The following is a 72,089-nucleotide window of genomic DNA, read 5'->3' on the forward strand; positions in this document are numbered from 1 at the left end:
TGAGAAGGGTAATCGCCTGACCTCGTGCGTCTGCCCTGTGGTTGTGAGGAATGGTGTGTGTCCACGGATGTGCGTGTGACCTGTGCGGGAAGTCACGGTTCTGGAAGGCTTATCAGTATCTGCTTCTGCTCCCTCCAGGCCCAGCCTCACGGGGAGCTCACAGTCAAGTTCAGTCCTTGGGAATTTTCTGGAAGCCTCTTTCTTTCCCCGGCACAGAACTGGGGGATAAGAGCCCCATGGCTCTTCCTCATGCTCAAGGCAGAGCCGGGGATGTGGGGTCCACTCCAGCACATTCCCCTGCACCCACGAAACTCCGATCATAAAAGAAGAACCACCGAGATCGAGCCAGCTCCTCCCTTTCCAGGACACTGCAGATCACCTCTCTGGGATTTGGAGCAGGACCCAAGGCTGGCTCTGGTCTCACAGGCCTGTGCTCCTTCCCTTGACTCGGCTGTACACTCCCAGCCATGCATTTGTTCCGAGGCTGTGCCATCTCTCCGTAGCGTTGGCTCTCCCTGGCTGTCACAGGAAGGGAGCTCAGCCAGGGCTTGCCTCTCCCTTTGTCGTCGGAGGCAAACCACAGGACATGTCCACCGTGGGTCGCATGAATTCCCCTTCCCTGCGTATCCCCTTGGAAGAACAGGCAGAAATTCTCAGATCCACATTCCCCATAGAGGACGCCTGGAGGCTGAGCTCCCTGCATCATGTCGCCGGGTCGGAAATTCCTTCACAGAAGGGAACAGCTTGACGGTGGCCTCCCAGGGCCATTGGCCCTCCTGGCCAAAGTCTCCCCAGAGCAGAAGGGGGGGTAGAGTCCACGGAAAGTTCTGCCCATACAAGGTGGTAGCAGTATTGTGTATGTGAAACTAAATCTGCAGATTTTAGGTTTCGTCTGGAGTGCAAAGAAAAACAGACGATCACGGGATCAGATGTGAAAAGTCGTTTAGCCGACTGGTTTGCGAACAGCGGCACCAAGCGTTCTCGCGGATGGGGACAGCGGGGACGCAGCAACAAACTGGGGAGAGTGGGGCGGTGGCGGTTCTTCGCTGCTTACAGCCCACAAAACCCTCCACTCCCCGGGGGACGGTAGGATCAAGAGTGCCGTGAACACCCAGGGGACTGGATCTGGCTCTACCTTCCTGACCAGGGATCCCAGGCCTGAAGAGACAGCCCGAGGCAGAACAGAGCCTCATCACAGGTTGTGGAAGACTTAATCACCGTGCTAATGAATGGGCTTGAAAATGATTCTCAACTCTCTTCTATACTAACGGTGAACACCTCGAATTTAAAGTTACAAACACATCATTGATATCAGCATCAAAAATGACACACACAGGTGTAAATCTAAACACTTACGCACAAGATCGATGTGAGGAGGTCTACAACACGCTGACAGAAGAAATCACAGAAGACCAACAGCAATGCAGACTTCCTCCATGTTTCTTCATAGGTTGACTCGGTATTGTTCAGCAGATGTCAGCTCTTCCCAACAGGATCTACAGAGTCAAGACAATCCTAGTGAAGATCCCAGCGGCAGACTCAACACGCCTCCCCAGTATTGAAGCAGAACATAGTGAGAGGAAGGTACGGTACTACCATCTTCGGGACTGCCTCTAAAGCTACACTACTCGATAAAGGGTGTGTGTGGTGGTGGTGGGCCTCCTGGAAACAGTCAGTGAGGAGGGGGCACGTGATGGGGTAATTAGGAGGCGGGGAGGGCGGGGTGGCGGTGGCGGTGGCGGTGGCGGTGGCGGGGGGGCGGGGGGGGGCGGCAGGGGGCGGCTTGTCCAGAGGGAGTGGCATCTGGACGAGGCCTTGAAGGACAGGGAGGACTTGAAGGTTGGAGGCAGGTGGGAAGAGAGGCCCCTGCAGCCTGAGGGAGGCGACAGCAGGAAGCACGGCACGGAGGAGGGGAGGGCACTGCTGTGTGAGTGTGGGGTGACAGAGCACCAGGAGCTGGCACTGCGGGCAGCCAGGCCCTTCCCTTCCTCCTGTAAATCTGACCTGTGAGCCGCCAAAGCCGCAGTCCCCGTTCCAGACAGTGGACATTCAGTCCAGCGCAGGACCGCAGCCTGCCTCCCGGGGCTGGACTTCTAGGTGGGGACAACAGGCGGGGCCCCATCCTCAGGGACCATCTGGGCACACATTTAATAAGAGGTGCCCACGGAAGTGGGGTGCACCGTGGCATGGCACAGGAGCCGCACTGAGCGGGGGCCCTTTGGGGGGGTTCCCCTAGAGCTGCAGGTGGTCAGGAGGGCCCAAGTGGAGAAGGAGTCGCTCGTCCCCGTCCACCCCTGCCCACCTCTGGGCTCTGAGCACGTTCGCCACACCATGGTCAAGGGCTCCACGCGTGGCGTGAACTGTTTCTTTGCAGACTCATTTTCCAAGCGCGGCCTTCGACGGGATTCGCTGGTGACGGGATGTTTGCCTCGCCACCTCCCACCTTCCCAGCCAAACCAGGGATCGGGGTGGCAGCGGGGTTCCCGGAAGTTCACAAAAGTGGAAACACGCCGCTCCTCTCTCAAAGGCAAGACGGAGGTGAGAAGAACCCCCTCCTCCCTCGGTCACTGACACCTAGGGAGCTTTCGAGGTTAGCGCCTTCAAAGATCTGTTTTCTTCACCAGGTACAGTTCTATACCCGTTTGGAATGTAAAAATTATATGCGTCTTCAGGAAGGGGAAAAAGTCACCGAAATGTCACCTCGAGAGGCCCATTTCAAGCCACTGTGGCAAGTATTCTTCCGCGTGTTAGGAAGTGAGCTCTTCCTTGAGCAGCCCTGGTTCTGAGGAGGAGCCTCACGACGCATCCACAAATGGCAACGTGTGAGGCCCTCGAGCCCGGAGCGACGTCTGGGCCTCTCGGCCCTTCCTCCTGGCTCTAAAAGGCAACCCCGCTTCCAGAGCGAGGAGCTGCCCTAAAACCTGAGAACTGGCATCACCCCCGGGCCCTCCCTGCCAAAAACAAAGAAAGAAATGGGGACAGGAGAAGTATCAAGAGGAAAGAAGAGAGGCCAGCTTCATCTCTGTCCCCTAGAAATGCCACCATAAAACCCACGCCAGCTACACACACCATCTTTTAGGGCCTCCCAGCCCCCTCGACCCGCCCCCACCACCCCCAACCCCACAAATGGATTCAGGCTCAGTGGACCTTCAAGACAGCTGCTTGAGGCTTCCTGTGCTCCCATGGTCACCTGGCTCCCATGGGACACCTGGCTTCTGTTCTCTACTGTTTTCATCTGTGAGGCCTCCAAGCCCAGGACACCAGAGGCAGGCCTGGGCTGATTACTGACCCTTCCACTCCAGAGAAAGGAAGAGGTAAATATTCACTTCACTTCTCTGGGCCTCAGCTTCTGCATCTGTAAGATGGGCTCTCGCCGCAAACAGGCCCATGGAGTCTACCCTGTGGCATCTTCTCGGCCCTTGGACATCGTCTCTGCTACGGGAACTTCCCTCCCCGATGCCCCTGCGTACTTCTATCTGCAGCCGTGAACGCTCCTCTGAGCGCAGACACCTGTCTCCTCCGAACATTCGGTATTTCTACTCTGCTGGCTGAGGGGCCCTGAAACCTAACTCTCACAGAGACCCACTCTGATTTCCCGTCCAAAGGCACTCCTCTGCCATTCCCCCCATCTCGCTGAAGGACACCACCCCTCACCTGGGGCTCCCGTCCCCATGCCGACGCCTCTCTTTTCTCACACCCACAGGCATCAGCACGTCTCACGGTCTCTGCCTGCAGGACAGGTCCCGGATCCCACCCCATCTCTCCGTCTCCACCTCCACCGCTGCCCGGGGGCAGCCTTCACCATCCTCAGCCTCGAGTCCCTGCCATGCTCTCCCACAGGTTTCCCTCTGTTCTCCTCTTCCCCATGGCAGCTTCTGTCCTCTGAAAGGGAAACCAAACTCTTTACGGTGGATTCGACTCCCTCCACCTTCTGACCCCTGATGGCCTTGACCCCCTTCTCTCTGGCTTCACTCACTGCACTCGGGCCACTCTGGCTCCTGGTCGCTTCTCACACTCACCGTGCTCATGCCGCCTTCAGAGCCATGGCCCGTTCTGCCCCCCCTGCCTACAGAGCTCTCCTCCAGGGCTCCTCAGTGCTCAGGTGACCACTCCCACCGAGAGTGTGTGTCTAGGCAAGTGTGCCCCCCATTCCCACACCCATCACCCCTTACCCTGCCTTGTTTATTCTTCTCCAGAACATTCGTTATCACCTAATATGCCATGTCTTCTACTCAATTTGATTCTTTAGCACCTGCCTGTCCTTCCTAAAATGTCAGCAACACAAGGGCAGGCTCTCGCATTCTAGTCTTCATTGCTCTGTTGCCAAGGCAAGCACAGGTTTTTGGTTTGTTGCTTTCTCTCGACTTAAGAGGAGAAATCCTTTCTGTGCTGCTGATGCTGTCTCTGCCATTTGTCTCATGTGACCCCTCCTATTTGCTCCAACTGCCACTTGCTGCTTTCCTGCCACTAGAGTCATCCGCAGCTGGTGCTCGTTGCCTAACTGGGGGACATTATCTGTGAGTGAAACTAGGAATGATCGAGACCCTCACTTCGTCACATGGGAGAGAAACCCCTGAGACTTCCCTCAGCTTTCCAGTGTGGAGCGTTAGCTGGTGAGTAGAGGGGGCCGAGGGCAGCAACGAGGAGGTTCCCCCCAGATGTCAAAGGTGATTTCCTCTTCATCAGTAAACTCTCCCTCGGCCTTCGTGTAGTGCAAGGACAAACCTCCACGTAGTTTATCATTTGTTTCTTGAAAATTGTTTAGCCGTTGCCACATTAGAATCAAGTCACAAAAGAAGGCAAACCTCTCTCTAACCAGGCAATCTAACTTGATCCCCAAAGAGATCGATCAGCTTTTTCTTTTTCTAACCACTACACACTTAGTCCAAGAAAGCTCCTTCGACTTGTGAGTCGCGACTGTTGGGAATACTACTCTGAAACAAGACTGCTGTCGATTGCTAAAAGTCTTGACTGCTACATGGCGCACATTTACAACTTTCAATGCAACACTGAGACAGACACCGTTAATAATTCACTGAAGTTTAATATATACATAATATTTACACAATATCGTCTAGAGAAAGGTAGTTTGATGAAGGTTCAATTTAAGGAAAAGATCAGTCTCTTCTTCACTACTAACGAGGGATAATCCAAACAGTCCGTGAAGTGAAACAAAGTCCCACTTTTCTTGGTGTGCTCTAGGAATTCCAAAAGTCTGTCGATTTGGAGGAACTGACCGCGAAGGAGCCGTCTGCGGTGTCCAGCAGGCGAAGGTAGAGGATCTCCAGCCCAGCGAAGGGGCTCCCCTGCATCCACTGGCCTCAGGAACGCTCCGATGGAGGTCCAGCTGGCTGGAGGCAGCCAGGCGGCTTGGGAGGCCTGCGTGGAGGGGGAGAGAACAGCCCCGCTTTAAGACCCAGGCCCACCGCCGGGGAAGGGACCAGCAGGGCTTGGCTCTCGGCCTCCGGGCAGCTTTGGCAAAGCTCCTCGTGACGTGCTGGATCTCACGACCGCGTCTATGGACGCGAGCGCTTTTAGCATCTCGGCCATCTCTCCTTCTTCTTTCGACCGTTTGGCTCTCTCTGCCTTCAGTTCTCGAACCAGGCCAGTTAATTCCTCCATCAGCACTGAGTTGGTCCTCGTCACCTTTCGGGAAGCGTCTGTGAGGCCGGGTATATTTAGCGACTCTCTCTCTAGCCTGGCGTTCTCTGAAGACGAGTCGATCCCCATATACTCCTCTTGAGCAGCGCTGAGCTTGTCAATGAGCTGGCATTTCTCCTCAATCGCTGCAGCCACTGCTTCTGCCAGCCGCTTTTCACGTCTCACGTAACGTCGACTTCTAACAGACTGAACAAGTCTGAAGAGAAATAAGAGACCCACCAGTAAACCGACGACAGGTGGGCGCATCACTGTCTCCCACTGGAGGCTGTGGCAAGTGAGGCGTGGACTCAGGCCATCGGGCAGCAGCGCCACCACCACCTCGCCCAGCTTGCCGAGGATCGGCCCAAAGCCCAGCTCCACAGAGGACGGCAGCCCCTCCATGGCACTGACCCACCACAGGGCTCTGCCCACTCACCGTGGCAACACCAGCCACAACAAATGTCGGCTCCCGACATTCCGCCTGGAACCCGACCGGCAACTGACAGTCTGGAAAGGTCACTTACATGGTGGGGCTGGGGGGAGATCTGGAAATAAACTATGCGTAGCTCCATGACGGTTCAGTGTTCCTTCTGATTTCCCTCTTTCTTTTCGCTTTTTAGTCAAATCAAATGAAAATAGAGTGAAACGTGTCAACATTAGCTGCATGACTTGACAAATCTTCGACACTTCACGAACCCCTAGAGTGTCCAAACCCCCTCCCCTATATGAATCATTCCCATGACTACAGAAAACAGCCCTCTGCAACGGTTCAATTGAGACCCAACCACCCTCGACATGCGCAGCCTCTGTTTTCATTTCTGTTGACATCCTTCAGTTGGGTCGTGGCAGAACTTCATGAAAAGGAAGTAAATCACGGCCTACGGTTCGATGTCTGTCTGTTTTGCTCAAAGCAATGTTTTTTGAGATCTATATATTTTTATTTGAATAAGCAGTACGCCCTCCTTTGAAGGCTGAGTATTTTGACCTCATGTAAATATATCCCAAAATGTCCAGCCCTTCACATAATAATGTACTTCTGCGTTAGTTCAAGCGTGGTATGTTATGAACAGAGATGCTGTGAAAATTCACGTATACGTCTGCCTTATAAGCACGTAGTTTCATTTACCTTGGGGGAAGAATACCCGGGAGCAGAAATGCTGGGTAGATACACGCTAAATGCCCTTTTATTTTGAAACCGTTTTCTTGAGGCACAATTTAGTGTCATCAATTCACACACCGAAATACGCCAATTCACTGATTTTTCTCTGTACAAGTGCAGAGTTGTGTAACTATCACAGTGCCGTTGTAGGAAAAGTCCATCACTCACCCTTGACTCTCTTGGCTGCATTCGACACAGTCGGTCCCTTCTCCTTGAAATGCTTCCATCACTTCGTTGCCGGTTCGGTCCATTCTACTCTTTCGAGGATTGTCTTGTCGTCGGCTGGCGTGTTTCTCTGACCTCAGTAGCCTTTCCTTCTCTGTCTCCATCGCTGACGTCTGTGTTTCTCCCAAACCTCTCAGCATCAGTGTTGACCCAGGACGTAGATCCTGGACCGCTTTTGAGCCCTTGCTGACCTTAGCCAGTCTCCGGACTTCAATGACATCTGTGCTGTCGTGACTTCCACGTTTATTTATCCTTTCCACACCTTGCCATCCAGTCCGGACTCACACCCACCCAGCTGCCTCCGTGACGTCCCCATGTGGACATCGAACGAGCCCACACCATACTCCAATTCTCCCCTGAACCCGCTCTCCCCCTTTTCCACGTGGGCAACTCCACCCCGACGGGGGTTCAGGCCCCAGCTTTGTGGTCTTTCTTGACCTCTCCCCTCTCTCCTCTTCACCTCCACCCCATCGGCAAAGCCTTCATTCCCAGCATCAGAGTAATGCCCTCATCCGGCCATTCCTTGCCTCCCGCTACCCTACCTGTTCAGAGTCGCCTTCACCTTTTGACAACATGAGCGTGGCTGCTCCTAACCAAGCTCCTTCTCCTGCCCTCAGCCGTGCAGTCGGTTCTCCACCCAGCTCCAGAGGATCCAGTCAGGTCCGTCCTCAGCTCACGCCCCCAGCAGCTTTCCACTCATCAGAGTGCAAGTCAAACACACCCATGCCCCAGGAGCCCTACGGGATCTGACCCCCGCTTACCTCCCCGGTCGAACTGCACAGCTGGGCCCTCACGCGCTCTGCCCCAGCCTCGCAGGCCTCCTTCCTGCTCCACGAGTGCGCCAAGATGCTCCTGCCCCAGGGCTTGACGTTTCCTCTTCTCTCCGCCTTGAATCCCTGTCCTGTGAGACCCACGTGCTGGTCTCCCTCCTTCCCTTCAGGTCTCTGCTCAAGCGTCTCCCTGTCAGTGTCACCGCTTAGTCTCCAATACCTATCACAGGACCTATCCAGTCCCCATCATGACACGTGCAGTGTGAAGGCAGAGAAAAGCATGACTGAGTTACGTGAGCACCAAAAGTCTACTTTAGTGGATTGTACTAAGCCTGCGACTTTTTCCAGATCTGCATGTGGACATACACGTCATCGTAGCGCAGTCCCTCCTTAGTCTTCAGATTTCCAATTAATTTCTTCAAGGTCGTCTCGGGAAATATTCCTCGGCTTGAGAAGACGTAACAGTAAAGAGCAGCTAAAGATATATACGAGTACTTAAATGTATCTCCCAGTCATGCAACTTCTCGTAACGGATGCTGTGGGAGGGGAGCCCATGAGAAGGGTAATCGCCTGACCTCGTGCGTCTGCCCTGTGGTTGTGAGGAATGGTGTGTGTCCACGGATGTGCGTGTGACCTGTGCGGGAAGTCACGGTTCTGGAAGGCTTATCAGTATCTGCTTCTGCTCCCTCCAGGCCCAGCCTCACGGGGAGCTCACAGTCAAGTTCAGTCCTTGGGAATTTTCTGGAAGCCTCTTTCTTTCCCCGGCACAGAACTGGGGGATAAGAGCCCCATGGCTCTTCCTCATGCTCAAGGCAGAGCCGGGGATGTGGGGTCCACTCCAGCACATTCCCCTGCACCCACGAAACTCCGATCATAAAAGAAGAACCACCGAGATCGAGCCAGCTCCTCCCTTTCCAGGACACTGCAGATCACCTCTCTGGGATTTGGAGCAGGACCCAAGGCTGGCTCTGGTCTCACAGGCCTGTGCTCCTTCCCTTGACTCGGCTGTACACTCCCAGCCATGCATTTGTTCCGAGGCTGTGCCATCTCTCCGTAGCGTTGGCTCTCCCTGGCTGTCACAGGAAGGGAGCTCAGCCAGGGCTTGCCTCTCCCTTTGTCGTCGGAGGCAAACCACAGGACATGTCCACCGTGGGTCGCATGAATTCCCCTTCCCTGCGTATCCCCTTGGAAGAACAGGCAGAAATTCTCAGATCCACATTCCCCATAGAGGACGCCTGGAGGCTGAGCTCCCTGCATCATGTCGCCGGGTCGGAAATTCCTTCACAGAAGGGAACAGCTTGACGGTGGCCTCCCAGGGCCATTGGCCCTCCTGGCCAAAGTCTCCCCAGAGCAGAAGGGGGGGTAGAGTCCACGGAAAGTTCTGCCCATACAAGGTGGTAGCAGTATTGTGTATGTGAAACTAAATCTGCAGATTTTAGGTTTCGTCTGGAGTGCAAAGAAAACAGACGATCACGGGATCAGATGTGAAAAGTCGTTTAGCCGACTGGTTTGCGAACAGCGGCACCAAGCGTTCTCGCGGATGGGGACAGCCGGGACGCAGCAACAAACTGGGGAGAGTGGGGCGGTGGCGGTTCTTCGCTGCTTACAGCCCACAAAACCCTCCACTCCCCGGGGGACGGTAGGATCAAGAGTGCCGTGAACACCCAGGGGACTGGATCTGGCTCTACCTTCCTGACCAGGGATCCCAGGCCTGAAGAGACAGCCCGAGGCAGAACAGAGCCTCATCACAGGTTGTGGAAGACTTAATCACCGTGCTAATGAATGGGCTTGAAAATGATTCTCAACTCTCTTCTATACTAACGGTGAACACCTCGAATTTAAAGTTACAAACACATCATTGATATCAGCATCAAAAATGACACACACAGGTGTAAATCTAAACACTTACGCACAAGATCGATGTGAGGAGGTCTACAACACGCTGACAGAAGAAATCACAGAAGACCAACAGCAGTGCAGACTTCCTCCATGTTTCTTCATAGGTTGACTCGGTATTGTTCAGCAGATGTCAGCTCTTCCCAACAGGATCTACAGAGTCAAGACAATCCTAGTGAAGATCCCAGCGGCAGACTCAACACGCCTCCCCAGTATTGAAGCAGAACATAGTGAGAGGAAGGTACGGTACTACCATCTTCGGGACTGCCTCTAAAGCTACACTACTCGATAAAGGGTGTGTGTGGTGGTGGTGGGCCTCCTGGAAACAGTCAGTGAGGAGGGGGCACGTGATGGGGTAATTAGGCGGGGAGGGCGGGGTGGCGGTGGCGTGGGGGCGGGGGGGGGCGGCAGGGGGCGGCTTGTCCAGAGGGAGTGGCATCTGGACGAGGCCTTGGAGGACAGGGAGGACTTGAAGGTTGGAGGCAGGTGGGAAGAGAGGCCCCTGCAGCCTGAGGGAGGCGACAGCAGGAAGCACGGCACGGAGGAGGGGAGGGCACTGCTGTGTGAGTGTGGGGTGACAGAGCACCAGGAGCTGGCACTGCGGGCAGCCAGGCCCTTCCCTTCCTCCTGTAAATCTGACCTGTGAGCCGCCAAAGCCGCAGTCCCCGTTCCAGACAGTGGAGATTCAGTCCAGCGCAGGACCGCAGCCTGCCTCCCGGGGCTGGACTTCTAGGTGGGGACAACAGGCGGGGCCCCATCCTGAGGGACCATCTGGGCACACATTTAATAAGAGGTGCCCACGGAAGTGGGGTGCACCGTGGCATGGCACAGGAGCCGCACTGAGCGGGGGCCCTTTGGGGGGGTTCCCCTAGAGCTGCAGGGGGTCAGGAGGGCCCAAGTGGAGAAGGAGTCGCTCGTCCCCGTCCACCCCTGCCCACCTCTGGGCTCTGAGCACGTTCGCGACACCATGGTCAAGGGCTCCACGCGTGGCGTGAACTGTTTCTTTGCAGACTCATTTTCCAAGCGCGGCCTTCGACGGGATTCTCTGGTGACGGGATGTTTGCTTCGCCACCTCCCACCTTCCCAGCCAAACCAGGGATCGGGGTGGCAGCGGGGTTCCCGGAAGTTCACAAAAGTGGAAACATGCCGCTCCTCTCTCAAAGGCAAGACGGAGGTGAGAAGAACCCCCTCCTCCCTCGGTCACTGACATCTAGGGAGCTTTCGAGGTTAGCGCCTTCAAAGATGTGTTTTCTTCACCAGGTACAGTTCTATCCCCGGTTGGAATGTAGAAAATTACATGCGTCTTCAGGAAGGGGAAAATGTCACTGAAATGTCACCTCGAGAGGCCCATTTCAAGCCACTGTGGCAAGTATTCTTCCGCGCGTTAGGAAGTGAGCTCTTCCTTGAGCAGCCCTGGTTCTGAGGAGGAGCCTCACGACGCATCCACAAATGGCAACGTGTGAGGCCCTGGAGGCCGGAGTGACGTCTCGGCCTCTTTGTCCTGCCTCCTGACTCTGAAAGGAAACCACACTTTCATAGCTATGCAATACATTGAAGTATATCTTATATATCCTAAGATTCACCTATAAGTGTATAATTCAATGATTTTTATAATTCTACAGAATTCTACAATGATCACAATATTTCATTTTTAGTATATTTCCCTCACCTTAAGAGTTATCCCAAAATTTATAGTATTTGTTGCATTTGACACAGTTCGTCCCTCTCTTCTTGAAATACTTCTATCACCTATCTTACAATCCATCACACGGCACTATACCCTTTTCTTTTTGTACTCAATGGCCTTTCCTTCCCTGTCTATATTGCAGGTTTCTATTTTTTCCCTTATTTCTCGGCATTAGTTTTAACTGAAGGCTCAATTCCTAGCCTGATGTCAGCAAAATGGTGGAATAAGCTCTTCCACCACTTATCCCGTTGTGGAAACTTCAATTCGAATAATGATCCACTCATGAAAATATCTTCACAAGAGCCAAAGATTCCAGGTGAGTGATTAAAGCACCTTGGCGGACCACAGAAACAAGGAAAGACTCATTCAAGAGAGTAGAAAGAACAGTTTTACATTACCCTGCCCACTCCCCCCCGAAGCCTGAGCACTCCAGCCTAGGGAACATACTCTCCCTGTTGGGAGAGGAGAATGAAGTGAGCACCCAACTTCACCAGACCCCAGTACCTGCCCCCCCCCCCCAGTGAACCCCAGAGCCAAGCCTGCCCCCACAGCCCCAGGCACCTGTAGACCCAGCCCCTATGTTCAACCCAGCACCAAGATAGACTTTGCATTCCCAGGCTCTGGTCTGGCCCAGTGCCTGGCCCGGCTCTGTAGACCCAGTCTCCAGGCTAGCACCTGCAGCCCCAGGCTCTAGACTGGCACCTGTGGACCCAGGCTCCAGACTTGCTCCTGCAGTCTTATGCTCTGGCACCCCACCCAGTGAAATATGGCCCCTGCAGCCCCAGGTTCCAGTAGAACAAGGCTCCTGGCCTACTCCAGTGGACACAAGGTCCCGGCCTGCCCCAGTAGAACCCAACATCAGGCTGGCCTCATACATCCAGGCTCTATGACTCTCCACATGTACTCTGGCTCCAGGCCCGTCTCTGCACAAAGCTGACCTTAGGAACCCAGGATCCATGGCTGCCCGCTTGGGTCCAGGCTTCAGACCCAATATTACATTCCCACCCATCAGGTCTGCCTCCATGAACCTAGGATCCAGGCCTGTCCGCAATGGACACCGGCACCATGCCACGCACCACAAACTCAGGTCCAGGACCATCCCTGTGAACCCAGGTGTCAGGCACACCCCAGCACCAGGTGAGCTCCTGTGAACTCAGGCTCAAGTTTCACACTAGCACCAGGTTGGCTCCTGGACCCAGAAGCCAGGCTGCCTTCGCAAACCCAGTCACCAGACGCACCCCAGTGGTCCCTGGTGCCTAGTCAGTTCTTGCTAACTCAACACCCAGGTCCACCCAAATAGACCCAGGCCCCAGACCAACCACTACGGACTTAGGTGCCACACCTGCTCCAGTGGACCCAGGTTCCAGACCTGCTTTTGTGAACCCAGGTACCAGACTGGCCCCTGGGAACCCAGGTGCATGGCCTGCCCACCTGCTGACCTAGGTACCAAAGAAGCCTGCTCAAGGACTCTAGCAGCAATCCTGTTCATACCCACCACCAGAATGCCCATCCAGAATCTCTACATAAACTGATTGGTGAAGGGCTTTCCCTTCATACATGCTGCAGCCCGTATGTAAAGACAGAAAGAGGTGCCTACTTCTTCAAATGCACAGTCACCAACAAAATGCCACAAGCATCAAGAATAATCAAGGAAACATGACAGTACCAAGGAACAAAATAAAGCACCAGTATCTGACCCAAAGGAAATGCAGATCTATTGACTGCCAACAAAAAAAATTGAAAATAACAGTCTGAACAAAGCTCAGTGAGCTAGAAGAGAACACAGACAACCAAGTAAAATGGAAAGAGAATACAGGAACAAAATAAGAAGTTCAAAACAGAGAAATCATAAAAAAAGAACTCAACAGAAATTCTGGAGCTGAAGTACACGAGGATTGACTGAAAAATTCACAGAGAGTTTCAAAAACAGAAATATAAAGGATCATAAGAGACTATTACAAACGATTATAGTCCAACAAAGTGGACAACCTAGAGGAAATATATAAATTCCTAGAAACACACAATCTACTAAGACTTAATCATGAAGAAATAAAAAAATCTGAAGAGACCATTAAGGAGTAAGGAGATTGAAACAGTCATCAAAAAAAACCTCCCAACAAAGAAAAGCCCAAGACCAGATGACTTCAGGGTGAATTCTACCAAACATTTAAAGAAGAATCAATGCCAATTCTTCTCAAACCCTTCCAAACAATTAAAGAGGAGGAAACATTCCCAAACTCATTTTACCAGGCCAACATGATGCTAATACCAAAGCAAGATAAGGACACTGCAAGAAAAGAAAACTACAGGTCAATATTCCTGATCAATACAGATGCTAAATTCTCATATTAGCAAACCAAATTCAGCAGCACATTAAAAGGATTATACATCACGATCAAGTAGGGATAATATCCCTAAGATACAAAGATGGTTCAACTTACGCATATCAATAAACATAATACGCAACATTAATAGAATAAAGATACAAATTGAATGATCCTCTCCATATGTAGAAAAACCATTTGACAAAACTCAACATTCTTTCCTGATAAAAACTCTTAACGATTTGGGTATAGATGAAATAAACGTCAACATAATAAAGGGCATATAGGACAAGCCCACAGCTACCATCATACTCAACAGAGAATGGTTGAAAGCTTATCCTCAAAGATCAGGAAAAAGACAAGAGTGCCCACTTTCACCACTTCTGTTCAACTTACTACTGGAAGTCCTAGCCAGAGCAATGAGGCAAGGAAGAGAAATAAGACATCTAAATCAGAAAGTAGAAGTAAAATTGTCTCTGTTTGCAGATGACACAATCTTCTATGTAGAAAATCCTAAAGACGCCACCAAAAAACTGTTAGAACTAATAAACAAATTTAGTAAAGGTACAGGATACAAAATAAACATAGAAATCTTAGTTGTATTTCTATACACTAATAATAAACTATTTGAAAAATAAATTCTTAAAAATCCCCATTTACAATAGCAACAAAAACAATAAATGACTTAGGAATAAATTTAACCAAAGTAATAAAAGATCTGTATACTGAAAACTATAAAACACTGATGGAAGAATTGAAGAAGACATAAATAAATGGAAAGATATCCTGTGATCATGGATCAGAAGAATTAATATTGTTAAAATGTCTGTACTATCCAAAGCCATCTCTAATGGCATTTTTTACATAAATAGAAAAAAAACATAAGATTTTTATAGACCACACGAGAGCCCAAATAGCCAAAGCAATATTGAGAAAGAGGAACAAAGCCGGAGGCACTGTACTTCCTGAATCAAATTATTACACAAACTGTAATAATAAAAACAGTATGGTACTGGCATAAATCCAGACACATACACCAATGGAACAGAATCAAGTGCCCAGAAATAAACCCATGCATATACACTAATATTTGACAAGGGAGCCAAGAATACTCAATGGGGAAAGGATAGTCTAGTCAACAAATGGTGTTGGGGAAAGTACATATTCACTTGCAAAGGAATGAAATTGGACCCCTACCTTACTCCATCAACAAAAATTAACTCAAAATGGTTTATGGATTTAACATTAAGACTTGAAACCATAAAACTACTATAAGAAAACACAGGGGAAAAGACCCTTGATATCTGTTTGGCAACAATTTTTTTGGATATGACACCAAAAGCACAATCAACAAAAGCAAAAATCAACAAGTGGGACTACATCAATCTAACAAGCTTCTTTCTGCACAGCAAAAGAAATAATCAACAATACGAAAAGGGAACCCACAGAAAGGGAGAAAATATTTGCAAAACACATATTTGATATGGGATTAATATGCAAAATAAGAAGGAACTCATGTAACTCAACAGCAAAAACAAACAAAACATCCAATTAAAAAAATGGGCAGAGGACCTTAATAGACAAGTTTTTCCAAAAAAGACATACAAATGGCCAACAAGTACACGAAAAGTTGGTCAACATCACTAATCATCAGGGAAATGCAAACCAAAATCACACTGAGATATTATCTCACAACAGTTAGAATGGCTATTATCAAAATAAATAAGAGATAACAAATGCTAATAAGGATGTGGAGAAAAGGGAACTCTGGTGCACTGTTGATGAGAATGTAAACTGGCGCAGCCACTACGGAAAACAGTGTGCAGGTTCCTCAAAAAATTAAAGTGGAACTCCCATATGATCCAGATGTTGCACTTCTGGCTATACATATACGGAGGAGACAAAAGCATTATCTTGAAGAGTTATCTACACTTCCATGTTCCTTGCTCATTACTCACAACGCCCAAAACATGGAAACAACCAAAGTATCCATAGATGGATGAACTGATAAAGAAAATGTGATCATACACGTGCGTGTGTATATGTGTGTGTGCATATATATATAATGGAAAATTATTCAGCCATAAAAAAGAAGGAAATCCTGCAATTTGTGACAAAATGGATGAACCCTAAGGACATTATGTTAAGTGAAATAAGTCAGATACAGAAAGTCAAATACTAATCTAAAAACACTGAGCTCATAGAAACAGAGAGCAGAATGGTGGTTGCCAGGGCCCGAGGGGTAAGGGAAATGGGGAGATGTTGGTCAAAGGGTACAAACTTTCAGTTGTAAGAAGAATAAGTTCTGGGGATCTAATACACAGCATGGTGACTAGCATTATCAACACTGTATTTTATACTTGAATGTGAGCTATGTGTTGTGGTGGTCTCAGCCTATTCATAGTGATGCTATCAGCTAGGAATGCCTGAATAACTTGACTGAGACCTTACTACGTGTGGGAGCCCTCACAGACATTTCCCTGACCAGAGTCGATGTTGTGGCTAGTCTGGCCCTTGTGGTTCCTATTACGATTGCAACATGCACATAAGCCAAAAACCATCAGGGAACCTCGAAGACCAAGATTTATTACTCACAGGTTCTGGAGGGTACACAGCACTCCCGAGGGTGACACAGCCAAGTCTCAGGAAAGGAGAGAGGGAGGAGCAGGGACCTGGGGCTCTGCCTCTCTTGGGTCTGAAGGTTGGGGTGTTAGGTTATCATGGGTTCACCATTTATTGGCAAATTTAAAACATAGCAGCCAAAATTAAGCCATGGGAAAGGAAAAGCAGGGTAACTCAAGCAGTCAGATATCTAGGTTACTAAGGGCTTTCTAATAGGGTAACTTCAAGGGTAGGGTGGCCTGGTTTCTTATCTAGTTGTTTTACAAGTAGGTGTGTCATATAGCTGGCAATACATTTATGGGATGTGGAAACAGTTCCAACGGAAGTCTTGGCAATTAACGTCAGGCACTTCAGTACACTATGAGGGTAGAGCTTGAATGTTCTCACCATAACAACAACAAAATAGCAATTACATGACGTGGAAGATGTGTTAACTAATCCTATTGAGGTAAACATTTTGGAATACATACATGTATCAAATCATTAGATTCTACACCTCACACTCTCAATCATTAGATTCTACACCTTACACTCTCAATAGACCTGGAAAAAATAAAATAAAATGAATCATGTGACTCAGTTTCCTGGTTCTCCAGCTTGCAGATGGCAGATTGTGTGACTTCTCAGTCTTAATAACCATGTAAGCCAATTCCTATACTATATCTCTTCTTATATACATCTATACACAACCTATTGGTTCCATTTCTCTGGAGAACCCTGACTAACACACACACAGACCAGGCGACTGATGTTCTTCAGCATCACATCTCTGTACAGCCTTTCTCTGGGATGTGTCCAGCAGGGCCCACTTTTCCTGGTGAAGTCCACAGCCACATCCTTGAAGATCACTGATTTCTAAGACATGACTGACATTCTTCTATACCCAGAGCTGTCCCTAACAATGTCCAGAGGGTGATGGGCAAGGGTGACAGCACTGGGTAAGGGGTGCTGTATGTAGAGAAAGCTCAAACTGTGCCTGGAATTTTGGTCAGATCATCACAGTAGTGACCTGACACCCGTTCAAGGACTGGGATGATAAATGAATGGGGTGGAATTGTTGTGGGGGCCGTTCTGGATATGGAAGCCAAGTGACAGTAAGGTGTCCCAGACCTGGGTGTTATAAAGGTCTCCTGAGTGGAGCATCAGTGTTGATCTCCATATCAAGGCTGATGTGCCTGGAAACATTCTCTGAGTTTTAGGAAATGCACAGAGAAGCAGAATAATAATTTGGAGGCACTGACCACATCTGGCTGTTACTGAAATCATATTATCCATAGTCGTGTTCAAAAATCCCAAACATAAAGCATGAAACTCTTCTCCCCAACCCCTTTTTATCTGGAGAGATCACATTATGTGGTAAGAAGTACAGACCCTGTGTCTAGTTGGTATTCAATATAAATATATGGAATAAACGGCTGAAAGAGTGAAGTGGCCCAAATGTTATACCTCCCATTAGGTAGTGAGGAAGCAGAAGGTCAGGGAGACTATGGGATGTGCCCCAAATCAAAGTCTTAATTAGTAGCAGAGCAGCTACACAGGCTGGGAAAAACTTCAACCAAGAGACAGATCTAACTTGCCTCTCAGAGCCACCGTTTCCATCCTCAATCCCACTGCTGTTCTGGACTGTATACTGAGGTCTAACGAGGCATTGATACAGGGCCAGACCTTAGGTTCATCTCGTCAAGTTGGTTGGAGAAAATCTTGTCAAGACATTTCTTAAGGTAAACTGACTGTATATGGCAAATGTACATTTTATTTTATTTTATTTATTTATTATTTTTTTTTGTGAGGAAGATCAGCCCTGAGCTAACATCCATGTCAATCCTCCTCTTTTTGCTGAGGAAGAACGGCTCTGAGCTAACATCCGTGCCCATCTTCCTCCACTTTATGTGGGACGCCGCCTCAGCATGGCCTGACAAGTGGTGCGTCGGTGCGCGCCCGGGATCTGAACCTGGGCCGCCAGCAGCGGGGCGCGGGCACTTAACTGCTATGCCACGGGGCCGGCCCCATGGCACATGTACATTTTATTTTGGTATTAGAACCACCAATTGTAGAAATTTTACTCTAATGAAATCATAATCAGAGTCTGCAGGAATTCTTATGTTACTTAACATTAATCCTTAAGATAAATCAACTTAAGTACAAAATGCTTGAGTGTAAGCTGGAACCTAAGATCACTCAGCCACAGTTGATTCAGGATTTCTCTTCTCTCTAGTCTCATGCTGGGTGGATCTTCTCTGCAACATGGTCAGTCTGAAATGGAGACCGTATTTTTTCACTGTGCAGGAGAAGAGATCGTGTTTCTATCCTGAATCACCATCTACCTCACTTACCAGAGATAATGGAGAAAAACAAATTCATTCACAATTGGAAAGGGAAGTAAGTCCAACTTTTTACCCCTCACTATATGTTGTGAATTCTGAAGACATAAAAAATATTAAGACTTTCCAAAATCATAACACAGAGAAATTATTTCCATTTTTTTCCCTAAGATGGAAGATGGTACCCCTATTCTCTAAATATATTTGATTTAAATGAAGAAGATCCCTTTAATCACACTCACGGAGATGCGTAACATTAAAATTTGTTGTGGATAGCAGTGTCTGTCCATGTGTTACTGAATAAAGCACTACCGCACAACGAGTAAATTTCAGTATGGAAAAACAAAGAATGAGCTTTGTCTCCTGGAAGGAAATTCAACAGTTGAATGACTGCAAGTATGTTGTTTAACTTCTCTAACCTTCAAATGCCTTTGATTTAAAGCTGGTATAATAACAGTCAGCACATTACAAAGTTATCATGAGATTTAAATTAATTATGTGTACTACTTACCACTGCTTGAACATACTAAATACTCAATAATTATTTGGTACACTTTGAAGTACCGAAATGGCCTTTATCCTGCACATACAAAGCAATAGCACTCCACTTGTCTAATATTCAATTAAACTTGATGTCAGGCATTGGCTATTTAAACCCAAAATATCTTTAAGTAATTTTTGGAAACTTCTCCCTCACAGTTTATGTATTACCTAATATGCTCAATCTGAAATGAAATGAAAAACATTCCTCTTTGAAATGGCAGATTTCCCTCTATATTATAGTTTAATTAAGAAATTATAAAATTGGTATAAGACTATTATGTAATATGTAACTCCCTCCCCCAGACCAATCCACTGTTTGTTTTACTATTACATCTAGGTCATAGTTCCTTTAGCTCCTACATGTAATGATTTATGTTCATATTTATTTCATTCTATTAGACTGACAGCATCTTGAAGGGGGGGGGGCCTCTGTATCTCTCTGTGCTCAGTCTAGCACACAACTTGACACAGAGTAGGCAAAGAATATTTGTTGAATAAAAGATCAATGAGATATTTATAAAAAATAAATTTAATAGAATTATTTTATTGTTAGGAGGTCCCTAAAACACATTTGTCAGTGACAAGATACTGTAGATATATATGATTACGTCCTATATGCTGGTGATGAAATCTATCTACTACATTCACTCCTCGAGGTCTATATTTTTATGATGTCATATTCAGATTTCCATTTTATATTGGAAAATAAACTAGAAAACAACTGTTTTAACATGTTACATAACACATTATTCTGTCCAAAAGAAAGAAAATCTTCTCAGGTGTAGAGAAGTTCTAGACTGTCCTTTCAAGAAATAAAATCTAGGTTCTAAAGCATACTAATAAAACCTGATATAAAATTCAGATATTTTGATAACCAATGTTAGATTTCTAATTGCACGTTCATGTAATCTAAAGAGCTAAATTAAATTCATAAACAACTGATCAATCTATATATATCATGGAGGGTTTACTATGTGTCAGGGCTGTGGCTCTGTGGTTTACAAAGTTTTTCAATCATAAAATACCTAAAAAGCTTTTTCAAAAGTAATCCTTGGATATATTTACTCAGTGATGTGTGTGTGTGTATACCGATGTCGGATACAGGCAAGCAAAGAATATACGTACCGTGAAAGAGTGAGAAACCTACAGTAAAGTGTGACCTGAAGTGAGGAAATTAAGCCTAGTTATAATCCTTTTAAAATACTTGGGATTTTTTATATATGTGATAGCCTTGAACTTTCTTCACTGCCATCTCACATCTTAAGAGATATCATTAACAAACACACTTCCCAGTTATTTACCAGGCATCAGAGAACTGAATACATTTAAATAAAAGGAAAGCATAAAGTCTAAAAAGATTAGCTACAGCATTTACCAAAATTATGTAAGAAGAATTCCATTTGTGAAGGAAAATGATAATTTCATTTTTGATATTATGAATCTGAGGTGACAAAGATCCTGCATTAAAGATTTCCTATCATCACAAGTGAAAGTAAGACTTAAGGTTAATTATTAGTAGCAGCACATTCAGAAATTATTTCTATAAATGAAAGTCTGAAAGCATGAGAGAAGATTATCTCTCACAGGAAGTAAAACAGGAGATCAAGAGACCATACTTTGGTCTTATATGACATGCCCACGATTGGGATCAAGATGAAGGGGAGGAGACGGTGGAGACGGTGAAGAGATAAAGCAAGTGCTCAGGTGAGAGGAGAAACGAGACAGCACATTGTCAGTGAAATATTAATATATTAATATTTAGGTATTAAAATAGGGCTTAAATTTAGTTCAAAATTGTCTCAAGGAAGAAACATCTATATATATTTTATGGCACTTAAGACTTCTATCCTCATATTTCTATGAGATTAGACTAATCCCTGAAAAATGATCCACATTAGGAAACACAAGTTAAAGAACAGCAATCAAGCACTGAGCTTTGATAAAACATGCCCATTTCCCAAGCTTCTACAAATGTAGAAACTACAATAAAAGCCAGTGAGATAGAAGATGTTTATAGAAGGGTAGAAGGGTACACCAACGTGTAACAGAGAGAAAGAGTCAACTCTGGTATCAAATTTTCTCAGGAGCACAGGGAATTTCTAAACTGCCTGAAGAAAATGTGTTCTGGCTGAACTATCTGAACAAAAACCTGACATTCATATTGTATGTTTATATGAAAATGGAATATTTAAAATGAGGTAGAGTGGGAAAAAAGCTCATCGACTTTCTTCTCTAAGCCTGACCAAATTATTGACAAGCAATCAGGAAATCATTGGTCTAAAAATCATTTGCCAATAGAAGAGAAAGTGGTTTGAAACCAAAGCAGAATGAAAAGTGACAAAGTTGATAACGTCTACATAAAAGCTCTGCTCTAACAATTTGTTAATTCCCTGACTATATCAACTATCACTTCTTGGGCACTTACTGTATATAAGACACTTTGCTGGGCACTGGCATTTAATTTACAGTCTCTGCCACCAAGAAATTTACAGTCATGTTGAAAAATAAGTCAAAGGCATTTACAGATGTCACGATTTTAAAACTAGAAGGAAGCTTAGTGAACATCTATTAAAACTATTTTCTGGAGTCTCAAAAATGTTAAGTAGATCTTTAATTGCTAGCAGACATGGGCTTAATTTTTATATGCTCTAGTTTTTCATTAAGAGTACTGAAACATAAATTATGAGTTAACAATATTAATAATACTAAAAATAACAACAGACTATTCCAAGATGACACATAATTAATTCCTAATGCAATAATACAGAAAACCAGTACAATTAGTTTAGAAAAGAAAAACATAATAAAAAACAACTTCAGTGCACTGATGAAAATATAGGTTTGGGTCATTTTTGAGTTGAACGAAATATCACATTCTACCTTTCAAATTAATTACTCTCTGTTGTTAAATTATGAAACAAATGAAAAATTAAGTCAACTTATAAAGTGGAATTAAAGTAAAGAGTACATCATTAAATCAGTTATGCCAACCTTACATCGTGAATACAGATTTTTATGCAGATAAAACTTTTGTATAACAGTATTTGAAACTGTCTTTCACGCACACAAGCAAACACCCCCATTCAGGGACGCGTGCTTTCATCACAGAGAATTAGACAGCAAGCCTAGTTCGTCCACATGCCCTGTGCCTCTCCACACTTGCTACATCCCAACCGCTATCTGGTATGTAAGGAGCACATGAATGCGATGTGTTTATTAATCTTCATTAACTTTTAAGAAGTAGATTCCATTTCCGGAAGGTGTCTGCAAAGTTCACAATCTTGTTAGGCATAAGGAGAGACAGAATATGTTAGGCATAACTCAGGGAGAAATTGAAGACTATGATAGAAGTATTACTAAACATTCTGTCTCACTGTGGTCAGAACTTTTTTCTAATCTACACAGTACATACCAAACAGATGGAGCACTAAAACAAACCTTTGCTGTGGGTGGCCTTATCTTTTCAGACAAAACTTTCCACATACATCCACAAAGGATATGTATCCAATAAATCCTCTGAAAAAAATTCTCAGGGATCTTTCTCAAAATAGTTGTCCAATTTCTTTCTAAATGTTTAATCCCATTACAAAATAATCTAATTTCTACAAATTATCATTTTAAAAAAGAAATGACCATGTCAAAAAATTCAGCCTTATTTGTATTACTAAAAACATAGTCATCTCACTGTCCAACAATAGAAGAATAGTTAAGGAATTCATGTTTATGAAATTGATAGACTCTTACTCAGCCAACTATCAGAATAGGGTCATGTAGAAAAATGGAAAAGTGTTTGCCAAGTAACACTTGGTGAAGACAAGTAAATATATGATTCTATGTATATTGTGATTCTAACTGAAAAATGTGCATGGAATTATAGGAAGACTAGAACTAAATAAAAAAGGAAATTATGCCCTGTTGTTGGGTTCAGCATAACTTTTTTCTTTAAAAAACATGGTTTATGGGGGCCGGCCCAGTGGTGCAGCGGTTACGTGGGCGCACTCCACTTCAGCGGCCCAGGGTTCGCAGGTTCCCATCCCGGGCGCGCACCAACGCACCGCTTGTCAAGCCAGGCTGTGGCAGCGTCACATATAAAGTAGAGGAAGACGGGCACAGATGTTAGCCCAGGGCCAATCTTCCTCAGCAAAAAGAAGGATTGGCATCAGATGTTAGCTCAGGGCTGGTCTTTCTCACAAAAAAAAAAAGGGGCTGGCCCAGTGGCACAAGAGGTTAAGTGCGCGTGCTCCGCTGCAGCGGCCCGGGGTTCGCAGGTTCAGATTTTGGGCGCACACCGACACTGCTTGGCAAGCCATGCTGTGGCGGTGTCCCATATAAAGTGGAGGAAGATGAGCACAGATGTTAGCCCAGGGTCAGTCTTCCTCAGCAGAAAAAGAGGAGGATTGGCAGATGTTAGCACAGGGCTGGTCTCCTCACAAACAAAACAAAAAAAAAAAAAAACACAGTTTATGTTGCCATTATCTTCTGTGTATTATAATCAAAACTATAGTGAAATTTTATTTTTTATTTTAGAAAATACTTGGTTTTTGTCTAAACTCCTCTGTTCTTCCTCGGGTCACAGATATTGTATCACAGTGAGCTGACCTAAGTAAAGTGAATAATACGTGAGTGGACTGTAAGTCTGTTAACAGTTGTCTTCCAACTTGACGTTTTGTTACTGAGTTATCTTTCTCAAGAGCGCTAGTTCATCACAGTGTTGACTAATTGTTACAAACAACTAAAAATATTTAATGCCTCCAAGAAATGCCCTTGTCACTTGCAAAAGACAGTTACTGGAAAGAGTAGATCTCATCTAAATTTTTAATTATAAGACTGATATAAAGTTCCAAACAAATGTTATCTACTATGTTGTTGACCTTTTATGGCCTTCAGATGTAGCAGCAATTCAATAATTTATTTAGTGAATGATGTTTGTAAAATTCTGCAATAGGCATTAGGAGGAATGTGAAATAATATAAAGTTTCTCTACAAATTTGATTTTGTACAGCATTAATAAATCAAGCCAAGTTTTTGGTGTTTTTTTCAAACAAAATCTTTTTTCAAATGTGTGAAGGAAAAACTTGGAGTACTTATATGTCTCATACGAATGGATCAGCATGCAGTTAAACTAAGATTAGAACATAAATCAGTGCATTCATTCTAGTTCGTCCATGCTTTCTCTCAAAAAAAAATACAGAACCTGTGGTAGTCCTGTGAACTTTGTCCACCGGTGTTACTCCCATGAATCCCATAAGTATGTTATGTGACATGGCAAGAGACTTTAGAGATGTAATTAAAATTACTAATCAGCTGATCATAAAATAGAGAGATTATGGATTATCCAGTGGACCTAATCAAATTTCATGGGCCCTTAAAAGTAGAGATTTTTCCCTCACTAGAAGCAGAAAGCAAATGAGAGATTAAAGGTATGGGAAGGACTTGATAGCCAATTGCTTATTTGAAGGTAAAGAGGACCACATGGAAAGCATGAGAAAGAAATGAATTCTGCCAACAATCAGTGAGTTTGGAGGTGGACTCCAAGCCCCAGCTGAAAGTGCAACGCTGGAGAGACCCTGAGCAGAGAGTCTAGTCATGCTTCTTCGGACTTCTGACCTACAGAAATGTGAGACAGTAAATGGGTGTTGTTTTAAGCCAGTTAGATTTGATAAATTGTAGTAATGGCAGGAATAGAAGTTAATACAGTATCTGTCCTCTTGACCTTGCATGAGGAAAACAGAAAGTCAGACAAAGTTTTATAGTTTGATTTAATTAATTTCTACCTTCTTTTTCTCTATGCAACTTCCTCTTTCTTTCTGAAGCCATTCAAAGACAACTGGCTATATTATATAGTCCCCTACTAGGGACCACTTTTCTTTCAAAATAAGTGCACATGTTGAAAATCAACCCCATCAAAACTTCCTTTTTCTTTCCATTTGGCTGATACGAGAGAGAGAGGTAGGAAGTGATTCTCAGATCTACCAGTGGTATTTCTATTTCAGATTTGGATAAATGAAGAAACAGTTCAAAAGTAATGAATCTGAAATGGCAGAATTTCCATCATTCTGATAGACAGATTGGGGAAGATACAAAGGGATGGGTGGGTCATTCCCAATATGCCTTAAAATGCCTATGGACCTGCAACATCAGCAGCATCTGGAAACACGTTAGAAATGCAGAATCGCAGTCTTTACCCGGAACTACAAAATCAGAATCTACATTTGAACAAGATCTCCAGGTCATGCAGATACAACAAAATTTGAGAAGCACTGCCTTAAATTGCACTATACGGGTGAAATATTCCTTCACAGTTTAGAAGAATATCCCTGCTAACAGCATCCTCTCACTGAAGCAAGGATATGCACAGAATTAGGAGATCCCCTAAGGTTCCATTTCAGAATCATTGTTGGCATATATTGAGCATTTATCTTGTGCTAGAGATTCTTTTAAGTGTTTATATTAATTATGCCATTTAAATGTCACAACTAACATGACGTAGATACGCTATTACCCATATTTAATATAGGAAGAAAGTAAACTTTTGAAGAGGATAATTCCTTTGTGTACAGCCACTTAGAGATTAGAATGAAGGCAGGCTGACATCCCAGCACCTGGATAACCGCAGTTAGTCACTACACCATGGCGCCTTTTATTTAGCTTTAAAGTAGATTCTAAATTGTCAAACTAGCAAATGTACCAAAACCTAAAATTCCGTCTCCCAATTACTATCCTATACCATCTGAAAAGCCAAACAAAAACAAAATCTTAATCAACATACAAAAATCAGTTGCATTTCTATACACCAACAATGAAGTAGCAGAAAGAGAAATTAAGAATACAATCCCATTTACAATTGCAACAAAAAGAATAAAATACCTAGGAATAAACTTAGTCAAAGAGGTGAAAGATCTGTACACTGAAAACTATAAAACATTGTTGAAAGAAAGTGAAGAAGACACAAAGAAATGGAAAGATATTCCACGCTCTTGGATTGGAAGAATTAACATAGTTAAGATGTCTTTACTTCCTAAAGCAATCTATAGATTCAATGCAATCCCTATCAAAGTTCTAACAACATTTTTCACAGAAATAGAACAAAGAATCCTAAAATTTATATGGAACAACAAAAGACCCTGAATAGCTAAAGGAATCCTGAGAAAAAAGAACAAAGCTGGAGGTATCACACTCCCTGATTTCAAAATATACTACAAAGCTATAGTAACCAAAACAGCATGGTACTGGCACAAAAACAGATACACAGATCAATGGAATAGAATCGAAAGCCCAGAAATAAACCCACACATCTATGGACAGCTAATCTTCAACAAAGGAGCCAAGAACATACAATGGAGAAAAGAAAGTCTCTTCAACAAATGGTGTTGGGAAAACTGGACAGCCGCATGCAAAAAAATGAAAGTAGACCCTTACCTTACACCATACACAAAAATTAACTCAAAATGGATTAAAGACTTGAATGTAAGACCTGAAACTATGAAACTTCTAGAAGAAAACATAGGCAGTACGCTCTCGGAAATCAGTCTTAGCAACATATTTTCAAGCACCATGTCTGACCGGGCAAGAGAAACAATAGAAAAAATAAACAAATGGGACTACATCAAACTAAAAAGCTTCTGCACAGCAAAGGAAATCATCAACAAAACGAAAAGACAACCTAACAAGTGGGAGAAGATATTTGCAAACCACACATCTGATAAGGGGTTAATCTCCAAAATAGATAAAGAACTGATGCATCTCAACAACAAAAAAACTAACAACCCAATTAAAAAACGGGCAAAAGACCTGAAGAGACACTTCTCCAAAGAAGATATACAGATGGCCAACAGGCACACGAAAAGATGTTCAACATCATTAACCATCAGGGAAATGCAAATCAAAACTACAATGAGATTATCACCTCACGCCCATCAGAATGGCTATAATTAACAAGACAGGAAACAACAAGTGTTGGAGAGGATGTGGAGAGAAGGGAACTCTCATACACTGCTGCTGGGAGTGCAAACTGGTGCAGCCACTATGGAAAACAGAATGGAGATTCCTCAAAAAAGCAAGGATAGAACTACCATATGATCCAGCTATTCCACTGCTGGGTATTTATCCAAAGAACTTGAAGACATCAATGCATAAAGATACATGCACCCCTGTGTTCACTGCAGCATTATTCACAATAGCTAAGACTTGGAAGCAACCTAAGTGCCCATCAAGGGACGAATGGATAAAGCAGATGTGGTATATATACACAATGGAATACTACTCAGCAATAAGAAACGATGAAATCCAGCCATTTGTGACAACATGGATGGACACCGAGGGTATTACGCAAAGTGAAATAAGTCAGAGGCAGAAGGTCAAATACCGTATGATCTCCCTCATTAAGTAGTAGATAATAACAACAACAAACAAACACATAGAGATAGAGATTGGATTGGTGGTTACCAGAGGGGAAGCAGGGAGGGAAGAGGGTGAAAGGGATAATTCGGCACATGTGTGGGGTGATGGGTTGTAAGTAGTATTTGGGTGGTGAACATGATGTAATCTATGCAGAAATAGAAGTATAATGATGTACACCTGAAATTTATACAATGTTATAAACCACTGTTACTGCAATAAACAAAAAATTAAAAAAAAAAATCTTAAAATAGTCCCAGATCCTTTACATATTATTTTACATAAATCATTAAAACAAAGAAAAGAGGGGCCGGCCCGGTGGCGCAAGCGGTTAGGTGCGCGCGCTCCGCTGCGGCGGCCCGGGGTTCGCTGGTTCGGATCCCGGGCGCGCACCGACGCACTGCTTGGTGGGCCATGCTGTGGCGGCGTCCCATATAAAGTGGAGGAAGATAGGCACCGATGTTAGCCCAGGGCCGTCTTCCTCAGCAAAAAAAAGGAGGAGGATTGGCGGATGTTAGCTCAGGGCTGATCTCCTCACAAAAAAAAAAAAAAAAAAAAAAAAAAAAACAAAGAAAAGAGTTTATGGTTTTATGTAATAACCCTGTTGTCTTGGTTTGAATTAACTCTTTTTGATGTTTCCATATTTCCTCTGAAGGAGAAGAAATATAGTCCATGAAACAATCTAAATTTATTAATTAAACCACATATTATAGTAAGAAAAATGTTGCTATATATAACAGAAAGGGGAGTGGTGTGCCTAAGGTCGCACAGTGAATTAGGGGCAGAGCCAGGATTTGAACTCAGGTCTCCCTTGCTCCAAGGCCTGTGTTCTTTCACCGGCTCCAGTGGCCCTCCTCAGCCCCAAGAGACCTCCATCTCACCCACTCTCCTTACCCTTTATTCTAGGTCACCAAGCTCTACAGAGGCAGCCAGCTATGAGACATATTCCGCTCCTGCCGGTCACCGGCTTGAGGTAAGTTGAGAAGACTGGAAGCACTGCCTGAGCTGGAAGCTGGTGGCTCTGAGCTCCCGTGTCAAATCCTTCATCTAAAAGTCACTGACACTTGGCCCACTCTCTCCCATATCCCTGCCAGCGAATCCTACCATCTCCTTCCATGGGTTTCAGGGGGTGGGAAAAGCATTAACCTCATGGGGCCACCAACCCCCAGCACCCACCTCCTTCTCCTCTTCTGGACACTTGCAACGAATATCAGCCCAATAATAACACTGACCACGGCCAAGCACCCTGCTGAGCACTTTCATGCATGATCATATCATTTAAATCTCACAGCAGCCTCCGTGAGGTAGATACAATGATCATCCCCATTGTTTAGATGGGAAAACTGAGGATCAGAAAAGTGAAGTGAACAGGCCAAGAATTGCCCATGGGTTTGAACCCAGGTCTCTGCGGGATGGGTGGAGGAACTAGGACATCTACACTGGGGAATAGGGGGATCATGGGACACAGTGCTGACTCTGAATATTTCCAAGCTTCAGTTCCTTTGTCTTTAACATGAGATAATTATAATAACATCTTCCACCATGGTGATGGTGAAGGAATGTGTAAGTCACTTCTTAGAGATACTCGATAGATGTTCACTGTTGTTACTGTTATTGCTTCTGTTTCCAACTCCTGAGGCAGTCAGGGTCTTGTTTAGAAACACCTGTTTCACCACACTGGGGTCCAGATTGGAGAACAGTGCCTTGACTGGTGACCGACATGGAGCCCAACCTAGAGACAGAACTCAGCCAGCACCCAGCACCAGCAGTGTCTCCCTAACCTGGGAGAAGAGGCAGCCAGATAATCCCCCACTGCTTGCCCCTAGGTCTCTGGCTGTGTAAAGCAGGAACTCAGGAGAGTGGTGAGTTCTCTGGCTGTGTAAAGCAGAAACTCAGGAGAGTTTCACCACACCCAGTGTGGTGAAACAGGTGTTTCTAAACAAGACCCTGACTGCCTCATCCCACTGGCTGGGTGCCATCTACAAGTTGGCAGACATGCATGTGACAGGTGCAAGATGGGGGGCTGGTTTCATGGCTTAAACAGATGGGGCTGTGAGGAAGGATGGGTCTTCTCAGTAGCAGTAGAACAGATGGAGGCTCTGGAGGGAAAAGCAGCGCTTTCTGGAGGCCCATGTTGATGACCCGTGGCAGTGTGTCATCCAACGGGAGGCAGGAAGAGAACATGCAGCAATTGCACCCAAAGGAACGGTTACTTATTTATGATTCACTTATTTTGCTGAGGAAGATCTGCCCTGAGCTAACATCTGTGCCAGTCTTCCTCCATTTTTTAGTATGTGGCCTGCCAGCACAGCACGGCCGCTAACAGAGCGTTGTAGGTTCGTGCCCGGGAACCGAACCCAGGCCACCAAAGTGGAGCGTCCTGAACTCAACCACTAGGCCACCGGGGCTGGCCCTGGAATGGCTACTTTTACATGTCAATTTTTCCAACCAAAATGTGAAGGGTTCTGAGTTGCCTACTTAGGCCCTCTAGTGATGAGTCACACTTTGATTGATTGATTCATTCATTCATTCATTCATTCACTCATTCAAGAAATACTTAATGAAAGTAAACAGGCACTGTTGACTGCAAACTGAGACACAGAGAGAGGCAGTGACATTCCCAAGACACACAGCTGGCAGTGGGCAGAGTCACCACTGTGCTGGGGCAGCGCAGGCACTCACCTAGTAAAGAGCTGGTCCAGGACCTGGTGGGATGTGTTGAAGGTCGAGTAGTTGAACATGAACGTAGTATTGTTGGAGATGTTTCTACCTTGGAAGGCTGGTACCATGGATTCTATCAGCTTCTCCATCATGCCTGCCTAGAGGGCACACACCCTGAAGGCCTCATTTAAATTCCCAGTTGACTCATCTTCACACTGGGTGGGACAAGGAGGGACATATAGTCAGTGGCATCACTGTGAACTGGGCATCCAGGCAGTGCACAACAGAATGAAGAAACCCATCTCCTAGATGCTACGAGGTCTGACTTTACAAGGTCTGACTTTACCCATTTGGACACCTGAGCACTGTTGTTTTGCAAAAGCCCCCAAGGGGACTCTCATGTGCAGTTAGGGTGGAGAAGCACTGCTCCAGGAGAAAGGAGCTGCTGAAATTCATTACAACTGGTATTTTTGCAGTAATGAGGTGGGTGTTTCTAAAACACAACACTGCTAATGTAATGGTGCAAGTGACTACTCAGTGACTGGGTGTCCTGAATGTGGGAGGGTCTCTAAGACAGATGGAAGGTCCTTTCCAAGACTGATGCTCATGATGATATAAATGCACACATACAAAAGCAATGGTCTGTCCAAACAGTAGACACTGTCTATGCCTCTCCCACCTCTAGGTGGACCAAATTAGTGAACCTAAGGCCAAGCGAACATTTATCTCTGCCTTCTGGGCTTATGGCAGGGGTTAGTAAACCACGGCCCACTGTCCGTTTTTGTATAGCCTATGAGCTAAAAATGGTTTTTGTGACTTTAAAAGGTTGAGGGAAAAAAAAAAGAATATAAGACAGAGACCACATGTGGCCCATATACGGAAAATATTTACTATCTGGACCTTTACAAAAAACATTTGCCTATTCCTGGCTTGTGGCAACCATAGGTGACCAGATGTTCCCAGTGTGGGTCCACACTGGTGGGCACTTTTGCTGCCAACCTCACAGCCAAGGAAAGATCTGAAATGCCTTGAAATGGTGAAACCAAGTGGAAACGTGCTCAGTCATCCTAAGAATCTCAAGAAAAAACACAGCCACTAACTGCCAAGCTCCCTAAGGAGCAGTGAGGAGCTCTTGTCTCTGTGTGCACAAGGGGACTGTCCAGCCGTGTGAGCTCAGGACGGGCAACACAAGTCTCTGTGTGACACCTCGGCTGGGGAGGAGCCCTGCCTGTTCTCGCCCTGGCGGGTCACCTACCCACTGTGCCGCCAGTCTGCCGCCCCTCTGTGCTGGGCTAACTGTGCTGTCACAGGAAAGCCCAAGACTCTTGCACAGAGGCGCTTGCCAAGGTGACCCACAAGTCGAAGACATTCCTGGGACTGAGTGCAAATAGCAACATCCCTGCTCTGCCCCAGGGACCAACATAACCATCTTCTCCAAAGTTAACCATGGCACTTGGCTGTTCATGAGAAGGACACCAGAACACATTACACACGAGAATGATTCACACTCAGGAAGAAAGTCCAGAATCATGCTGTACAGACAGCAAAAACCAGGTGCTAATGAGAAGCACCTGCATAGGCCTTCCTCCACACCCGGCCCAGGTGACCCCACTGACAGACTCTACAATCAGCTCACCAAAGCCACAACAAGAGGCACGCTTCCCTGAGACAGCCTCCATGGAGGCTGTCTAAGGAGCCTTAATCAGGCTCCCAGAAACCAATGGAAAGCAGTATTTGGTTATCTCCAGAATCAATTGGCATAATGTATTCAGCAGACAGGGGCGCTCTGTGTCACATAACTGCACTACGTCACATCCCTCTGTAGGTCATTTGGCTCACAAAATTGATTTAGGAGAGACTATTCAATTCCTTTTACATTTTCATGTTTTGGCACTCTGCCAGCAGCAAATTCTGTTCTTCCAGAGGTCAGGAAGCTATGCATAAGGCAATCTCCTGCTGTTGTACATGGAACTCCATATTCCCTTTATGAATTTCCTGTCAATCTTCAAATTACTTCAAATACGACTGCCCTTCCTTTAGACAGTGTTTTATGTCTCCATGTTTACCTTCTTCCCATATCCGATTACCTCATTGGTTGCAGACACTCTCCCTTGAAGCCCCTCTGGGTGCCTGTGTTGAAGGAAGTGTGGATGGACAGGGACAGGAGGGGCCGCTGCAGCCTCTGGTTCACAGCAAGATCACTGACCACAATGCACATAAGCGAGTACGTCTTGCATGTTCAAAATTCCTGCTCTTGGTCTCACTTCCTCCACCAGCCACCACCACATGCCCTTATTCTTTTTTGCAGGAAAACATGTGAACTGTCATTGCTGTCTTCTCCTCTCACTCCAGTCAGGCTTTGCCTGCCCTTTTCCGAGCCCCAGCCAGTCTACACTGCCCAGTCCTGCTGCCAGTGTTCCCTTGAGCGTCCCCCACGTCTGACACCCATTACCCCACCCACACAGTACTCCCTGGGCTTTCTGCCACCTGATCAGCTGCTCTTCTCAGTTGCTCCAAGAAAGACGGTCTTCTCTTCAACCTCTTCACATCAGAGGGCCCAGACTCAGTCCTAGGTCCTTGTCTCTCACTGTAGCCCCTTTCAGAAACCCCATCCAGAGCCAGCCCTGATGGTTCAAGTGATTCAAGTTCAGCGTGCTGCGCTTCAGTGGCCCATGTTCGCTTCCCGGGCATGCAACCACACCACTCGTCTATCAGTAGCCATGCTGTGGTGGTGGCTCACATAGAAGAACCAGAAGGACCTACAACTAGAACATACAACTATGTACTGGGGCTTTGGGGAGGGAAAAAAGAAAAAAGAGAGGGAGGAAGATTGGCAACAGATGTTACCTCAGGGTGACTCTTGCCCATAAAAAAAATAGTGATAAATAAAATTTTTTAAAAAATAGAAAAAAAAGAAAGCCCATTCATCCAACAAAATGCACAGCAGTCCCAAACCTCTATCTCCATGTCCTAGTCCCCTCTCCCAAACCCCGAGTCACATGCAGTACCTGTTTCTACCTCCAACGTGACATGTCCAAACCAGAAGTTCAGGCCTTTCACCCCTCTCAACCTGGGGACCTGAGGGCTTCCCCACCCCGGACCACTGCATGCCACCTTTCCAGACTACCCGGCCAAAAATCACCCATAGCACCCCTCCCTTTTCACCTCACACGTCTATGTTTGTGAGCTACCGTGAGGTCTACCATCCAGCCGTATGCAGAATCCAGCCACTTCACATCCCCACTAGCCTGGTGCACATCACCATCGCACCTTTCCTGAGTTAATGGAATGACCACCTAATGGGCTCCTTCTTACGTCCTTGCCCCCCGAAAGAGCAGGCGGAGTTGTCCAGTTAGAGCCGAAATCCATTCATGTCACTGCTCTGCTCAAAACCCTGCAATGGCTCCTTATTTCCCACAGAGTAGAAGCCAAATTCTCCCACTGCTTACACGGCTTGACCAGACCTGCCCACCCTCTCCCCGCCCACCACTGCCTCTTGGCCCAGCTGCCATCAGCTCTCAGCCACCATCTCCTCAGCCCTCCTCTCTGCTCCACCACACTAGCCTCTCCTGCTGTCCCCTTCCCTGGGATGCTCTTCCCCAGATACCCACTAACTCCCTCACCTGCTCCAAGCCTGTCCTCAGATGTCATCTGCTCAATGAGGGCAGCCCTGGCCTCCCATGGCCAGCACTGCAACCTCCCCTCCCCTGCCCTATCCTCAATCCCAACATGCCAGTGGCCCCTTTATTACCATTCCTGTTCCTGTCCCTATCTCCCTCTGACAGAATATAAGGTTCCTCAGGGCAGGGATCTCCACCTTTCCTGTTCACTGACATCACCCAAGCACCTAGCACAGGGCCTGGCACTTGATAGGGGCTTCATAAACTTGAATTTAAACATTGCTGGTCTCAAAATCTGAGTTTCCTGGAAGCCAAAGTAAAAAAGGAAATAGAATGAGTTTCAGTTTGGACTATGTGCTTGGTGTTTGAGGAACAGCAAGGATGCCAATGGGGTTAAACAAACTCAGCAGGGGTGAGTGGCAGGAAGTGAGACCAGGAGCAGGCAGAGGCCAGGTCATGTGAAGCTCAGAATCACTGTGCCTTATACTATGAGGGACATGAGGAGGAGCAGAGGAGGAACAGAGGGATGGCATGATCTAACGTATATTTTTTAATTAAACTTTAGATTTCAAGATTATTGTGGATTCACATGCAGTGGTAGAAATAATACAGAAATAATCTATGTATCCTTAACCCAGTTTCCCCCAATGGTAACATCTTACAAAACTATAGCACAATATCACAACCAAGACATTGACATTGATACAGTCAAGAATCAGAATATTTCCATACCCACAAGGATCCCTCACATTTCTCTTTTATAGCTACAACCACATCCCTCCCACCCCTAGGTCCTCTTTAACCCCTGGCAACCACTAATCTGTCCTCCTTTCTATAATTTTCTCATTTCAAGAATGTTATATACAAATGGAAACATATAGTGCGTAATCTTTTGGGACTGGCTGTTTTCACTCAGCATAATTCTCTGGGGATTCATCTGGGTTGCTGTATGTACCAGTAGTTCAGTCCTTTGTATGACTGAGTAGTATTCCATGGCATGGATGGGCCCCAGTTTGTGTGTTAACCATTCATCCACTGAAGAACATCTGGATTGTTTCTAGTTTTTGGCTATTTCAAATAAACGTACTACGAACACCTGTGAATAGGTTTTTGTGTGAACACAGTTTTCATTTCTCTGGGATAAATGCCTACTAGTTGAGTTTGCTGGTTGAGTGGCAGTTACAAGTTTGGTTTGATAAGACCATGCCAAACTGTTTTCCAGAGTAGCTGTGCCATTTTCCACTCCCACCAGCAATGGAGGGGAAAACTAGTTCCTCCACATCCTCACCATCATTTGCTATTATCATTCTTCTTTTACCTCAGCCATTCTGACAGGTGTGTAGTGATCTCTCATGTGGTTTTAATTTGCCTTTCCTGAATGACTAATGATGTTTAACATCATTTCATGTGCTTATCTGCCACTTGTATCTCCTCTTTGGTGAAATGTCTTTTGACGTCTTTTGTCCAGTTTCTAGTTGAATTAATTTTTTACTGTTGAGTTTTAATAGTTCTTCATATATTCCATTACCAGTCTTTCCTCAGATAGGTGATTTGCAAACATTACTCCCAGTGTGTAGCTTGTCTTTTCATCCTCTTGGGAGGTTCTTTTGCAGAGAAAAAGTTTTTAATTTTGATGAAGTCCCACTGATCAATTTTCCTCTTATGGATGACGTTTGGTGTCAAGTCCAAGAACTCTTTGCCCAGCCCTTCCCTAAACTGCAAAAATTTCTCCTTTTTTTCTGAGTCTTATAGTTTTGCATTTTAGATTTGAGCTTTGAGCTTGTGATCCATTCTGAGTTAATTTCTTTACAAGCCGTGAGATTTAGATTGAGGTTCATTTTTTGCTTACAGATGTCTGATTGCTCCAGCACCATTTGTTGGAAAGCCTATCATTCCTCCACTGAATTGCCTTTGCAATTCTCAAAATTCTTTGAGAAAATAATTGCTCAAAAATCATTTGGGCACATTTCTGTGGTTCTCTATACTATTTTCTATACTGGGTTCCCTAGACTGTTTCACTGATCTCTGTGTCTCTCTTTCCAACAATACCACATAGTCTCGTTACTGTGGCTATAAAATAAGTCTTGAAAATGGGCAGACTGATTCCTCTCACTTTATTCTTCTTTTTCAAAACTGTTTTAGTTATTCTAGTTCCTTTGTTTTCTGTATTTTAGAATGAACTTGTATGTGTATCTACAAAGATTTTTGCTATGATTTTAATAGAAATTACATTAAGCCTGCATAATAATTTGGGGAGAACTGACATCTTTACTATGTTGAATTTTCCAACACATGAAAATGGTATGTCTCTTCATTTATTTAGATATACTTTTATTTCTTTCATCAGGGTTTTATAGTTTTCACCATAAGTTCTACAAATGTCTTGTTAGATTTATACTTACGTATTTATTTTTCATGGATTAGACTGCATTTTTAATTTTGAGATCCACATGTTCATTGATAGTATAAAAAATAAAAGTCATTTTTGTGTGTTTATCTTGTATGATGCAACCTTGCTGAACTCACGTATTCTAGGAGTTTGTGGTGTGTTTTTTTTTGTAGATTCCTTGGGATTGTCTACATTGATAAAAATGTCATCTGCAGATAAGGACAATTTTATTCTATCCTTTCTGATCTGGAAGCCTTTTCTTGTCTTATTGCACAGGCTAGAACTTCCAACACCATGTGGAATAAGAACATGCATCCTTGTCCTATTGCTCATCTGAAAAAAAACTCACTCAGTCTTTCATTATGAAGCATACTGTTAGCTGTAGGTTTTTGTAGATGCTGTTTATCAAGTTGAGTAACTTCTCCTCTATTCCTAATTTTCTGAGTTTTAATCAGATGCTAGATTTTGTCACATGCTTCGTCACATCAAATGATATGATCATTCGGATTTTTCTTCTTTATCCTGTTCATATGGTGTATTACACTAATTGATCTTCAGATATTGAAACCAGGCTTGCATCCCTGAAATAAACTCTACTTGGTCACAGCACACAGTTCTTTGTACATATCGCTGAAATCTGTTTGCTAATATTTTGCTAAGGATTTCTGCATATATAGTCATGAAGGCTGGTGGTTTAATGTCTTTTTCTGGCTTTAATACCAGGTTAAAACTAACTTTATAAAATGAACTCGCCTCATCTATCTTCTGGAAAATACAGTAACTAAAATAAAAACTCAATGGATGGCTCCATAGCGGACAGGAGGGGTCAGAGGAAATAATCAGTGAAACGGAAGATAGAACAATAAAAAGTACACATTCTAAACAACAGAGAGAGAATAGTCAAAAAAAAAGAACAGAGGCTCAGAAATCTGTGGCAGTATGGCAAAAGAGCTAACAATCATGTCATCAGAGTCCCAGAAGAAGAGGAGAACAAGAGCTGAACTGAAAAGGTACTTGAAGAAAAAATGGCTAAAAAATTCTGTGCTCTTTGTCTGGAGTAGAACAGTTATTGTCCAAAAGTTTTCTGTCTTGCTAGGCTGTCTCTTTCCTGTCCTTTGGCTAGAGAGAGGAGGCTTCTGCTGCATTTTTTTGTCCTGCACCCATTGGTATTTATGGGTTGCCAGCTTCTCAGGTTCAAGTCTGTGATATGTAAGGCAAAAAGAACACTCAAGGAATTCACTGCCATGTCATTCCTTGGGTCCCAAGGTCCCTAGCTGGTCTGCCTTCTCACCATCTTCCAGAGTCTACGTTTATCTTATATATAATGTCCAGGATCTTTTGCTGTGCTTAGTGGAAGGAATACTTTTTCCCAGAAGTAGATGTTAACCCACACTTTTAGAAAGATCATTCTAGGGCTGGCCTGGTGGTGCAAGCAGTTACGTGCGTGCACTCTGCTTCGGCAGCCCGGGGTTCGCAGGTTTGGATCCTGGACGTGCACTGACGCACTGCTTCTCAAGCCATGCTGTGGTGGCGTCCCGTATAAAGCAGAGGAAGATGGGCACGGATGTTAGCTCAGGACCAATCTTCCTCAGCAAAAAAAAAAGTGGAGGATTGGCATCGGATGTTAGCTCAGGGCTGATCTTCCTCACAAAATAAAAAAAAAAGATCATTCTAAATACTGTGGGAATAATCACCTGTAACTGAGCAGAAGCTGAAGCAAGATCTGTTAGAAGGCTAATGAAATGATCCAGGTGAAATATAATGGTAGCTTAGGGCCAGGGTGATAGCAGTGGAGGTGGTAAGAAGTCGTTAGATCCTGAATATATACTGTGAAGAAAGTGCAGACCGAATTGTGAATATATTAGATATGGGCTCTGAGAACAAGAAAGGAGTCAAAGATGATTCCCAGGGTTTTAGCCTGAGGAGTAGAAGAATGGAGTTGCCATCAACTAAATTAAAGAAAGCTGAGGAAGGAGTAGTCAGGGAAAAAGAATGATAATTGAGTTGTTCGTTCAAATGTGAAATGAGAGATGTCCATCACACAGCCACATGGCAGCGTTAGGCAGGCAGATGAATATAATCCTGGAGTTCAGGGGATGGGGTTCAGGCTACAAAGATATATTTAAGATTCATCAGGACACAGGTGGTATTTAAAGCCATGAAACCAGGTGAGATCACTGAGAGAATGAGGTAGAAAGAGAACAGTACCAAGGATGTAGCCCTGGGCTCTCCAACAAGGATTGGCATATGGGAAGGAGCCAGCCAAGAGAGATTGAGAAGAAGCAGTCAGAGAGCTAGGAGAATAGCTAGGATAGAGGTGTCCTAGAAGCCAAGTAAAGAAAGAGTCCTGAGGAGAAAGCAATGACCTGGATTCAGATGCAGCTGACAGGGCAAGTAATATGAAGACTGAGAATTGATCACTGGATTTAGCAAAGCCAAAGAGGCCTTTGGTGATTCTGACAAAGCTGTTTTTGTGGTTTAACAGAGAAAATTCAGATGCAGTGGTTCAAGAAATGCAAAGGAATTAGAGACAATAAATGTAGACCTGAGATTCAGGTGATTCACTCACTTCACCTATAATTAAGTATAATGATACTTTTCTTCCTTAAATTAATCTTTACTGAGGACCTACTTTGGGTTAGACACAGCAAATAAGGAGATATAAATGGAATAGGACTTATAAGGAGAGACATAAACATAATAAGTATATCGGATTTGAGGAGGAGATCATAGACAAACATACGAAATACCACAAAGGAATGGCAAATTCTATCCTGAATGGGAAATCAGAACAGGAAAGGACTAGCATGAGAATCAATGAAGCTCTTCATGTGCAAGCTGTTTAAAAATAAGGGCCTGTAGAAGTATGAATCTTTGGCAGTTCTGATGGCATCACTGGCAGGTAAAGACCTAAGAGAGATGGAAAATTACTAATTTCAGTGAACATACAATGTCTTTTAAGCCAAAAGAAAATGAGTGGGCAGTGCTATAGATTAAGACTCCATCACTAACATATATAAAGTGTCTTACAGGAGGTTAAATACACGTCAAGCTATGGAATAAAAACACACAAAAGTCTATCCCCCCAACCAAGAAAATAAACAAAAAATACCAATGTAAATCCTTCCCACTCCACCATATCAGCTCATTGGCTTAAACATTCTGAGTATTGCAAACCGTCATTCTAACACTACAAGCAAAGACCAAATGATATATTTAAAAAAAAAAAAAGGCAGTGAAATAAGCCAGTCACTAAAGGACAAACCCCGTATGATTCCACTTATGTGAAGTACCTAGAGTAGGCAAATTCATAGAACAGAAAGTACAATAGTGGTTTCCAGGGGTTGGGTGTTAGGGGAGAATGGAGAATTACTGTTTAATGGATACAGAGTGTCGGCTTTTCAAGATGAAAAGAGTTCTAAAGATGGATGGCGGCGATGGTTGCACAACAACATGAATGCACTTAATATCACTGAACTGTACACTTAAAAATGGCAAAGATTGTAAATGCTATGGCATGTGTATTTTACCACAATTTTTAAAAAATCACAAGAAATTTAAAAAAACAAAGAGAGGAGTCTTTTGCTTCTGTCCACGATGAAGAAACAAGGGTACAATACCCTCTTGCTGTGACCTAGAAAACTGGAAAAAAAACGTATATGAAACAACCAATTTCAGACCTTGAACAACAGGCCGCACAAGATTATTATTGCTCTTTCTTAGTGAAAGCATTTTCCAGACAGCATCACAAGGAGAGGGAACCCAAGCAGAACACCCGACTACTGAGTGGGTGAAATACATCAGAGCTCAGGGAGGCTGAAGCAGTTGGAGATTATAAAGAGGAGATATGTGGGAAGGGTCTGAAGAGAAGAGAAGAGAAGAGAGCTACATAAAAAGAGCTCCAAAAATCTGCACAGGGGTCCCTTTCATCTGTTGCCAAATTCTAAGCAACATATGAAACTCAATGAGGTGAGGCAAAAAGTGACCAGGTAGTTTGAAGTTGAACAACTTCCACTGCTCAACAGAGGGCTGGGAGACTTGAGAGTTTTGATCAGTCAGAGGGGAGAGTTCCAGTTGAATTACCAAGGCAATAAATAGAGACAGCAAAAGGGTTGTACCTCAAGAGTGGGGCTAAATTAGCCCTAGAGTAATGATGCTCTACACATAACCTAAAAATCTGAAAAGCTTGAAAAATACCAAGCAGATCCACAAGTAACTTATCTTCCTGAAAAAACAAAGTCCAACACTCTTTTAAAAATAAATGACAGGGCCGGCCCCGTGGCTTAGCGCTTAAGTGCTCGCGCTCCGCTGCTGGCGGCCCGGGTTCAGATCCCGGGCGCGCACCGACGCACCACTTCTCCGGCCATGCTGAGGCCACGTCCCACATATAGCAACTAGAAGGATGTGCAGCTGTGACATACAACTATCTACCGGGGCTTTGGGGGGAAAAAAATAAATAATAAATAAAATCTTTAAAAAAAATAAATAAATGACAAAAACCAGACACTTACTGTAATAGTCACAATGTCTACCACCCAACTAAAAGTTACCAGACCCACAAAGAAGCAAGAAAATATGACCAAAAACAGGGGAAAAAGTAGTCAATAGGAACAGACCCTGAAAGGCAGAGACGATGAACTGTCCAAATAAGGATTTTAAGACAACTATTATAAACATGCACAAGTATTTAAAACACAACATGAATACAGCAAGAGACAAACAGAAGATATAAAAAAAAGAGGAAGATGGAACTTCTAGAGGTGAAATAAATACATATACGTTGCAAATGAAAAATTCAGTGAATGAGATTAACAGCTGATTAAATGCACAGAAGGAAAGGAACTGGGCAACACAAAAACAGAAATATCCAAATGGAAACACAGAGAGATGAAGACTGGGAAAACAAGGCTCAGTGACCTGTGGGACAATATCAAGTAGTGGAACATGCCCAGAAGTTCCAGAAGAAGAGGAGAGGAAGGTGATGGAATATATATTTAAAGAAACAGTGGCAGGAAATATGCCAAATTTGATAAAAACAATAATCCATAGTTTGAAGAAGCTTAATGAAACACAAAAAAGGTAAACACAAAACCATACTGAATCACCAAAGAGGGAGAAGAAAACCTTAAGTACAGATAAAGAAATGTAAGAACGAGCCCAGATTTCTTTTTTTTTTTTTTTGTGAGGAAGATCAGCCCTGAGCTAACATCCATGACAATCCTCTTCCTTTTGCTGAGGAAGACTGGCCCTGAGCTAACAGCTATTGCCAATCCTCCTCCTCTTTTTTTTTTTTTCTCTTTTTCCCCCAAAAGCCCCGGTAGATAGTTGTATGTCATAGCTGCACTGAGCACAGATTTCTCATCTGAAATTACACAGCCAAAACACAGTGGACCATAAATTTTTAAGTGCCGAAAGAAAAACTGTCAACCTAAAATTTTATTTCAAAAATTTTTCTTTAAAATTAAAGAGAAATAAGGACTTTTCCAGATAAACAAAAGCTGAAATAATTTGTCACCAGCTAACTTAAGCAACAAGAGATGCTAGAGGAATTGCTTCAGGAGGAATTCAAATGATACCAGGTGAGTAACCACCAAAATACTAACAAACAACAAACCTCCCTACTAAAATAGATAGGGACAATACAATGACGTTGTCAGTGATGGAGATAAAATGGAATCCTAAAAAACATAAAACTAATAAAAAAGAAAGAGGAACAAAGAATAGATAAATAAAAAAACAAGTAGCAAGACAGATTTAAACCCAACCATATCAATAATTACAAGAAATGGAAACAGTCAAACCATTCCAATTAAAAGGCAAAGACAGGGTAAAAACAAGACCTGACAACATACTGTCAACGATAAAACCACTTTAAATATACAAACAGAGGTAGGTTTAAAGAAAAAGAATGGAAAAAGATAAACCATGCAAACACTAACCAGAGCTAAGGAAGGACATTTTATAATGATAAAAATATCAGTCGATTAAGAAGACATACCAATCCTACATGTGTGTGCACACAATAACTGACTGAATTAAAAGCTGAAGTAAGACAACACTCCTCTCTCTACACTAGATAAATCAAGTAGACATGAAATCAGTAAGAGAATAGAAGACTTGGATAATACCATCAATTAATCTGCCCTAATTGAAACTTTTAGAACACTCCAGCCCATCACTGAAGAATACAAACTAATTTCAAGGGAACATGGAAAAGTTTAAAATAATACAAAATATTTTCTGATTATAAAAAATTAAATTAGAAATCGACAGAGAGGTCTCTAGAAAAACCCTAAATATTTATAAATAAAAAGCCATATTTTGAAGAGACTAATGGGGCAAAAAAGATATCACAAAGAGTTTCAGAAAATATTTTAAACTGACTGAAAATGAACACACAAGACAGCAAAATATGTGGGATGATCATAAAATTCCAGGGGCAATGTAAAATAATACAGCCAATCTGGAAAACCATTTGGCAGTTTCTAGTTAAATCTGCAACCACCACATGACCCAGAAGTTGTACTCATAGGCATTTGTCCCAGAAGATAAAAATTTTATGTTCACAGAAAACCCTCTATCTGAATGTTAACAGCAGCTTTATTCTTGGTAGCAGTACTGGAAACAGTCCAAATGCCCTTTAATAAGCGAATGGTTCAATAAACCCTGGTTCATCCATACAAGGGAATACTACTCTGCAATACAAACGAATGAACTATTGACACCTGCAGCAACCTGGAGGTACCTCAAGAACATTATGTTTAGGGATAAAAGCTAATCCCCAAAGGCTGCATACTATATGACTCCACTTATATAACGTGCTTGAAATGACAAAACTAGAGCGATGGAGAACAGATCAGCAGTTTTCAAGGGTCAGGGAGAGGAGGTAGAATGGAGAACAGGTGTGAACACAAAGAGGGAGCACACGGAGTTCTTTCGTGGTGATAAAACAATTTTGTATCGTGGCCCCTCTGGTGGCGGTTACCCACAGCTATATGTGAAACAACACTGCACAGAATATACACACACACACACACACACAGAAATATGCAGGTTTAATTATGATGAAGGTTGAATAATGCCTGTGTTCTAGTTAACAGTATATCAATGTCAATCTATCAATGCCAATTCCCTGAATTTGATACTGTACTATAGTTATATAAGATGTTGCCATTGAGGGAAAGTGGGTGGAGGGTATCCAGGATTTCTTATGTTATTTTTGCAACCTCCTGTGAGTCTATAATTATTTCAAAACAAAAAGTTTAAAAAATACGTAGGAGAAACCTAAAGCGGTGCTTAGAGGGAAATTTATAGGTCTAAAGGCTAATGTCAGAGGAGGAAAAAACAGTCCAAAATCAATTATCTTAGCTTCTACCTTAAGAAATTAGGAAAAAACTCAGCAAAATATATCCCAAGGAAGAAGGAAGAAAATACTACAGTTAAGAATAAAAATCAATAAAAGGAAAAACAGACAATAGAGAAAAATCAATGAAAGCAAAATCTGTATGCTTTAAAAAGTCAATAAAATTGAAAAACCACAGGCTAAACTGATAAAGAAAAGAGAAAAAAGTTACAAATCTCATTAGTGAAAGGAGAGGCATCATTATAGATCTCACAATAATGAAAAGGATAATGATGCAATATAAAAAGAAACTTTATATCACTGAACTTTATAACTGAGAAAAAAATCAATACCTTACAAAACATAAATTACTAAAATTGGCTCAGGACACAAAACTACGAAAAGTTTTAAATAACTAAATCTTAATTAAAAATCTTCCCCCAAAGAACACTTAAGGCCTCGGTGAATTCTATTAAAAATTTAAGAAAAAAAGAATACAATCTAACACAAACTCTTTCAGAAAATGTTGGCGGCAACACTACCCAATACATTCATTTCATCACAAAATCAAGCAAAGATACTACAAGAAAAGAAAACTACTGAACAATTTCCCTCATGATCATAGATGAAAAAGTCCTTTAAAAAATAACAGCAACTTAAACTCAGGAAGATAGATAGACAGATAGATAGATGATAGACAGATAAAAAAGATAATCCATCATGACCAAGTGGGGTTCAACCTAGGAAGGCAAAGTTGGTTTAACATTGAAAAGTCAATAAATGCAATTCAAAATACCAACCAAACAAAGGAAAAATCACCTATGATTCTCACAATAAATGCAGAAAAGCTTAAAAGACAAAATTCAACACACATTCATTCATGATAAATTTAAAATTCAGGAAACAAGAAAAAGAAGGAAATTTCCTCAAGCATTTGACAAAATTCAATGCACATTCATGATAAATTTAAAATTCAGGAAACAAGAAAAAAAAAGGAAATTTCCTCAAGCATTTGATACACACTCGTGATAAATTTAAAATTTAGGAAACAAGAAAAAGAAGGAAATTTCCTCAAGCTGACAAAGGGATCTATGAAAAACCTAGGGTTAACATCATAATTAATGATGTATGACTGAATGCTTTCCCCCTAAGATAAAGAACAAGGCAAGAAGATCCACTCTCACCACTTCTATTCAATAGTACATGGAGGTCCTAGACAACAGATGGGAAAAATAAATAAAAGGCATACATGTTGGAAAGGAATAAGTAAAACTATCTTTATTTGCAGAAGACACTATCATGGGGGGAAAGGTTATTAAAACTACCAAGTGACTTTAGGTAAGTGGAAGATATAAATTCAATATACAAAACCAAACTGTATTTCTACATACTAGCTAACAACTAGAAATGAAATCTTTTAACACTACCATTTATCATAGCACACAAAAACATGAAACATTTGAGGGGATAAATTTAACAAAATATGTGTAAGATATGTGATTCCACTTCAAGGAGCTAAAAAAAAAGAGCAAAGCAAACCCAAAGGAAACTGAAGGAAAGAAATAAGCAGGAGCAGAAATCAACAAAATCGAAAACAGACACGGAGAAAAATAACCAAGCTAAAAGCTGGTTCCTTGAAAAGAGCAACAAATTGTCTACATGTATAAACTCATAGCTAGAATGATCAAGATAAAAAAATAAATCAATAAAGAGGGCATACGTCATCAGTGTTAAGAATGAAAGAGAAATTATCTCTACAGGTCCTACAGACAATAAAAGGATAATAAGAGAATATCCTCAACAACTTTAGCCAACAAATTCAACAACTTAGAAGAACTGGTAAAATTCCTTGAAAGACAACTCCCAAAGCTCATTCAAGAAACAGATAACCTGCACAGACCCATATCTATTACATAAATTGAATTCCTAGTTAAAAACTAAGCTCAGAGGGCTACACTGGTCAATTCCACCAACTATTTAAGAAAGAACTAATACTGATTCTACAAAATGAGACCATTTTATGAGATCATTTTATGGTTTTTGACACCAAAACCAGATGAAGATAACATAAGAAAACAAATCTACAGAACAATATCCCTCATGCAACTAGACACTAAAGTCCTTAACACATGCTCAAATCAAATCCAGAAATATTTTAAAGGAATAAACATCACAACCAAATGAGGTTTATCACAAGAATGAAAACTGATGCTCCTTCAATGTAATTAATCATATTAACAGAATAAAAGAGAAAAACCAGATGACCATCTCCATAGAAGCAGAAAAGCAGTTGACAAAATTCAGCACCCACTGCTGATAAAAATTCTCAGCCAACTGGGAACAGACAGGAATTTTCTCAACCTGATAAACGGCACCTACAAAAAACCTTCAGCTAATTTCATACTTCACGGTGAAATACTGAACCCTTTCCTCCTAAGACTAGCAACAAGACAAGGACGGATGTCCACTCGCACCACTGCTATTCAACATTGTGCTGACAGCCACAACAAGGATGAATCTCAAAATTATCATGCTGAGGGAAAGAAGCCAGACATAAAAAGCGCACATAGCGTACGATTACCTTAATACAAAATGCAGACTACTCTAAAATGACAAAAACTATGCCTGTGTTTTCCTGGGACCCAGAGGCAGAGCAAGGAATGGACTGTAAAGGGACACAAGGAACCTCTGGGGGGTGATGGAAATGCTGTCTCATGGCTGTACACAACTGTCAAACTCATCAAATTGTACACCTTAAACGGATATAATTTATTTTACGGAAATCATTCCTCAGTAAGTTTCGTAAGAAAAATGATTAATACGTTTAAAAACAGAGAGAGAGAAACAAATGGATAAAAAGATGAATTTCAACACTCATGAAATCTACAGAAAAGTAATCAAATGGACATTCTATCATTGAAAAATATGATATCTGCAATTAAGAAGTTATTAGACGGCTTCAAAGTAAAGCAGCCAGAACTGAAGGCGTAATTAGAGAAACTCGGGTCCAACAGAAAATATCCAAACTGTCAGACATTTGGATCTGAAACTGAAGTTCGGAGAGAAGAGAATATAAAAAAGAATGAAAACAGTACAGAGCATGAGAGACGTGGGACACGGTCAACAAGTCTCACATCTGTGTGACCAGAAAGAGAGGGAAAAAGAATGGGGAATAGCAGCATTTGAAGGAATAACGTTTGAGAATTTTCCAACCCTGATGGCAGACTCGCACAATTTAAGAAGTTCTGTGAGCCGGGAGTAGGACCCAGAGAAAACACATGCACAGGCTCCGAGACGGAAAATCTTAAAACCGGGCAAAGAAAAAAGCATGTGGCTTTCATAGAACAAAAAACAAAAGGCTGACTTTTCCACAACTTTTCCACCCCAGACCCCAGCCCAAGCCTCCAGCTCCTGCCCCTGACCTCAGCCGGCGACCCCGACCCCCGACCCAGCCCCCACCTCAGCTCGACCCCTGACCCCCGATCCCAGGCCCAGCCCAAGAACCCGGCTTGACCCCGGACCCCAGACCGGGTCCCTTACCTCCACCGCGCCCCCGGCCCCGCCCGCGACCACTCACTCACCTGTCCCGCGGCAGAGGGCGTGCCCCCCCCACCCCCCACCCCCCGGGCCGACTGGCGGGAGGCCGGGGCGGGGCTGAGGGGGGGGGGGGACGGGGCAATCCGGTCGGTGGCTCCCGAGTCCGAGGCAGTTGAGGCGGCAGCGGAGCCTGAGACGACCGAGCCCGAGGGGAGGGGAACGAGTCCGAGGCGACTGAGCCGGCAGCAGCTGAGCATCGCGCTCAAGGCCAGGCGCTGCGCGCAACGCCTCCCATCCCCTCTGCGCCGCTGACCGATCCCGCGCCGCTCGACGCCGCCGGCCCCGCCCCCAAGCACTTGGAAAGGAACCGATGAACGTCAAGGGAGTGGGGGAGGGGTGGAGCCACTGGGGACGGTGGAGGGACCGGAAATTGGGGCGTGAAGGAGGCGGGGGTCTTGGGTGGGCTGGTCACAGGCCGTGAGAGGGGGCTGGGACTGGTCACTTGTCGTAGGCGGGATCAGTGCAGGGGCGGAGCCCAAAGCCGGGCGGGCAGCAAATAGAACGGAGCAGGGCCACGGGCGGGGGTCACTGGCGGGGGCGTGACGGAGCTGGCGGGGGGGGGGGGGGGGTAAGCGGAGGTGGGGCCACAATGGCGGATGGAGACGGGTCCCGGGGCGGGGCGGGGCGGGGCGGGGGCCGGCCCCTGGAGGAGGTGTGCCACAGGTGGGGGAGGGACCGTGTCTGGCCGGGCCTGGCCTGGGCGATGTTACGCTCGCCTCTCCCAGCCGGCCGCGTTCTGCAGTGGTGGGTGAAGCGCGCGGTCCTCGGACCGAGACCCCGCCCCGCCCGCATCCCCACCCCGTGACCGCACCCGGCCGTCCTCCTGCCGGCCGAGTTTCTCCTGCCCCTCCCCGGGCTGGCCTCGGACGTTCCCCCTCAGCTAGCCCGCCCCCACCTGTCCCGGCCACTGCGCAGGTGCCCTTTCTTTGCTCCACGCCGGGGAATCCGTGTGCCGGGCGATGCGCGACCCTCTGCCCGCCCCGGCCAACCCAGGACGAGTGGGCTTGCGCATCCACCTTCGCCGAGCGTGGTCGACACACCTGTCCGCAGGTGACGCCAGGAGCCTGACTGAGACCATCTGAAGAGCTGGGCTGTCCTAAGGAGACACAGAATGTCTCTGCTGCTTCCTTTCATTATCCTTGTTTTATTTCTATTCCGATCATTCATTTTCGTCGAACTGAACCCTCCCGTCTTATCTGTGCATAGTGGCCTAGTCTTCCTCCTCTGTGTCCCAGAGTGACTGTTCTCTTTGAGAAGAACAGGCTCTGATTAACAAATCAGTCTTGCGTGACTACATATAAATATCAAATCATTTAATCTTTAAAGAAAACATTTTACCTATGAGGAAACTGAAGCACAAGGATGTTGACTAAGCTTGCCAACATAGTCAATGGCAACCTCAGAGTTCCAGGAGGCATTCTGTCTCCATGTCTCCCGCTCTAAGCTCCTATGCATGTTGACAGAGTTTTATACTGGTCCTTAATGACCTGCTGTTTCAAACATTGCCCTTGCTGGTGCCACAATATTTTTGGCTGGTATATAGGATTCTCAGACTTTTACGGCCTTTGATTATCCTTTAATTTTTAATAACACACTTTCTCAATTGACAAGACACAGTACAATTGAGGGAGTCTTTGTCCATACCTAAATGACCACTCTTTCTTTGGTGTATCTACTGTACTCTACACACACTTCTATCATAGCAACAGGCACAGAATTTGGCGACACACCAGTGTAGACATGGGGTGCCAGCTAAATCAGTGATTAGAGGGAAATTTATAGCCTTCAACGAGTAAATTAGAATAGAGGAAAGACTAATATCATTAATCTTAGCTTCCTTCCCAAGAACTAAAAACAGAACTATCAAACTGGAAGAAGATGAGAATAAGGCAACAGTAAATATAAGAGCAGAAATCAATGACATAGAAAAATACAATGGAAGCAAGTCAACAAGGCTAAAAGTTGTTTTGTTGATATTAATAAAATTAGTAAACCCCTCGCAAAACAGATGGAAAAAAGAAAAGAAAAAGAAGAAACCAAATTACCGATATCAGGAATCAAAACATAGGCATCCTCTACAGGTCCCACAGATGTTAACAAGATACTAAGCAGATTTTATAAATATTGAGGATAAAAATTTGACATCAGAGATCAAAATGAACCACATTTTAAAAAACAACTAATCAAAACTGACACACACACATACAGAAACATACAACAGGAAAACTTCTCTATCTATTGACTAAAGTGAATCAATTATTTAAAAATCAAATCAAACAACCAATCGACAACAACAACAACAACAAAAACCTTGCCAAGGAAAACTCCAGACCAAGACTACTGCAAGATTCCAAGTGTAAGGAAGAAAAAAGAATCACCTAAATTTTCCAAAATCTCCCAAAGAGGGAGGAAAAGAGGAAATATTTTTCACTTTATTTTATGAGGCCAGCATCAAATTGATACCACAATTTGACCAGATCATTAGGAGAAAATAAATTTATAGATCATCTCTTTCATAAACATAGATATAAATATTCTAAGGAAAATATCATTCTATGAATTTAGCCATCTATGAAAACAGAATACATCAGTACTAAGTGGGATATACTGAAAAATTCAGGGGTGATTTAGCATTCAAAATGAAATCACAGAAACCATCCCATTAGCAGAAAAGTAAAAGAGAAAATTATATCATCATCTAGAATCAATATAAAACATAATTTAATAAAATTCAATCTCATTCATTAAAAAAAACCTCTTGGGCTAGCCCTGGTAGCCTAGTGGTTAAGTTCAGCACCCTCCACTTCGTCGGCCCAGGTTAGGTTCCCGGGCACGGATCTACACCACTCGTCCGTGGCCATGCTGTGGCGGCGGCTCACATACACAAAGAAGAGGAAGATTAGCAGCAGATGTTAGCTCAGGGCGAATCTTCCTCATCAAGACAACAACAACAAAAAACTCTTAACACAATAGTAAAAGTAGGCAACTTCATCTGGTTAAGTTTGTTTAAAATGAATCTATAGCAAACATCATACTTAATGCACAGTTATTGAAAGCTTTTTCACCTGGGATGAAAACCAGACAAAGATGGCCCTTATTACTCATTTGTTCAACATGCTACTGGAAGGGGAGTCAGGGCATTAACACAGTAGAAAGTAATAAAAGGCATAAGAATCAACAAACAAGAAATCAAACTGCCAGTAGATATGGATGGTACCATTGCATGAATGGGAAATTCACCATCATCTACAATTATTACAACAAAGAGGTTAATTTTAGTAAGGTCGCTGGATATAAGCTTGATATCTAGGAATTAATTTATTGACATATGTCAACAACCCAAAAAGAGAAAATAAAACACTAAGGGCAGAATAGGAGGAAATATCTACAACAGATACGAACCAATAAAGGATCAGTTTATATTATATCTAAAAAAAAAATTCTTCACATCGCTAAGAAAACACAAAAGACCCAACAGAAAAGTGAGCGGAGAGTGACTATAAAGAAATAAAAGGTGCCGCTGCCTGTGTGTATTTGGGAAACTGTAACTCACAAGAAGTGGGGAATTGCACCGTCCAGGTGACAGGATCCACGTGGGGATGCTGATTCCATCTAGTCAGCCAAGAGTAGCAACTATTGTGTGTCAGAAGGTAGGAAACAAACCTAACAGAAATTCAGGGCCACCCTCCTCAGTGAAATTTCACCACCTCCCAGTGGTGCTGGGCATGTTATAATATCACTTTTAAAGTGAAGGATAAGTGGTGTAATCTGGCCCCTCCCCTCTTACCAACAAAAAACGCATAATGCCTGGTGGGCCTCGTTGCATTTTGGAAGCAACAGAATCCTTATTAGGCTGGATGACTCAAGCTCGTTGACCGAGTGACCTAAAAATCTGCTTGTCTCGAGTAGGGCCCAGAACAAGAGACGGCCCTGCAACAGGTCCAGGCATCGGGGTAAGCTGCTCTGCCACTGGGGCCATATGATCCAGCAGACCCAATGGTGCGTGAGGTGTCCCTGCATGTGGAGATGTTAGGTGGTGCCATTAGCAGGCCCCAATCAAGGAATCAGAACAGAGACTGTTAGGACTTGGGAGCAAAGCCCTGAGATCCACTGCAGATAATACTCTCCTTTGGAGAAACGTGTGTTGCTTGCTACTGGGCCTTAGCAGAGGCCGAATGCCTAACCACAGGCACCAAGTGACCATGTGACCTTGGCTGTCCGTTTTGAACTAGGTGCTACCTTACCTACCAAACCAGAACATTCGGTGTGCACAGCAGCACTCCATCCTCAAATGGAAGTGCTGTCTGTGAGATCAGGCTGCAGCAGGCACTGAAGGCATGATTAAGTTACATGAGGATATGGCTGAAATGTCCATGACCCCTACTCGGCCACATTACCTTCAAAGCCCCGGTAGATAGTTGTATGTCATAGCTGCACTGAGCACAGATTTCTCATCTGAAATTACACAGCCAAAACACAGTGGACCATAAATTTTTAAGTGCCGAAAGAAAAACTGTCAACCTAAAATTTTATTTCAAAAATTTTTCTTTAAAATTAAAGAGAAATAAGGACTTTTCCAGATAAACAAAAGCTGAAATAATTTGTCACCAGCTAACTTAAGCAACAAGAGATGCTAGAGGAATTGCTTCAGGAGGAATTCAAATGATACCAGGTGAGTAACCACCAAAATACTAACAAACAACAAACCTCCCTACTAAAATAGATAGGGACAATACAATGACGTTGTCAGTGATGGAGATAAAATGGAATCCTAAAAAACATAAAACTAATAAAAAAGAAAGAGGAACAAAGAATAGATAAATAAAAAAACAAGTAGCAAGACAGATTTAAACCCAACCATATCAATAATTACAAGAAATGGAAACAGTCAAACCATTCCAATTAAAAGGCAAAGACAGGGTAAAAACAAGACCTGACAACATACTGTCAACGATAAAACCACTTTAAATATACAAACAGAGGTAGGTTTAAAGAAAAAGAATGGAAAAAGATAAACCATGCAAACACTAACCAGAGCTAAGGAAGGACATTTTATAATGATAAAAATATCAGTCGATTAAGAAGACATACCAATCCTACATGTGTGTGCACACAATAACTGACTGAATTAAAAGCTGAAGTAAGACAACACTCCTCTCTCTACACTAGATAAATCAAGTAGACATGAAATCAGTAAGAGAATAGAAGACTTGGATAATACCATCAATTAATCTGCCCTAATTGAAACTTTTAGAACACTCCAGCCCATCACTGAAGAATACAAACTAATTTCAAGGGAACATGGAAAAGTTTAAAATAATACAAAATATTTTCTGATTATAAAAAATTAAATTAGAAATCGACAGAGAGGTCTCTAGAAAAACCCTAAATATTTATAAATAAAAAGCCATATTTTGAAGAGACTAATGGGGCAAAAAAGATATCACAAAGAGTTTCAGAAAATATTTTAAACTGACTGAAAATGAACACACAAGACAGCAAAATATGTGGGATGATCATAAAATTCCAGGGGCAATGTAAAATAATACAGCCAATCTGGAAAACCATTTGGCAGTTTCTAGTTAAATCTGCAACCACCACATGACCCAGAAGTTGTACTCATAGGCATTTGTCCCAGAAGATAAAAATTTTATGTTCACAGAAAACCCTCTATCTGAATGTTAACAGCAGCTTTATTCTTGGTAGCAGTACTGGAAACAGTCCAAATGCCCTTTAATAAGCGAATGGTTCAATAAACCCTGGTTCATCCATACAAGGGAATACTACTCTGCAATACAAACGAATGAACTATTGACACCTGCAGCAACCTGGAGGTACCTCAAGAACATTATGTTTAGGGATAAAAGCTAATCCCCAAAGGCTGCATACTATATGACTCCACTTATATAACGTGCTTGAAATGACAAAACTAGAGCGATGGAGAACAGATCAGCAGTTTTCAAGGGTCAGGGAGAGGAGGTAGAATGGAGAACAGGTGTGAACACAAAGAGGGAGCACACGGAGTTCTTTCGTGGTGATAAAACAATTTTGTATCGTGGCCCCTCTGGTGGCGGTTACCCACAGCTATATGTGAAACAACACTGCACAGAATATACACACACACACACACACACAGAAATATGCAGGTTTAATTATGATGAAGGTTGAATAATGCCTGTGTTCTAGTTAACAGTATATCAATGTCAATCTATCAATGCCAATTCCCTGAATTTGATACTGTACTATAGTTATATAAGATGTTGCCATTGAGGGAAAGTGGGTGGAGGGTATCCAGGATTTCTTATGTTATTTTTGCAACCTCCTGTGAGTCTATAATTATTTCAAAACAAAAAGTTTAAAAAATACGTAGGAGAAACCTAAAGCGGTGCTTAGAGGGAAATTTATAGGTCTAAAGGCTAATGTCAGAGGAGGAAAAAACAGTCCAAAATCAATTATCTTAGCTTCTACCTTAAGAAATTAGGAAAAAACTCAGCAAAATATATCCCAAGGAAGAAGGAAGAAAATACTACAGTTAAGAATAAAAATCAATAAAAGGAAAAACAGACAATAGAGAAAAATCAATGAAAGCAAAATCTGTATGCTTTAAAAAGTCAATAAAATTGAAAAACCACAGGCTAAACTGATAAAGAAAAGAGAAAAAAGTTACAAATCTCATTAGTGAAAGGAGAGGCATCATTATAGATCTCACAATAATGAAAAGGATAATGATGCAATATAAAAAGAAACTTTATATCACTGAACTTTATAACTGAGAAAAAAATCAATACCTTACAAAACATAAATTACTAAAATTGGCTCAGGACACAAAACTACGAAAAGTTTTAAATAACTAAATCTTAATTAAAAATCTTCCCCCAAAGAACACTTAAGGCCTCGGTGAATTCTATTAAAAATTTAAGAAAAAAAGAATACAATCTAACACAAACTCTTTCAGAAAATGTTGGCGGCAACACTACCCAATACATTCATTTCATCACAAAATCAAGCAAAGATACTACAAGAAAAGAAAACTACTGAACAATTTCCCTCATGATCATAGATGAAAAAGTCCTTTAAAAAATAACAGCAACTTAAACTCAGGAAGATAGACAGACAGATAGATAGATGATAGACAGATAAAAAAGATAATCCATCATGACCAAGTGGGGTTCAACCTAGGAAGGCAAAGTTGGTTTAACATTGAAAAGTCAATAAATGCAATTCAAAATACCAACCAAACAAAGGAAAAATCACCTATGATTCTCACAATAAATGCAGAAAAGCTTAAAAGACAAAATTCAACACACATTCATTCATGATAAATTTAAAATTCAGGAAACAAGAAAAAGAAGGAAATTTCCTCAAGCATTTGACAAAATTCAATGCACATTCATGATAAATTTAAAATTCAGGAAACAAGAAAAAAAAAGGAAATTTCCTCAAGCATTTGATACACACTCGTGATAAATTTAAAATTTAGGAAACAAGAAAAAGAAGGAAATTTCCTCAAGCTGACAAAGGGATCTATGAAAAACCTAGGGTTAACATCATAATTAATGATGTATGACTGAATGCTTTCCCCCTAAGATAAAGAACAAGGCAAGAAGATCCACTCTCACCACTTCTATTCAATAGTACATGGAGGTCCTAGACAACAGATGGGAAAAATAAATAAAAGGCATACATGTTGGAAAGGAGTAAGTAAAACTATCTTTATTTGCAGAAGACACTATCATGGGGGGAAAGGTTATTAAAACTACCAAGTGACTTTAGGTAAGTGGAAGATATAAATTCAATATACAAAACCAAACTGTATTTCTACATACTAGCTAACAACTAGAAATGAAATCTTTTAACACTACCATTTATCATAGCACACAAAAACATGAAACATTTGAGGGGATAAATTTAACAAAATATGTGTAAGATATGTGATTCCACTTCAAGGAGCTAAAAAAAAAGAGCAAAGCAAACCCAAAGGAAACTGAAGGAAAGAAATAAGCAGGAGCAGAAATCAACAAAATCGAAAACAGACACGGAGAAAAATAACCAAGCTAAAAGCTGGTTCCTTGAAAAGAGCAACAAATTGTCTACATGTATAAACTCATAGCTAGAATGATCAAGATAAAAAAATAAATCAATAAAGAGGGCATACGTCATCAGTGTTAAGAATGAAAGAGAAATTATCTCTACAGGTCCTACAGACAATAAAAGGATAATAAGAGAATATCCTCAACAACTTTAGCCAACAAATTCAACAACTTAGAAGAACTGGTAAAATTCCTTGAAAGACAACTCCCAAAGCTCATTCAAGAAACAGATAACCTGCACAGACCCATATCTATTACATAAATTGAATTCCTAGTTAAAAACTAAGCTCAGAGGGCTACACTGGTCAATTCCACCAACTATTTAAGAAAGAACTAATACTGATTCTACAAAATGAGACCATTTTATGAGATCATTTTATGGTTTTTGACACCAAAACCAGATGAAGATAACATAAGAAAACAAATCTACAGAACAATATCCCTCATGCAACTAGACACTAAAGTCCTTAACACATGCTCAAATCAAATCCAGAAATATTTTAAAGGAATAAACATCACAACCAAATGAGGTTTATCACAAGAATGAAAACTGATGCTCCTTCAATGTAATTAATCATATTAACAGAATAAAAGAGAAAAACCAGATGATCATCTCCATAGAAGCAGAAAAGCAGTTGACAAAATTCAGCACCCACTGCTGATAAAAATTCTCAGCCAACTGGGAACAGACAGGAATTTTCTCAACCTGATAAACGGCACCTACAAAAAACCTTCAGCTAATTTCATACTTCACGGTGAAATACTGAACCCTTTCCTCCTAAGACTAGCAACAAGACAAGGACGGATGTCCACTCGCACCACTGCTATTCAACATTGTGCTGACAGCCACAACAAGGATGAATCTCAAAATTATCATGCTGAGGGAAAGAAGCCAGACATAAAAAGCGCACATAGCGTACGATTACCTTAATACAAAATGCAGACTACTCTAAAATGACAAAAACTATGCCTGTGTTTTCCTGGGACCCAGAGGCAGAGCAAGGAATGGACTGTAAAGGGACACAAGGAACCTCTGGGGGGTGATGGAAATGCTGTCTCATGGCTGTACACAACTGTCAAACTCATCAAATTGTACACCTTAAACGGATATAATTTATTTTACGGAAATCATTCCTCAGTAAGTTTCGTAAGAAAAATGATTAATACGTTTAAAAACAGAGAGAGAGAAACAAATGGATAAAAAGATGAATTTCAACACTCATGAAATCTACAGAAAAGTAATCAAATGGACATTCTATCATTGAAAAATATGATATCTGCAATTAAGAAGTTATTAGACGGCTTCAAAGTAAAGCAGCCAGAACTGAAGGCGTAATTAGAGAAACTCGGGTCCAACAGAAAATATCCAAACTGTCAGACATTTGGATCTGAAACTGAAGTTCGGAGAGAAGAGAATATAAAAAAGAATGAAAACAGTACAGAGCATGAGAGACGTGGGACACGGTCAACAAGTCTCACATCTGTGTGACCAGAAAGAGAGGGAAAAAGAATGGGGAATAGCAGCATTTGAAGGAATAACGTTTGAGAATTTTCCAACCCTGATGGCAGACTCGCACAATTTAAGAAGTTCTGTGAGCCGGGAGTAGGACCCAGAGAAAACACATGCACAGGCTCCGAGACGGAAAATCTTAAAACCGGGCAAAGAAAAAAGCATGTGGCTTTCATAGAACAAAAAACAAAAGGCTGACTTTTCCACAACTTTTCCACCCCAGACCCCAGCCCAAGCCTCCAGCTCCTGCCCCTGACCTCAGCCGGCGACCCCGACCCCCCGACCCAGCCCCCCACCTCAGCTCGACCCCTGACCCCCGATCCCAGGCCCAGCCCAAGAACCCGGCTTGACCCCGGACCCCAGACCGGGTCCCTTACCTCCGCCGCGCCCCCGGCCCCGCCCGCGACCACTCACTCACCTGTCCCGCGGCAGAGGGCGTGCCCCCCCCCACCCCCCACCCCCCGGGCCGACTGGCGGGAGGCCGGGGCGGGGCTGAGGGGGGGGGGGGACGGGGCAATCCGGTCGGTGGCTCCCGAGTCCGAGGCAGTTGAGGCGGCAGCGGAGCCTGAGACGACCGAGCCCGAGGGGAGGGGAACGAGTCCGAGGCGACTGAGCCGGCAGCAGCTGAGCATCGCGCTCAAGGCCAGGCGCTGCGCGCAACGCCTCCCATCCCCTCTGCGCCGCTGACCGATCCCGCGCCGCTCGACGCCGCCGGCCCCGCCCCCAAGCACTTGGAAAGGAACCGATGAACGTCAAGGGAGTGGGGGAGGGGTGGAGCCACTGGGGACGGTGGAGGGACCGGAAATTGGGGCGTGAAGGAGGCGGGGGTCTTGGGTGGGCTGGTCACAGGCCGTGAGAGGGGGCTGGGACTGGTCACTTGTCGTAGGCGGGATCAGTGCAGGGGCGGAGCCCAAAGCCGGGCGGGCAGCAAATAGAACGGAGCAGGGCCACGGGCGGGGGTCACTGGCGGGGGCGTGACGGAGCTGGCGGGGGGGGGGGGGGGGGGGGGGTAAGCGGAGGTGGGGCCACAATGGCGGATGGAGACGGGTCCCGGGGCGGGGCGGGGCGGGGCGGGGGCCGGCCCCTGGAGGAGGTGTGCCACAGGTGGGGGAGGGACCGTGTCTGGCCGGGCCTGGCCTGGGCGATGTTACGCTCGCCTCTCCCAGCCGGCCGCGTTCTGCAGTGGTGGGTGAAGCGCGCGGTCCTCGGACCGAGACCCCGCCCCGCCCGCATCCCCACCCCGTGACCGCACCCGGCCGTCCTCCTGCCGGCCGAGTTTCTCCTGCCCCTCCCCGGGCTGGCCTCGGACGTTCCCCCTCAGCTAGCCCGCCCCCACCTGTCCCGGCCACTGCGCAGGTGCCCTTTCTTTGCTCCACGCCGGGGAATCCGTGTGCCGGGCGATGCGCGACCCTCTGCCCGCCCCGGCCAACCCAGGACGAGTGGGCTTGCGCATCCACCTTCGCCGAGCGTGGTCGACACACCTGTCCGCAGGTGACGCCAGGAGCCTGACTGAGACCATCTGAAGAGCTGGGCTGTCCTAAGGAGACACAGAATGTCTCTGCTGCTTCCTTTCATTATCCTTGTTTTATTTCTATTCCGATCATTCATTTTCGTCGAACTGAACCCTCCCGTCTTATCTGTGCATAGTGGCCTAGTCTTCCTCCTCTGTGTCCCAGAGTGACTGTTCTCTTTGAGAAGAACAGGCTCTGATTAACAAATCAGTCTTGCGTGACTACATATAAATATCAAATCATTTAATCTTTAAAGAAAACATTTTACCTATGAGGAAACTGAAGCACAAGGATGTTGACTAAGCTTGCCAACATAGTCAATGGCAACCTCAGAGTTCCAGGAGGCATTCTGTCTCCATGTCTCCCGCTCTAAGCTCCTATGCATGTTGACAGAGTTTTATACTGGTCCTTAATGACCTGCTGTTTCAAACATTGCCCTTGCTGGTGCCACAATATTTTTGGCTGGTATATAGGATTCTCAGACTTTTACGGCCTTTGATTATCCTTTAATTTTTAATAACACACTTTCTCAATTGACAAGACACAGTACAATTGAGGGAGTCTTTGTCCATACCTAAATGACCACTCTTTCTTTGGTGTATCTACTGTACTCTACACACACTTCTATCATAGCAACAGGCACAGAATTTGGCGACACACCAGTGTAGACATGGGGTGCCAGCTAAATCAGTGATTAGAGGGAAATTTATAGCCTTCAACGAGTAAATTAGAATAGAGGAAAGACTAATATCATTAATCTTAGCTTCCTTCCCAAGAACTAAAAACAGAACTATCAAACTGGAAGAAGATGAGAATAAGGCAACAGTAAATATAAGAGCAGAAATCAATGACATAGAAAAATACAATGGAAGCAAGTCAACAAGGCTAAAAGTTGTTTTGTTGATATTAATAAAATTAGTAAACCCCTCGCAAAACAGATGGAAAAAAGAAAAGAAAAAGAAGAAACCAAATTACCGATATCAGGAATCAAAACATAGGCATCCTCTACAGGTCCCACAGATGTTAACAAGATACTAAGCAGATTTTATAAATATTGAGGATAAAAATTTGACATCAGAGATCAAAATGAACCACATTTTAAAAAACAACTAATCAAAACTGACACACACACATACAGAAACATACAACAGGAAAACTTCTCTATCTATTGACTAAAGTGAATCAATTATTTAAAAATCAAATCAAACAACCAATCGACAACAACAACAACAACAAAAACCTTGCCAAGGAAAACTCCAGACCAAGACTACTGCAAGATTCCAAGTGTAAGGAAGAAAAAAGAATCACCTAAATTTTCCAAAATCTCCCAAAGAGGGAGGAAAAGAGGAAATATTTTTCACTTTATTTTATGAGGCCAGCATCAAATTGATACCACAATTTGACCAGATCATTAGGAGAAAATAAATTTATAGATCATCTCTTTCATAAACATAGATATAAATATTCTAAGGAAAATATCATTCTATGAATTTAGCCATCTATGAAAACAGAATACATCAGTACTAAGTGGGATATACTGAAAAATTCAGGGGTGATTTAGCATTCAAAATGAAATCACAGAAACCATCCCATTAGCAGAAAAGTAAAAGAGAAAATTATATCATCATCTAGAATCAATATAAAACATAATTTAATAAAATTCAATCTCATTCATTAAAAAAAACCTCTTGGGCTAGCCCTGGTAGCCTAGTGGTTAAGTTCAGCACCCTCCACTTCGTCGGCCCAGGTTAGGTTCCCGGGCACGGATCTACACCACTCGTCCGTGGCCATGCTGTGGCGGCGGCTCACATACACAAAGAAGAGGAAGATTAGCAGCAGATGTTAGCTCAGGGCGAATCTTCCTCATCAAGACAACAACAACAAAAAACTCTTAACACAATAGTAAAAGTAGGCAACTTCATCTGGTTAAGTTTGTTTAAAATGAATCTATAGCAAACATCATACTTAATGCACAGTTATTGAAAGCTTTTTCACCTGGGATGAAAACCAGACAAAGATGGCCCTTATTACTCATTTGTTCAACATGCTACTGGAAGGGGAGTCAGGGCATTAACACAGTAGAAAGTAATAAAAGGCATAAGAATCAACAAACAAGAAATCAAACTGCCAGTAGATATGGATGGTACCATTGCATGAATGGGAAATTCACCATCATCTACAATTATTACAACAAAGAGGTTAATTTTAGTAAGGTCGCTGGATATAAGCTTGATATCTAGGAATTAATTTATTGACATATGTCAACAACCCAAAAAGAGAAAATAAAACACTAAGGGCAGAATAGGAGGAAATATCTACAACAGATACGAACCAATAAAGGATCAGTTTATATTATATCTAAAAAAAAAATTCTTCACATCGCTAAGAAAACACAAAAGACCCAACAGAAAAGTGAGCGGAGAGTGACTATAAAGAAATAAAAGGTGCCGCTGCCTGTGTGTATTTGGGAAACTGTAACTCACAAGAAGTGGGGAATTGCACCGTCCAGGTGACAGGATCCACGTGGGGATGCTGATTCCATCTAGTCAGCCAAGAGTAGCAACTATTGTGTGTCAGAAGGTAGGAAATAAACCTAACAGAAATTCAGGGCCACCCTCCTCAGTGAAATTTCACCACCTCCCAGTGGTGCTGGGCATGTTATAATATCACTTTTAAAGTGAAGGATAAGTGGTGTAATCTGGCCCCTCCCCTCTTACCAACAAAAAACGCATAATGCCTGGTGGGCCTCGTTGCATTTTGGAAGCAACAGAATCCTTATTAGGCTGGATGACTCAAGCTCGTTGACCGAGTGACCTAAAAATCTGCTTGTCTCGAGTAGGGCCCAGAACAAGAGACGGCCCTGCAACAGGTCCAGGCATCGGGGTAAGCTGCTCTGCCACTGGGGCCATATGATCCAGCAGACCCAATGGTGCGTGAGGTGTCCCTGCATGTGGAGATGTTAGGTGGTGCCATTAGCAGGCCCCAATCAAGGAATCAGAACAGAGACTGTTAGGACTTGGGAGCAAAGCCCTGAGATCCACTGCAGATAATACTCTCCTTTGGAGAAACGTGTGTTGCTTGCTACTGGGCCTTAGCAGAGGCCGAATGCCTAACCATAGGCACCAAGTGACCATGTGACCTTGGCTGTCCGTTTTGAACTAGGTGCTACCTTACCTACCAAACCAGAACATTCGGTGTGCACAGCAGCACTCCATCCTCAAATGGAAGTGCTGTCTGTGAGATCAGGCTGCAGCAGGCACTGAAGGCATGATTAAGTTACATGAGGATATGGCTGAAATGTCCATGACCCCTACTCGGCCACATTACCTTCAAAGCCCCGGTAGATAGTTGTATGTCATAGCTGCACTGAGCACAGATTTCTCATCTGAAATTACACAGCCAAAACACAGTGGACCATAAATTTTTAAGTGCCGAAAGAAAAACTGTCAACCTAAAATTTTATTTCAAAAATTTTTCTTTAAAATTAAAGAGAAATAAGGACTTTTCCAGATAAACAAAAGCTGAAATAATTTGTCACCAGCTAACTTAAGCAACAAGAGATGCTAGAGGAATTGCTTCAGGAGGAATTCAAATGATACCAGGTGAGTAACCACCAAAATACTAACAAACAACAAACCTCCCTACTAAAATAGATAGGGACAATACAATGACGTTGTCAGTGATGGAGATAAAATGGAATCCTAAAAAACATAAAACTAATAAAAAAGAAAGAGGAACAAAGAATAGATAAATAAAAAAACAAGTAGCAAGACAGATTTAAACCCAACCATATCAATAATTACAAGAAATGGAAACAGTCAAACCATTCCAATTAAAAGGCAAAGACAGGGTAAAAACAAGACCTGACAACATACTGTCAACGATAAAACCACTTTAAATATACAAACAGAGGTAGGTTTAAAGAAAAAGAATGGAAAAAGATAAACCATGCAAACACTAACCAGAGCTAAGGAAGGACATTTTATAATGATAAAAATATCAGTCGATTAAGAAGACATACCAATCCTACATGTGTGTGCACACAATAACTGACTGAATTAAAAGCTGAAGTAAGACAACACTCCTCTCTCTACACTAGATAAATCAAGTAGACATGAAATCAGTAAGAGAATAGAAGACTTGGATAATACCATCAATTAATCTGCCCTAATTGAAACTTTTAGAACACTCCAGCCCATCACTGAAGAATACAAACTAATTTCAAGGGAACATGGAAAAGTTTAAAATAATACAAAATATTTTCTGATTATAAAAAATTAAATTAGAAATCGACAGAGAGGTCTCTAGAAAAACCCTAAATATTTATAAATAAAAAGCCATATTTTGAAGAGACTAATGGGGCAAAAAAGATATCACAAAGAGTTTCAGAAAATATTTTAAACTGACTGAAAATGAACACACAAGACAGCAAAATATGTGGGATGATCATAAAATTCCAGGGGCAATGTAAAATAATACAGCCAATCTGGAAAACCATTTGGCAGTTTCTAGTTAAATCTGCAACCACCACATGACCCAGAAGTTGTACTCATAGGCATTTGTCCCAGAAGATAAAAATTTTATGTTCACAGAAAACCCTCTATCTGAATGTTAACAGCAGCTTTATTCTTGGTAGCAGTACTGGAAACAGTCCAAATGCCCTTTAATAAGCGAATGGTTCAATAAACCCTGGTTCATCCATACAAGGGAATACTACTCTGCAATACAAACGAATGAACTATTGACACCTGCAGCAACCTGGAGGTACCTCAAGAACATTATGTTTAGGGATAAAAGCTAATCCCCAAAGGCTGCATACTATATGACTCCACTTATATAACGTGCTTGAAATGACAAAACTAGAGCGATGGAGAACAGATCAGCAGTTTTCAAGGGTCAGGGAGAGGAGGTAGAATGGAGAACAGGTGTGAACACAAAGAGGGAGCACACGGAGTTCTTTCGTGGTGATAAAACAATTTTGTATCGTGGCCCCTCTGGTGGCGGTTACCCACAGCTATATGTGAAACAACACTGCACAGAATATACACACACACACACACACACAGAAATATGCAGGTTTAATTATGATGAAGGTTGAATAATGCCTGTGTTCTAGTTAACAGTATATCAATGTCAATCTATCAATGCCAATTCCCTGAATTTGATACTGTACTATAGTTATATAAGATGTTGCCATTGAGGGAAAGTGGGTGGAGGGTATCCAGGATTTCTTATGTTATTTTTGCAACCTCCTGTGAGTCTATAATTATTTCAAAACAAAAAGTTTAAAAAATACGTAGGAGAAACCTAAAGCGGTGCTTAGAGGGAAATTTATAGGTCTAAAGGCTAATGTCAGAGGAGGAAAAAACAGTCCAAAATCAATTATCTTAGCTTCTACCTTAAGAAATTAGGAAAAAACTCAGCAAAATATATCCCAAGGAAGAAGGAAGAAAATACTACAGTTAAGAATAAAAATCAATAAAAGGAAAAACAGACAATAGAGAAAAATCAATGAAAGCAAAATCTGTATGCTTTAAAAAGTCAATAAAATTGAAAAACCACAGGCTAAACTGATAAAGAAAAGAGAAAAAAGTTACAAATCTCATTAGTGAAAGGAGAGGCATCATTATAGATCTCACAATAATGAAAAGGATAATGATGCAATATAAAAAGAAACTTTATATCACTGAACTTTATAACTGAGAAAAAAATCAATACCTTACAAAACATAAATTACTAAAATTGGCTCAGGACACAAAACTACGAAAAGTTTTAAATAACTAAATCTTAATTAAAAATCTTCCCCCAAAGAACACTTAAGGCCTCGGTGAATTCTATTAAAAATTTAAGAAAAAAAGAATACAATCTAACACAAACTCTTTCAGAAAATGTTGGCGGCAACACTACCCAATACATTCATTTCATCACAAAATCAAGCAAAGATACTACAAGAAAAGAAAACTACTGAACAATTTCCCTCATGATCATAGATGAAAAAGTCCTTTAAAAAATAACAGCAACTTAAACTCAGGAAGATAGATAGACAGATAGATAGATGATAGACAGATAAAAAAGATAATCCATCATGACCAAGTGGGGTTCAACCTAGGAAGGCAAAGTTGGTTTAACATTGAAAAGTCAATAAATGCAATTCAAAATACCAACCAAACAAAGGAAAAATCACCTATGATTCTCACAATAAATGCAGAAAAGCTTAAAAGACAAAATTCAACACACATTCATTCATGATAAATTTAAAATTCAGGAAACAAGAAAAAGAAGGAAATTTCCTCAAGCATTTGACAAAATTCAATGCACATTCATGATAATTTAAAATTCAGGAAACAAGAAAAAAAAAGGAAATTTCCTCAAGCATTTGATACACACTCGTGATAAATTTAAAATTTAGGAAACAAGAAAAAGAAGGAAATTTCCTCAAGCTGACAAAGGGATCTATGAAAAACCTAGGGTTAACATCATAATTAATGATGTATGACTGAATGCTTTCCCCCTAAGATAAAGAACAAGGCAAGAAGATCCACTCTCACCACTTCTATTCAATAGTACATGGAGGTCCTAGACAACAGATGGGAAAAATAAATAAAAGGCATACATGTTGGAAAGGAGTAAGTAAAACTATCTTTATTTGCAGAAGACACTATCATGGGGGGAAAGGTTATTAAAACTACCAAGTGACTTTAGGTAAGTGGAAGATATAAATTCAATATACAAAACCAAACTGTATTTCTACATACTAGCTAACAACTAGAAATGAAATCTTTTAACACTACCATTTATCATAGCACACAAAAACATGAAACATTTGAGGGGATAAATTTAACAAATATGTGTAAGATATGTGATTCCACTTCAAGGAGCTAAAAAAAAAGAGCAAAGCAAACCCAAAGGAAACTGAAGGAAAGAATAAGCAGGAGCAGAAATCAACAAAATCGAAAACAGACACGGAGAAAAATAACCAAGCTAAAAGCTGGTTCCTTGAAAAGAGCAACAAATTGTCTACATGTATAAACTCATAGCTAGAATGATCAAGATAAAAAAATAAATCAATAAAGAGGGCATACGTCATCAGTGTTAAGAATGAAAGAGAAATTATCTCTACAGGTCCTACAGACAATAAAGGATAATAAGAGAATATCCTCAACAACTTTAGCCAACAAATTCAACAACTTAGAAGAACTGGTAAAATTCCTTGAAAGACAACTCCCCAAAGCTCATTCAAGAAACAGATAACCTGCACAGACCCATATCTATTACATAAATTGAATTCTAGTTAAAAACTAAGCTCAGAGGGCTACACTGGTCAATTCCACCAACTATTTAAGAAAGAACTAATACTGATTCTACAAAATGAGACCATTTTATGAGATCATTTTATGGTTTTTGACACCAAAACCAGATGAAGATAACATAAGAAAACAAATCTACAGAACAATATCCCTCATGCAACTAGACACTAAAGTCCTTAACACATGCTCAAATCAAATCCAGAAATATTTTAAAGGAATAAACATCACAACCAAATGAGGTTTATCACAAGAATGAAAACTGATGCTCCTTCAATGTAATTAATCATATTAACAGAATAAAAGAGAAAAACCAGATGATCATCTCCATAGAAGCAGAAAAGCAGTTGACAAAATTCAGCACCCACTGCTGATAAAAATTCTCAGCCAACTGGGAACAGACAGGAATTTTCTCAACCTGATAAACGGCACCTACAAAAAACCTTCAGCTAATTTCATACTTCACGGTGAAATACTGAACCCTTTCCTCCTAAGACTAGCAACAAGACAAGGACGGATGTCCACTCGCACCACTGCTATTCAACATTGTGCTGACAGCCACAACAAGGATGAATCTCAAAATTATCATGCTGAGGGAAAGAAGCCAGACATAAAAAGCGCACATAGCGTACGATTACCTTAATACAAAATGCAGACTACTCTAAAATGACAAAAACTATGCCTGTGTTTTCCTGGGACCCAGAGGCAGAGCAAGGAATGGACTGTAAAGGGACACAAGGAACCTCTGGGGGGTGATGGAAATGCTGTCTCATGGCTGTACACAACTGTCAAACTCATCAAATTGTACACCTTAAACGGATATAATTTATTTTACGGAAATCATTCCTCAGTAAGTTTCGTAAGAAAAATGATTAATACGTTTAAAAACAGAGAGAGAGAAACAAATGGATAAAAAGATGAATTTCAACACTCATGAAATCTACAGAAAAGTAATCAAATGGACATTCTATCATTGAAAAATATGATATCTGCAATTAAGAAGTTATTAGACGGCTTCAAAGTAAAGCAGCCAGAACTGAAGGCGTAATTAGAGAAACTCGGGTCCAACAGAAAATATCCAAACTGTCAGACATTTGGATCTGAAACTGAAGTTCGGAGAGAAGAGAATATAAAAAAGAATGAAAACAGTACAGAGCATGAGAGACGTGGGACACGGTCAACAAGTCTCACATCTGTGTGACCAGAAAGAGAGGGAAAAAGAATGGGGAATAGCAGCATTTGAAGGAATAACGTTTGAGAATTTTCCAACCCTGATGGCAGACTCGCACAATTTAAGAAGTTCTGTGAGCCGGGAGTAGGACCCAGAGAAAACACATGCACAGGCTCCGAGACGGAAAATCTTAAAACCGGGCAAAGAAAAAAGCATGTGGCTTTCATAGAACAAAAAACAAAAGGCTGACTTTTCCACAACTTTTCCACCCCAGACCCCAGCCCAAGCCTCCAGCTCCTGCCCCTGACCTCAGCCGGCGACCCCGACCCCCGACCCAGCCCCCACCTCAGCTCGACCCCTGACCCCCGATCCCAGGCCCAGCCCAAGAACCCGGCTTGACCCCGGACCCCAGACCGGGGTCCCTTACCTCCGCCGCGCCCCCGGCCCCGCCCGCGACCACTCACTCACCTGTCCCGCGGCAGAGGGCGTGCCCCCCCCACCCCCCACCCCCCGGGCCGACTGGCGGGAGGCCGGGGCGGGGCTGAGGGGGGGGGGGGACGGGGCAATCCGGTCGGTGGCTCCCGAGTCCGAGGCAGTTGAGGCGGCAGCGGAGCCTGAGACGACCGAGCCCGAGGGAGGGGAACGAGTCCGAGGCGACTGAGCCGGCAGCAGCTGAGCATCGCGCTCAAGGCCAGGCGCTGCGCGCAACGCCTCCCATCCCCTCTGCGCCGCTGACCGATCCCGCGCCGCTCGACGCCGCCGGCCCCGCCCCCAAGCACTTGGAAAGGAACCGATGAACGTCAAGGGAGTGGGGGAGGGGTGGAGCCACTGGGGACGGTGGAGGGACCGGAAATTGGGGCGTGAAGGAGGCGGGGGTCTTGGGTGGGCTGGTCACAGGCCGTGAGAGGGGGCTGGGACTGGTCACTTGTCGTAGGCGGGGATCAGTGCAAGGGCGGAGCCCAAAGCCGGGCGGGCAGCAATAGAACGGAGCAGGGCCACGGGCGGGGGGTCACTGGCGGGGGCGTGACGGAGCTGGCGGGGGGGGGGGGGGGGTAAGCGGAGGTGGGGCCACAATGGCGGATGGAGACGGGTCCCGGGGCGGGGCGGGGCGGGGCGGGGGCCGGCCCCTGGAGGAGGTGTGCCACAGGTGGGGGAGGGACCGTGTCTGGCCGGGCCTGGCCTGGGCGATGTTACGCTCGCCTCTCCCAGCCGGCCGCGTTCTGCAGTGGTGGGTGAAGCGCGCGGTCCTCGGACCGAGACCCCGCCCCGCCCGCATCCCCACCCCGTGACCGCACCCGGCCGTCCTCCTGCCGGCCGAGTTTCTCCTGCCCCTCCCCGGGCTGGCCTCGGACGTTCCCCCTCAGCTAGCCCGCCCCCACCTGTCCCGGCCACTGCGCAGGTGCCCTTTCTTTGCTCCACGCCGGGGAATCCGTGTGCCGGGCGATGCGCGACCCTCTGCCCGCCCCGGCCAACCCAGGACGAGTGGGCTTGCGCATCCACCTTCGCCGAGCGTGGTCGACACACCTGTCCGCAGGTGACGCCAGGAGCCTGACTGAGACCATCTGAAGAGCTGGGCTGTCCTAAGGAGACACAGAATGTCTCTGCTGCTTCCTTTCATTATCCTTGTTTTATTTCTATTCCGATCATTCATTTTCGTCGAACTGAACCCTCCCGTCTTATCTGTGCATAGTGGCCTAGTCTTCCTCCTCTGTGTCCCAGAGTGACTGTTCTCTTTGAGAAGAACAGGCTCTGATTAACAAATCAGTCTTGCGTGACTACATATAAATATCAAATCATTTAATCTTTAAAGAAAACATTTTACCTATGAGGAAACTGAAGCACAAGGATGTTGACTAAGCTTGCCAACATAGTCAATGGCAACCTCAGAGTTCCAGGAGGCATTCTGTCTCCATGTCTCCCGCTCTAAGCTCCTATGCATGTTGACAGAGTTTTATACTGGTCCTTAATGACCTGCTGTTTCAAACATTGCCCTTGCTGGTGCCACAATATTTTTGGCTGGTATATAGGATTCTCAGACTTTTACGGCCTTTGATTATCCTTTAATTTTTAATAACACACTTTCTCAATTGACAAGACACAGTACAATTGAGGGAGTCTTTGTCCATACCTAAATGACCACTCTTTCTTTGGTGTATCTACTGTACTCTACACACACTTCTATCATAGCAACAGGCACAGAATTTGGCGACACACCAGTGTAGACATGGGGGTGCCAGCTAAATCAGTGATTAGAGGGAAATTTATAGCCTTCAACGAGTAAATTAGAATAGAGGAAAGACTAATATCATTAATCTTAGCTTCCTTCCCAAGAACTAAAACAGAACTATCAAACTGGAAGAAGATGAGAATAAGGCAACAGTAAATATAAGAGCAGAAATCAATGACATAGAAAAATACAATGGAAGCAAGTCAACAAGGCTAAAAGTTGTTTTGTTGATATTAATAAAATTAGTAAACCCCTCGCAAAACAGATGGAAAAAAGAAAAGAAAAAGAAGAAACCAAATTACCGATATCAGGAATCAAAACATAGGCATCCTCTACAGGTCCCACAGATGTTAACAAGATACTAAGCAGATTTTATAAATATTGAGGATAAAAATTTGACATCAGAGATCAAAATGAACCACATTTTAAAAAACAACTAATCAAAACTGACACACACACATACAGAAACATACAACAGGAAAACTTCTCTATCTATTGACTAAAGTGAATCAATTATTTAAAAATCAAATCAAACAACCAATCGACAACAACAACAACAACAAAAACCTTGCCAAGGAAAACTCCAGACCAAGACTACTGCAAGATTCCAAGTGTAAGGAAGAAAAAAGAATCACCTAAATTTTCCAAAATCTCCCAAAGAGGGAGGAAAAGAGGAAATATTTTTTCACTTTATTTTATGAGGCCAGCATCAAATTGATACCACAATTTGACCAGATCATTAGGAGAAAATAAATTTATAGATCATCTCTTTCATAAACATAGATATAAATATTCTAAGGAAAATATCATTCTATGAATTTAGCCATCTATGAAAACAGAATACATCAGTACTAAGTGGGATATACTGAAAAATTCAGGGGTGATTTAGCATTCAAAATGAAATCACAGAAACCATCCCATTAGCAGAAAGTAAAAGAGAAAATTATATCATCATCTAGAATCAATATAAAACATAATTTAATAAAATTCAATCTCATTCATTAAAAAAAACCTCTTGGGCTAGCCCTGGTAGCCTAGTGGTTAAGTTCAGCACCCTCCACTTCGTCGGCCCAGGTTAGGTTCCCGGGCACGGATCTACACCACTCGTCCGTGGCCATGCTGTGGCGGCGGCTCACATACACAAAGAAGAGGAAGATTAGCAGCAGATGTTAGCTCAGGGCGAATCTTCCTCATCAAGACAACAACAACAAAAACTCTTAACACAATAGTAAAAGTAGGCAACTTCATCTGGTTAAGTTTGTTTTAAAATGAATCTATAGCAAACATCATACTTAATGCACAGTTATTGAAAGCTTTTTCACCTGGGATGAAAACCAGACAAAGATGGCCCTTATTACTCATTTGTTCAACATGCTACTGGAAGGGGAGTCAGGGCATTAACACAGTAGAAAGTAATAAAAGGCATAAGAATCAACAAACAAGAAATCAAACTGCCAGTAGATATGGATGGTACCATTGCATGAATGGGAAATTCACCATCATCTACAATTATTACAACAAAGAGGTTAATTTTAGTAAGGTCGCTGGATATAAGCTTGATATCTAGGAATTAATTTATTGACATATGTCAACAACCCAAAAAGAGAAAATAAAACACTAAGGGCAGAATAGGAGGAAATATCTACAACAGATACGAACCAATAAAGGGATCAGTTTATATTATATCTAAAAAAAAAATTCTTCACATCGCTAAGAAAACACAAAAGACCCAACAGAAAAGTGAGCGGAGAGTGACTATAAAGAAATAAAAGGTGCCGCTGCCTGTGTGTATTTGGGAAACTGTAACTCACAAGAAGTGGGGAATTGCACCGTCCAGGTGACAGGATCCACGTGGGGATGCTGATTCCATCTAGTCAGCCAAGAGTAGCAACTATTGTGTGTCAGAAGGTAGGAAATAAACCTAACAGAAATTCAGGGCCACCCTCCTCAGTGAAATTTCACCACCTCCCAGTGGTGCTGGGCATGTTATAATATCACTTTTGAAAGTGAAGGATAAGTGGTGTAATCTGGCCCCTCCCTCTTACCAACAAAAAACGCATAATGCCTGGTGGGCCTCGTTGCATTTTGGAAGCACAGAATCCTTATTAGGCTGGATGACTCAAGCTCGTTGACCGAGTGACCTAAAAATCTGCTTGTCTCGAGTAGGGCCCAGAACAAGAGACGGCCCTGCAACAGTCCAGGCATCGGGGTAAGCTGCTCTGCCACTGGGGCCATATGATCCAGCAGACCCAATGGTGCGTGAGGTGTCCCTGCATGTGGAGATGTTAGGTGGTGCCATTAGCAGGCCCCAATCAAGGAATCAGAACAGAGACTGTTAGGACTTGGGAGCAAAGCCCTGAGATCCACTGCAGATAATACTCTCCTTTGGAGAAACGTGTGTTGCTTGCTACTGGGCCTTAGCAGAGGCCGAATGCCTAACCATAGGCACCAAGTGACCATGTGACCTTGGCTGTCCGTTTTGAACTAGGTGCTACCTTACCTACCAAACCAGAACATTCGGTGTGCACAGCAGCACTCCATCCTCAAATGGAAGTGCTGTCTGTGAGATCAGGCTGCAGCAGGCACTGAAGGCATGATTAAGTTACATGAGGATATGGCTGAAATGTCCATGACCCCTACTCGGCCACATTACCTTCAAAGCCCCGGTAGATAGTTGTATGTCATAGCTGCACTGAGCACAGATTTCTCATCTGAAATTACACAGCCAAAACACAGTGGACCATAAATTTTTAAGTGCCGAAAGAAAAACTGTCAACCTAAAATTTTATTTCAAAAATTTTTCTTTAAAATTAAAGAGAAATAAGGACTTTTCCAGATAAACAAAAGCTGAAATAATTTGTCACCAGCTAACTTAAGCAACAAGAGATGCTAGAGGAATTGCTTCAGGAGGAATTCAAATGATACCAGGTGAGTAACCACCAAAATACTAACAAACAACAAACCTCCCTACTAAAATAGATAGGGACAATACAATGACGTTGTCAGTGATGGAGATAAAATGGAATCCTAAAAAACATAAAACTAATAAAAAAGAAAGAGGAACAAAGAATAGATAAATAAAA

At 43.2% G+C, this 72,089-nt stretch overlaps 2 long non-coding RNA genes across 8 annotated transcripts; one reads left to right on the top strand and one right to left on the bottom strand.

Annotated features, from left to right (window-relative positions):
- Positions 1-9,724: 9,724 nt before the first annotated feature.
- On the bottom strand, positions 9,725-57,235 carry LOC131403014 (uncharacterized). 7 transcript variants are annotated; one of them, XR_009219144.1, is made up of 4 exons: positions 47,178-47,202; positions 39,005-39,888; positions 30,267-30,460; positions 9,725-9,843 (listed from the first exon to the last, which is right to left on the bottom strand). It is a non-coding gene; the product is annotated as an uncharacterized LOC131403014 (long non-coding RNA). The 7 variants fall into 7 exon arrangements; XR_009219145.1 differs by having other exon boundaries at positions 9,755-9,843; positions 39,005-39,164; positions 47,178-47,207; XR_009219148.1 differs by lacking the exons at positions 39,005-39,888; positions 47,178-47,202 and adding an exon at positions 57,212-57,235 and having other exon boundaries at positions 9,761-9,843.
- On the top strand, positions 18,629-28,825 carry LOC131403015 (uncharacterized). The gene is made up of 3 exons (XR_009219149.1): positions 18,629-18,702; positions 18,816-19,040; positions 28,491-28,825. It is a non-coding gene; the product is annotated as an uncharacterized LOC131403015 (long non-coding RNA).
- Positions 57,236-72,089: the final 14,854 nt, after the last annotated feature.

The sequence above is a fragment of the Diceros bicornis genome, unplaced genomic scaffold (assembly GCF_020826845.1).
Source record: "Diceros bicornis minor isolate mBicDic1 unplaced genomic scaffold, mDicBic1.mat.cur scaffold_533_ctg1, whole genome shotgun sequence".
NCBI lineage: Eukaryota > Metazoa > Chordata > Mammalia > Perissodactyla > Rhinocerotidae > Diceros > Diceros bicornis.